Source organism: Ascaphus truei, chromosome 4, assembly GCF_040206685.1.
Source record: "Ascaphus truei isolate aAscTru1 chromosome 4, aAscTru1.hap1, whole genome shotgun sequence".
NCBI classification, from domain to species: Eukaryota; Metazoa; Chordata; class Amphibia; order Anura; family Ascaphidae; genus Ascaphus; species Ascaphus truei.
In genome coordinates this window covers 420194600-420266200 of record NC_134486.1, presented here as the reverse complement: position 1 = coordinate 420266200, position 71601 = coordinate 420194600, and the positions used below count along the sequence as shown (strand labels likewise).

General features: G+C 53.7%; 1 protein-coding gene across 1 annotated transcript; it reads left to right on the top strand.

Annotated features, from left to right (window-relative positions):
- The first annotated feature begins 43120 nt into the window (after positions 1-43120).
- Positions 43121-55776, top strand: HSP90AB1 (heat shock protein 90 alpha family class B member 1). The gene is made up of 12 exons (XM_075598825.1): positions 43121-43272; positions 46665-46814; positions 47186-47392; positions 47637-47796; positions 48234-48367; positions 50063-50377; positions 50546-50711; positions 51494-51684; positions 52688-52835; positions 53078-53346; positions 53564-53897; positions 54789-55776. Exons 2-12 carry the CDS (start codon positions 46665-46667, stop codon positions 54896-54898), a joined length of 2184 nt encoding a protein of 727 aa, XP_075454940.1. The 5' UTR covers positions 43121-43272; the 3' UTR covers positions 54899-55776.
- Positions 55777-71601: the final 15825 nt, after the last annotated feature.

Genomic DNA, 71601 nt, shown 5'->3' with positions numbered 1-71601 from the left:
CCAATAGTCCACTACATCCTCTCGCCGGATGAGGAACCGAGTGCGGTCCATCCAGGCCGAGTACCCTTCAAATAATGGGGCCCACCACCGGTTCTCCCGAAATCTGTTTGACCCTCCTGAGTCCCTGTCATCGTCCATGGAAAATACCCCTGATGACCTCTCAGATCGCAGTACGGACCACCTAAACGACCCCGAGGCCTTTACTACGGGTTGGGGTGCTGTAGTTGCCACTCTCAATTCTCCCCCTCCCCTTGAATCGCCCTCCGTAGCGCCACTGCGCTGCCTTTCCCCAGTCCGTCTTCCCTCTCTCCCTTGTGAATTGTCCACGTACTCCAGGCTAGACGGTGAACCCGGTGACCGTGGGATGGGGGTAGGGGTGTTAACTATGGCGGGGGTTTGGGCTTAGGGGCACGGAACGGGACCCCACGGGGTTACGACCCGCTCCTGGCTGTCCGTAGACTGGTCCAAGGATGATGTCTCACCCTCCTCAGTCCTGAGATCGTCTCTCCAATTTCTGGGCCTTGTAAGTGATCGGGGACCTTCCCCCGATCGCCGAAGCGTCGCTGCTTTTTCTTCATGGGTTCCGCCGTCGCCACCGGAAGTGACATCCTCCCCGGAACCGGAAACGTCACCATCTTGCGTGGGACCCCCATGCGGGATCTCTTCCTCTATGACGACATCCGGTTGCTCCGCCGTCGTTGCCGGAAGTGATGCCGTCCCTCCACGTGCGCTTTGGGCCTGGCGCGGCCCTTCCAGCGCTTCGCCGTCCGCTGTAACCAGGTAAGTAATAGGGCTGCTTGGCTTACCCGTCCGCAGGGGTGTAGGCGTCTCTCTCCCGTCTCCGCCAGGTCCTGGGATGGCAGGACTCCGTCGGTCGGGTCGCCGATCTGCGGGGGACGTCCTGCCACTCACCCCATGGGGTGTCGTCCTTCCGGTCTGCCTTTTCAGCTCCGCTTTTACCACCGCCAGCTCACGGAGGTCCTCGTCTGAGTAATCCCCTTTTCCTGACTTAGGGGTCTCCGGGCGGGGTGACAGTCTCTTTTCCCCGAACGCGGGGGTTGATTCAGCCGCCTCGATCGCTACTGACCCAGCCGACTTGACCGGCTCCAGTCCCTTGTCTCCGGGACTCGCGCGGTTGATCCATAGCGCGCCCGGGGACTCGGCGGAGCGCCTTGTCACGTCCACCGGGGGGTCAGCAGGCTGTATAGGAATAAATGTGGGCATAGGCCACAGGTACAAGGTCCTGCAATGAGGGCAACGTGCCGCCGTGTTGACCGTGCCTCCGGGCAGCCCGCATTGTAGGCATAGCCCAACCACCGTCTCGGTATTGGCCACCCTCACCACTAGCACCCCGCCAGGCACTGAGTAGGGCTGTGTAGAGACCATTGTGCCCACAGTGGAGGAGCAGGCCATTCTCTTTACAGGAGTCACTTCCTGTACAGGTCTCTCCTTCTCTGTGGTTCCTCGCAACTGACTGATGGAAGTTGCTGGATCCGCCACTCCCTGCTTCGGCTCCTCCCTTCTCTGACAGAGCTGGAACCCGCCCCCAGGGGTTGCAATAATGGGCGGGTCCCACAGGGGAATATCATGCCCCTTAATTAAGGCCGCACCTCTCTCAGTCCTGGTGGGCGCGGTTAGCGTTTTCGCGCCAATTTCCCCACAAGGGTGGGGGTCTTTTCCCGCGGCTAGTTCCCGCCTTTTTCTGGCAGCCGCCCTCTGTGCAAGATAACCATCCTTTTTGCACGGCTCTTCCACGGCCGGAACTACTTTTTGTAGTGGCGCCGTCTGGATATCAGTCCCTGGGCCCAGTGGGTGCATTCCCACAGGCCATAGTTGAAAGTCACTCCCCCTGGTAGAAATCAGGGGAGGGTCCCATAGACTAAGCGGTTGACTCAGCACGGGGGCTGAGTGAGTCACTGTCCATGCAGGCGCAGCCATAGCTTTCGCGCCATGCCCCCCATCAGGGCGGGGCTCTGCTGTTCGCGCCATTCCCGGCCAGCTTTTTGCAAGTCCTGCACCAGCCACATTTTCTGTGACTGTCCCATGCGGTGTCCCTAGCAAGCGGGAACCACCATTTTGGTTGGCTTTTAAGCCCAAAAAGTCCATTTGTTTGTTTTCCTCACGGGGTTCTCCCCCAATTATTACAATTTCCTCACACTCTTCAAGGGTGGCCCCTCGCTGTCCCAAGCAGGATAAAAACGGGGCAGCCACAGCCTTCGCTCCGCTCCAGAGCAGATTGGTCAATGATAACTCGGCGACAGTTTGCTCTTCAGTGGGGTGCACGCCACGGGTGCCCTCCCCATCAGCCTCTGTCCGCCATTTCATGTTCTCCGCCCCACGCGGATCCTCCACTCTCTCGTAACAGTTATCGTACATGGGGCTCCACTCTGCGGGGCAGCCACCACACCGGTACAATAAAGATTAGCTTCAGATGCACCACCACATGTGTACCTTATCTAGGTGTGACCCAGTGTTGCACTACCTCAGGCTAGGCTCACTCTCTCAGTGTCTGCTGTGACTCCTTCCTCCCAGTCTGTGCTCCCTACGGTGAGTGTCTGGAATGGGCTAGGTACTCTGGCTCTGCCATGCAGTACTTGGGGCGTCTACCTCTCTTGGTCAGCCTAGCGCAGACCCTCTCCAGGATTCCTGACCAAGGTAACAGGCTATCCCTTCTGGCATCCTACCAACTAGCACTGCCTCAAGGTGACTCGGTCAGCTATAGCCCGGCTCCAAACCCCTCACTCCTTTCAGGCCCCTAGGTTGTCCCTGCGAACTGACAATATCCCGTCAGCCCCTGACCACCCCTAGGTCCGTCCCTACGCAGCACAGAGTGGCAGCAGACTCTATCCCTGTTTCCCAGTGTGCCTAGCTAGAGCCTGTCCTGATGACAGATCTGATCTCAGCAGCTCGCCTCCAAATGTAACGGTATTTCTGGCCCGGCCTGACCCACCCAATCTCACATTGGCCCCTGTGGTCTAACCGGTCCCCATTACAGTGTGGTAGTGTCGGGTGGTGCACCTGTTGGCTACAGGACTCCTGATTCTCCCGCATGATGGTGTGTGGGGAGGACCCGTCAGACAGGCAGCTGAGGTAGTGTGCTGAGTCTCACCTAGTTCCAGTGCAGCGCCTCCACCTCACCAGGGTCCCTGCGTCCGCATGGGGATGATCCTGACGAGGAACTCCTCGGTGGTGCAACCTCCTGTGTAATCATTGGACTCTCACACACAGGGGTTTCTCTGATCAGCTCCATCTTTATTGTCACGGTGGGCATAGCTGCCCTCCACAATGGGGTATCTTTAGCCAGTCATCGTGCCCGTGCTTCCCTTTGACAGGTATGCCTCCTTGATCAGGGATTCACTGCGCTGTGCCAGGTCCCTGGACACAGACTCCTATATCAGCTACTATAACATTATCATCCACTAGTCTCTGAACTCTGCAAACACCTTGCAGGAACTTGAACTCCTTCCTCCACTGTACTAGCCTTGAACTAACTTTTTGACACAGTGCTGTGCCTTATGTAACTTCTGAGGCTGACACACCTCTGACATCACTAACCATGGAGTCAGAGCATGTGACCAGTCCCATCCATACACAGGGCACCCCACCAGGGTGTGAGGGAAAACCTCCATGATTACTGCTGGCATGCCCACACTTACCAGGCCTTGCTGCCAGCAGGAGAGATGACTGTAGGCATTTTACATGACCGCTACACACGTATATAACGATTGCAGTACAGTACATACATCAATAAGTGGGGAAAAGGTAGTGCTTCACTTTAAGTACATTTTCGCTTTACATACATGCTTCAGTCCCATTGCGTACGCTAATGCGGGGTATGCCTGTATACTGCCTGGGATCAGCACACTATATACTTGTAGCTCCTGTAAGAAATAGTGGACTACATATCTTTCTCCTACTGGAGTAAGTCCTGTTAAGGGCAGGCGCCAGTAGTAATCATGGGTTTTTCCCCCTTCAAGCCCTGCCTTGAGTGATAGAGGTAGGCTCCTGACTCTGTAGCAGGCCTGAGACAGAGGGGAGGTCCTGCTGACATCATATGGGGCAGGGCTGCACTCTATTTTGTGGGCTGCTCCTGTGTGTTAAGGCAGTCTAGTGCTGGAGCAGAGAAGGCTGTCTGTCCTGGGAGCAGAGAGAGAGAGCATGATCTGGGAGACAGGAGAGGAGACACTCAGCCAGACTGAGTAGAGTGGATAGCACTATAGTCTATAGTGCGTGGACCAATGCCCCTCACCCTGCTGAGGGGGCGAGGCGGGATATCTAGCCTCACCCATAGGGCCTACCCTTGGGTGGAGACAGGGGTATTGAAGCCCCAACCAGGCCATCCTGCAGGGTACATTCCTGGAGGAGAAGGAGTGGAGGAAAAGACCCTGTTCATACATTGGGAAGTATTGCTGCCAATGAACTGCTGCTGTGTGTACTCCAAGAGACAATAAAGACATTGCTGTTTTATCAAAGAACTTGTGTGTGTGAGACTGGAATCTCTCGCCCTGGGACCAGGGCTTTCTCTGGGAAGATTCCAACCTACCCCCTAGGTTTCGCCAGAGAATGGAGGCGCTGCACCACCACCACTAAAGATGGAGGCATATACCCCAGAAGCCTGGCCCTGTTGTCCCCAATATCAACGCGGGAGACTCAGGCCCTCCTGTTACAAGCAGGTACGCACCACCAATACACACGTAGCCAGCCCTCCTTACACCCTAGAGGCACAATCTGTGTCCGGGGGGGGGGGGGGGGGAACATGGGCTGCATACTGTATTATTAATATTGTGCATGCAATGTCTTGTATATAATGTATACCCTGTTCATTTATGTAACTGTATTTGTAACCATGTATTATTTGTCATATTAACTATGCCCAGGACATACTTGAAAACGAGAGGTAACTCTCACTGTACAGTATTACTTCCTGGTAACATATTTTTATAAATAAAAATAAAATACTGCCTGGGATCAGTCACACAGTTTGTTAGCGATAGTCTGATGAGGAGGCAATAAGATTTATTCATTGGGGGTTCGGGGGCTGATATTCTGTAGCAGGGGAGCGATGTAGCAGAGGCTGGGAACCGCTGCCCTGCACTAATGGATAAGAAACACAGAGTTCAAAGAAGACACTTTCATACCATGATGCAGACTGCACATACATGTGTAACGGGTATTCCACCCCACCCAATCGCATATATATAGTGTGGGTGAGTAGAACATGCGGTGTTACCGGTGTGGTGCGTATACCTGCAGGCTCACAGGAGGTCTGAGCCTCCGCTAGTGAGAGCCTGGGGTGAATCCTCTGGAACGTATCTTCTTTCAGCGCCTCCACCTGTGTAGGATTCTATGGAAGTGTAGAATGACCCTACATAGGTACCCAATCAGAAACCACACACACAGTGATTATATAACTAAGGACTTTACTAACGAATAATAATGATAACCTGTGTCTCTCTCACGGTGAGACACTAACAGTGACGTCTCGCAGGACGATTCCCAAACACTAGGTGATCCCACCCAGTGTCCCAAGAACCCCACCCAATGTCCCGTACTCCTACAGAGATAGTCAATGGGTGACTGCGCAGTCACTAAGAACCTCTAGGCCTGTTGGTGCACATGTGATGGTATAATACCTGCCGAGCACTCCGGTGCTCGGGTCAGCAACAAACTTCTCAAAGGGTCAGACGTGTGATGAGTCCGTCTGATCCTCCAACCGAACTCCTTGCACGTGCGGACCGCTAGGGCGGTCCCACTCTGGAATCGTCTCTGAGGACCCCAATGTGGGTCCAACCGCTTCCACAGGAACAGCAGCAGCCGCTGTGTCCCTATCTATATAAGTGGTACTAATGTGACAGGAACCCTAACTTAGGGCCTGTCCCTGTAGTACAGCAACCTGTAGTGGCTTGGGGAACTCCTATGGCCGGTAGGGGGTAATGACCTGTCCCACTCCCCTTACTACCCAAGTCCCTTCGGTAAGTGATCTGGAATGGACTAGAGTACTCTTCCATGCAGTACTTGGGCGTCTACCTACTGTTGGCTAGCCTAGTGCAGATCCTCTCCAGAATTCCTGACCTCGTTAACAGGCTATCCCTTCAGGCATCCTACCCCTAGCGCTACCTCAAGGTGACTAGAACAGCTATAGCCCTTCTCCAGACCCACTACTCTCTGACTAGTCCCAGCGCCTACCGCAGCAAGCTGTAACTCACTGGAGGCTGCAGCCAACGTGCTGCGCAACAAGGTGCCTGCCTATCAGACCTCACAGCACTGCTCGCTGTGACCCTGACAAGGCAGCACTCTAACAACACTAAGGGCAGCGTCCCTATCTTGGGCCTCCCTCAGTACTTAACCCACTACACTAGTGGGGGGTTGGGGCCTACCTGGGGTGTGGGTACCTATGGGGTGCAGGAGCTGCTCTCACTCCCCGCACCCTTCTTCCCTCACAGCTCCCTAGCTCCAACTCTCTATCACCTTCCTCAACAGTTACCCACCCAACTAGTGGGGAGTTGGGGTCTACCTGGAGTGTAGGTACCTATATGGGGCAGAAGCTGCACTCGCTCCCTACACCCTACTTCCCTAACAGCTCCCTGACTCCAACTCTCTAACTGCAGACTTCCTTCTCCCAGCTCCCACTAATGTAAGTGGCAGGGTCCCTAACCTGAGGGCTGCCCCTGGCAACACTCACCTTACTGGGGAGCTGAGCTATCCTGGACCAAGGGGGTGCTGGCCTAATACAGGGGAGTCCCTCTCTCCTGTACCCTACCTCCTTCCTTCACAGGGTCCCTCCGCTTACTGACTAGCGTGGTGCAAGCCCGCGAAATGTATCCTTTCCTCCAGCACAATCCTGCAGCCCTATTGGCTCCTATGAGGCACCTGGTGCCTCCCTCGCTATGCTCCATGGGAGTTGTAGTCCCATAGAGCCTATCCTGGTATTGGGGCCGCGTGCGCGTCTTTCCTGCGCATGCGCGAGCTATAGGGAGCTTCCTGAACCTTTCCCTACTCTGTTCTGGCCCTCGCGCGACTTTCCCTGCCTCTGTCAGCTTACTCCTACACTCGCGTGATCACTGCGCATGCGCGAGTGGTTGCGTAATGGTGGCGCTCTCCTCGCCGGCCGCCGGGACCTTAGAGACGCGACCGCGGCATTAGCAACGGCCCGATCGCGTCCCCGGCAACCGGCCCGCTCGCGGAGACAGCGCACCGCTCCCTGCAACGGCCCCCACCCTTGGGATGGCCGTCGGGTCTGCCGCTGGCCTCCGGCAGTACCCAGCATTGCTTGTGCCCACGGAGGCTCCCGAGGGGGTCGCAGGGGGCAAAGGGTGACCTGGCTACACATGTAATTGGCAAATGCTGTTTATGTGCATTGTTCATGGTGAAGCACAAGCGTAAATTCCCACTTCCAGGAGTATCCAAAACAAGAAGCACAGATTGCTAGCTCACACAGCAGTTTGAGGAGTCAGGGTTCGTGAAGAAGAGACCTGTGAGGTTTGGGACGCTCTGTAAACGTGAAGAAGAGACCTGTAATGTTTGGAGAGATCTGTATATGTGAAGAGAAGACGTGTGGGGTTAAGAAATCTCTGTACAAGTGAAGAAGAGACCTGTGAGGTTTGGAAAGCTCTGTACATGTCAAGAAGAGACCTGTGAGGTTTGGAAAGCTCTGTTCAGGTAAAGAAGAGACCTGTGAGGTTTGGAAAGCTCTGTACACGTGAAGAAGAGACCTGTGAGATTTGGAAAGCTCTGTACAGGTGAAGAAGAGACCTGTTAGGCTTGGAAAGCTCTGAACATGTGAAGAAGAGACCTGTGAGGTTTGGAAAGCTCTGTACATGTGAAGAAGAGACCTGTGAGGTTTGGAAAGCTCTGTACATGTGAAGAAGAGACCTGTGAGGTTTTGGAAGCTCTGTACAGGTGAGGAAGAGACCTGTGAGGTTTGGAAAGCTCTCTATACAGGTGAGGAAGAGACCTGTGAGGTTTGGAAAGCGCTCTGTACATGACAATATAACAGCCCACAATAACGTACACTTCTACATCAGCTCAGCACTACTAGAGTTAATCAACAGAACGGGGCTGTGCATTTCAATCATTATCCAGCAGGGGGCACCAAACACAAGCACGGGGAGAGGGAGAGAAATGATGCTGTATATACTGTACTGTATACTGTACTCTTGTGTGTAGAATAACCTCTTGTGGCGCTGAGGAAAGATGAATGGAACAAAGTCTTGTGCAGAAATTCCTTCTTTTATGGATACCTCAGAGAGGGAGACAAGAGATATACAAAAAACACCACAATAGTGTATTACCCTTTAGACAATGTATGACATGGTGATTAAAGTATCAAGAGCATTTATTAGTTAAAACAATTGTATCTACAATTGGTGTAAAACATGAATTAATAAACAGTAGATGGACTTCTGTTAGTAAATGAATATGCAGGCTTCCAAACGCTTCTGCTAAGTGAAGTCGTGCTGCTCCGCCAATGGTAAAACCGAAATCCTACTCACCGTCCTTGAGTAGGACATGTGCAGTGGTACGGGGTCTTTTGCCAAGGGTTGCCGCCTGCTGTGGGGTGCCGGACGTCTGTTTGTGAGATGCGGGGAGATTTCCTGGTGTGCTCGTGGTCTCAATACCAGCCGAGTAAATTGCAAGCTTCTCCTCCGCTGACGTCACCGCCTGGTTGATTCAGCTACGGTGTCCCTGGATGACCACAAAACCTTCCTACGCGTTTCGAAACTCCTATTCACGGGTTTCTTCATCAGGGAATGGTTGCTACATGGGTTCTGCTTCCTTTTATACCCACGATTTTCTAATTAGGTGATGGGAACACCCAAATTAACTGTTCTAATGGTAGTCCAATGTGTGTCAAGCACTTTAATTACATGACACTGTTGTTAGTGAGAAAAAGTTTTTTGCAACTATGATGGCTGCAGGGATGAGTACCTTTCTTAGAAAATAATTGGTTTGCAATGACTTACAAATGCTTTACAAGTGGTGGATACAACAAATACAATATACACATCTGGTATGCATGTATCCACTCACACTGAGACCCAAATTATCTAAACCTTATAGAGAAAAGGTTATAAAGAAAAGGTTTTACACCATAATGGATTGATGTGTTGATATTAATCAGGGTGTCACTGTGAATGGGACATACCATCCAAAGTCACATATGCATGGTATACAGTTTGACTTATGCATATTACAATAATAGTAATATCAAATGCGTGTGCAGTTATATCGCCAATTATTTATATATATATATAGACATTTATGTATAAATCCAATTGGAACAATGTATATACTTTTCAGACAAATATTCAATTAACCAATTGATTAATTAGTTAAAGCCAGAATAATGATATACTTGATGTTGCCTAATATTAACAATATCAACAACATTAACAATATTGACAACATTGACAATAACAATAACAAATATCATTTTAAACTGCGGTTCATATTGATTGGACCTACTAGGAAAGTGGTCAATGTTAGAGAGACACATTTAGTTTAGGTTGGAAAACTTGATACAATCAAGTGTGAATAAAGTGTGAATAATGTGTTATAAATGTAAATGACTAATTTCTACATAATAATAATTAATAATATGATAATATATTTTGTGGTAAATATGTGTTATTCACAATTTAATACCTGTGAATTAATGTGCTAATATTAATGTGAGAAATAAGAAGTGAAATCTAATAATAACGTGATTATATAGTTGTATTATTTGATTATATTTTTATATAAAAATGATGTGATTATATTATTTTGTAATTTATATGATGTTGGCTGGCGGATCCACACTGGTTAGGGATGTCGGCGGACAAGGACTGAGCATCCCGCCATGTCATGTGGATGTTTCTACTTGGATATTTTTTACCTATAATATTTATGATATTTATAATGTTTGAAAGATGATGCTGCCGTGCTATTTGAGAAATGATGTCAAATCGAATTCCACATTTAGTCCTTGGGGGCTGAGGGTTTTCAATTCAAATATCCAATAGGATTCCCTTCTTGAGATGATATTGATTTTATCACCCCCCCTTTTGCTAAAAGTGGGACACTCTATAGCATGGCATTTGAGTCCTGTTGGGTTTTGTGCATGTTTTGTTTTGAAGTGGAGAGACACATTGTGGGCCTCAAAGCCTCTCTTGATATTATAAATGTGTTCTCCAAGTCTTCTTTGCAGAGTTCTGCCCGTGCGGCCCACATATTGTAAACCACACGGGCATTCTAGCAAATAAATTGCAAATTGACTGTGACAATTGATAAGTGTTCTGATCGGATATTCTTTAAATGTAATATTAGAGACAAATTTTTGGGTTTTGATACTGTATTGACATGCTGTGCATTTAGCACAAGGGAAATAGCCTTTAATAGTGTCCCTTTTATTAGATGTTTCTCTACTAAAAGGACAGCTTGGAGACAATTTTGTTTTTAAGTTATTTGCTTTTCTGAAATAAATTTCTGGCTTGTCTTTCAGAAATCCCTTCAAGATGTCATCTTGCCGTAAAAGGCCCCAGTGTTTTTCAAATGTTTTAACAATCTGTGGTGCCAGTGAACTATATTTTGTAATAAAGGCCACTGTATTAACTGTTGTGTTCATTTTGTTTTTTGGTTTGTATTGTAACAAATCTGACCTTGTCATGGCAGTGACAGTCTCTATAGCATTGTCCAACTGATGTTTATTATACTCACGGTCAATGAATTTTTGTCTTAATTCTTGTGCCTGGGCATCAAAGACAGAGGGGTCTGTACAGTTGCGCTTGATCCTGACCAGTTGTCCCTTAGGGATGTTTCTAATCCAATTTGGGTTATGGTGACTACTGGCCAGCAAATAGTTGTTCGCCTGTACGGGTTTATAGTAAGTTTTAGTTTTCAAAACATTATTTTCTGTGTATAACTGTAAGTCCAGAAACTCGATACAGTTAGTACTTTCTTTAAATGTAAAGACCAGGTTTCTGTCGTTGTTGTTAAGATACACTTTAAATGATTCCAGTTCACAGACGGAACCCCTCCAAATAAAAATAACGTCGTCTATGTAGCGCCGCCATAGGACGAGATTCGCCCCCAGTTCCCCATTGGACCAGATGGTGTCATCCTCCCACTTACCCATATATAGGTTCGCGTAACTGGGAGCGAATTTCGTGCCCATGGCGGTGCCACATGTCTCTCTAAATCCGCTGTGACCATTTCTGCGAATGATTCAACTAGATTGCCCCTAGCAAATTTGGGGTAAAATGTTGAAGCTGGTTCAAACTGGGTAAAGTTGTTATTTGCACCCTCTAAATTTCCAGTAATAGATGTTTTGGTTTTAGCAAAAAACCTTTTAAGAGCTAACTTTCTAATAAATTTTTGCACATCTATATAGATCTCAAAGTGATTAGGATCACTTGTGGGGGCAAACGTTAACCCTTTACTCAACACTTGTTTTTCATATTTGGTTAGTTTATAATCACTTATGTTGAATATATTTAGCTGTTGTTTAATTTTTTTATATTCTCTCATTCGCTTATTGTTCTGGCTGTTTTTTCTTTCCCACCTCTTCTACCTCTTTTCCTATTTTTCTTTTTCTTGAATTGGGAGAATCCCACTTTTTGTCTGATTTTTTCCTTTGATATTCCTCGTCCCTTTCCCTCTTCCAATCTAAAAAAGAAAACGTGGGTTTCTTATCCAGATTGGAAGTTTGGGGGGCTTCTTGTTTTTTATCACCGTTAGTTAATTTTGGTGCTTTTTTAGGGCTCTCAGTGGGTTTACTCATTCGTTTATTTATGGGAGATTTTGTGGGACCTGTCTTTTTCTGTTGTATGTCTTCTATATGTAAACCTCTTAGTTGGTGAAAAGGAGAATTAATGTTGTACTTAGGTTTGTCATTAGATTCTTCTATCTTTTTCTCCCTTTCCCTCCTAAGATTGGTACGATCTGATTCATCCTTATGATTTCTGCTATCTCTAGGATTAGATGGAGTCCTATCCCGGGACCCATCATATTTGGACCTGTCTGGTGCCCATTTTTTATCATAACGTTTTTTGCCTTTATGAAAATACATCCTTAGACACAATTATTTTTCGTTTAAAGATCAATTTTATCTTCAGACATGTGGCACCGCCATGGGCACGAAATTCGCTCCCAGTTACGCGAACCTATATATGGGTAAGTGGGAGGATGACACCATCTGGTCCAATGGGGAACTGGGGGCGAATCTCGTCCTATGGCGGCGCTACATAGACGACGTTATTTTTATTTGGAGGGGTTCCGTCTGTGAACTGGAATCATTTAAAGTGTATCTTAACAACAACGATAGAAACCTGGTCTTTACATTTAAAGAAAGTACTAACTGTATCGAGTTTCTGGACTTACAGTTATACACAGAAAATAATGTTTTGAAAACTAAAACTTACCATAAACCCGTACAGGCGAACAACTATTTGCTGGCCAGTAGTCACCATAACCCAAATTGGATTAGAAACATCCCTAAGGGACAACTGGTCAGGATTAAATGCAACTGTACAGACCCCTCTGTCTTTGATGCCCAGGCACAAGAATTAAGACAAAAATTCATTGACCGTGAGTATAATAAACATCAGTTGGACAATGCTATAGAGACTGTCACTGCCATGACAAGGTCAGATTTGTTACAATACAAACCAAAAAACAAAATGAACACAACAGTTAATACAGTGGCCTTTATTACAAAATATAGTTCACTGGCACCACAGATTGTTAAAACATTTGAAAAACACTGGGGCCTTTTACGGCAAGATGACATCTTGAAGGGATTTCTGAAAGACAAGCCAGAAATTTATTTCAGAAAAGCAAATAACTTAAAAACAAAATTGTCTCCAAGCTGTCCTTTTAGTAGAGAAACATCTAATAAAAGGGACACTATTAAAGGCTATTTCCCTTGTGCTAAATGCACAGCATGTCAATACAGTATCAAAACCCAAAAATTTGTCTCTAATATTACATTTAAAGAATATCCGATCAGAACACTTATCAATTGTCACAGTCAATTTGCAATTTATTTGCTAGAATGCCCGTGTGGTTTACAATATGTGGGCCGCACGGGCAGAACTCTGCAAAGAAGACTTGGAGAACACATTTATAATATCAAGAGAGGCTTTGAGGCCCACAATGTGTCTCTCCACTTCAAAACAAAACATGCACAAAACCCAACAGGACTCAAATGCCATGCTATAGAGTGTCCCACTTTTAGCAAAAGGGGGGGTGATAAAATCAATATCATCTCAAGAAGGGAATCCTATTGGATATTTGAATTGAAAACGCTCAGCCCCCAAGGACTAAATGTGGAATTCGATTTGACATAATTTCTCAAATAGCACGGCAGCATCATCTTTCAAACATTATAAATATCATAAATATTATAGGTAAAAAATATCCAAGTAGAAACATCCACATGACATGGCGGGATGCTCAGTCCTTGTCCGCCGACATCCCTAACCAGTGTGGATCCGCCAGCCAACATCATATAAATTACAAAATAATATAATCACATCATTTTTATATAAAAATATAATCAAATAATACAACTATATAATCACGTTATTATTAGATTTCACTTCTTATTTCTCACATTAATATTAGCACATTAATTCACAGGTATTAACTTGTGAATAACACATATTTACCACAAAATATATTATCATATTATTAATTATTATTATGTAGAAATTAGTCATTTACATTTATAACACATTATTCACACTTTATTCACACTTGATTCTATCAAGTTTTCCAACCTAAACTAAATGTGTCTCTCTAACATTGACCACTTTCCTAGTAGGTCCAATCAATATGAACCGCAGTTTAAAATGATATTTGTTATTGTTATTGTCAATGTTGTCAATATTGTTAATGTTGTTGATATTGTTAATATTAGGCAACATCAAGTATATCATTATTCTGGCTTTAACTAATTAATCAATTGGTTAATTGAATATTTGTCTGAAAAGTATATACATTGTTCCAATTGGATTTATACATAAATGTCTATATATATATATAAATAATTGGCGATATAACTGCACACGCATTTGATATTACTATTATTGTAATATGCATAAGTCAAACTGTATACCATGCATATGTGACTTTGGATAGTATGTCCCATTCACAGTGACACCCTGATTAATATCAACACATCAATCCATTATGGTGTAAAACCTTTTCTTTATAACCTTTTCTCTATAAGGTTTAGATAATTTGGGTCTCAGTGTGAGTGGATTCATGCATACCAGATGTGTATATTGTATTTGTTGTATCCACCACTTGTAAAGCATTTGTAAGTCATTGCAAACCAATTATTTTCTAAGAAAGGTACTCATCCCTGCAGCCATCATAGTTGCAAAAAACTTTTTCTCACTAACAACAGTGTCATGTAATTAAAGTGCTTGACACACATTGGACTACCATTAGAACAGTTAATTTGGGTGTTCCCATCACCTAATTAGAAAATCGTGGGTATAAAAGGAAGCACAACCCATGTAGCAACCATTCCCTGACGAAGAAACCCGTGAATAGGAGTTTCGAAACGCGTAGGAAGGTTTTGTGGTCATCCAGGGACACCGTAGCTGAATCAACCAGGCGGTGACGTCAGCGGAGGAGAAGCTTGCAATTTACTCGGCTGGTATTGAGACCACGAGCACACCAGGAAATCTCCCCGCATCTCACAAACAGACGTCCGGCACCCCACAGCAGGCGGCAACCCTTGGCAAAAGACCCCGTACCACTGCACATGTCCTACTCAAGGACGGTGAGTAGGATTTCGGTTTTACCATTGGCGGAGCAGCACGGCTTCATTTAGCAGAAGCGCTTGGAAGCCTGCATATTCATTTACTAACAGAAGTCCATCTACTGTTTATTAATTCATGTTTTACACCAATTGTAGATACAATTGTTTTAACTAATAAATGCTCTTGATACTTTAATCACCATGTCATACATTGTCTAAAGCAGGGGGGCGCAAACTTTTTTCCCTGCGCCCCCCTGACGGCTGTCCCCTCACTCCCGCGCCCCCCCCAACCCCAACTTACCTTCGCACCGGCGTAATGACGTCACGTTGCCATAGCAACGTGACGTCACATGACCTCGCAGCGTCATTTTGCCGCCGCGTTGCCATGGCGACGCTGGGAGGAAGCCGCCGGAGCCACGGGTAAGTATGGTTTACAGAGGCCCTGCAGCTCCCCCGGCACTTAATTTAAGTGCCTTCGGGAAGCGCGCGGGGCCTCTGTAAACCCCGCGCCCCCCGTCGGCAGTCTCGCGCCCCCCCTGGGGGTCGCGCCCCACAGATTGCGCACCGCTGGTCTAAAGGGTAATACACTATTGTGGTGTTTTTTGTATATCTCTTGTCTCCCTCTCTGAGGTATCCATAAAAGAAGGAATTTCTGCACAAGACTCTGTTCCATCCATCTTTCCTCAGCGCCACAAGAGGTTATTCTACACACATCTTCCATATCTGGGTGGAAGATCCCAGATCAACCCCTAAGGCAGCTTAAGGACTACCTTCATCCAAAGACTGTATCACAGGTTTTGCTCTATTGTTCTATTGTTTGTATAACACTGAATACACTAGCGCTTATATACACTTATCATTTACCCATACTGTACTCTTACTGACTAGCGTGATAAAAAAATACTACGGACAGTCAAAAAAGTCATCTATACACTACCTACTGTGGCAAAAGGTGAACAAAGGCCAGCAGGGTGATACAGGATCACCCCAAAGAACCCTATTTGCTGCACTCAACCCGGTAATGTAAGGTCAAATTACCTGATTGTTTAATAGGTATGCTATTGTAACCCTGTTTCCCCCACCCAATCTCACATAGGGTCTCTCTCTGGGAAACTCGCTCTGGTTACACGGCATAGTGTGGTGCAAACCTGCTGGGGACAGGGGGCCCTGGGTCTCATGGTGGTATAGGAGAATAACAGGACAGGCTTCTGGGGTCTTGCCCGAATAGTACTCACAGGTGCAGCGCCTCCATCTCGTGCAGCCCCCGGGTGTATGGGGTGAAGTCTCTGCAGAAGAATCTCTTCCCCCTCCGCCCAATATACTTCACTCTCAGGCAGGAGGTATAATAAAGCTCAGGATGCTTTATTTGTCTCTCTGTATTCAGCAGCCACAGATTGATAACAGCTGGGAGGGTCTCCACCCTCGGGATGTCCCGAGAGGGTCTCAACCCTCGGGATGTCCGGGAGGGTCTCCACCCTCAGGATGTCCGGGAGGGTCTCCACCCTCAGGATGTCCGGGAGTGGTCTACACCCTCGGGATTTCCGGGAGGGTCTCCACCCTCAGGATGTCTGGGACGGTCTCCACCCTCAGGATGTCCGGGAGGGTCTCCACCCTCAGGATGTCCGGGAGTGGTCTACACCCTCGGGATTTCCGGGAGGGTCTCCACCCTCAGGATGTCTGGGACGGTCTCAACCCTCGGGATGTCCGGGAGGGTCTCCACCCTCAGGATGTCTGGGACGGTCTCCACCCTCAGGATGTCCGGGAGGTTCTCCACCCTCGGGATGTCCGGGAGGGTCTCCACCCTCGGGATGTCCGGGAGGGTCTCCACCCTCAGGATGTCCGGGAGGTTCTCCACCCTCAGGATGTCCGGGAGGGTCTCCACCCTCGGGATGTCCCTGGATCCACTCCCAGCCAAAGGGCACCGAGAGTGGTCCTTGCTCTTCCCCTATCCTGCCAGGAGGTTTGCTTCAGTCTGTAGCTCCTTCCCTCTCCGATCGGTGTTGCTCTGCTTCCACGACGCGTGTGCTTGTGACGTCACCGCGTTCGCGTGCTCGCGCCGTGTAGAGGGGGTTGGTTTTGGGGCTGACGTACACTCCCCTGCTGGTTGATGCGGACAAACCACGTGTCCTCCAATGTTACTCCAATTTCTCCAGTTTCAGCAGCCTTAGTAGATACAGCCCTACGCATTTCAAGGAACGAGTCCTCTTCGTCAGGGCACTATAACTACAAGGGTGCTGATCTTCCGTTAATAGTGCTTCATTGTTGTTCCAACCATAGGAACACTTGTGGTATTGGCCAATCATAGCTGTTGTTTTATCAATATCTCCAGATGGTGGTAAATAGAAATATTGGAAGCGTATTCATGATATATATATATATATATATATATATATATATATATATATATATATATATATATATATATATATATATATATATATATATATATATATATATATATATATATATATATATATATATATATATATACACACAGTGGTTGACAAATCACCAAAAAATCTACTCGCCACACAAAAAAATCTACTCGCCCCCTAGTACCAAACGTGTGGTGCTTGGGCCAATATTTACTCGCCTGGGGGTTAAATCCACTCGCCCGGGGCGAGCAAATGTATAGGTTTGTCGAACACTGTATATATATATATATATAATGTAAACTACTAATGGTAAGGTACATTTATTTAAAAGGTGAATTAATCAAATATATCTCTTTAATAACAATTTGATAAAGGAATCAAGATACAGGTTTTAAAAAAAAAATATATATACAGTATATAGAATGACTGTAGTATAAATTGAAATATATAATATAACATATGGTATTATAAAACTAGTAAAAATAAATAGTAACTACAGTCTGAAGACAACTGGTATTATTGATTTCAACCGCTATGATATAAACAAAATGAATTTGAAAAAAACATTCTGTGCTTAGGATAATATACAATACAGATACATCATTATAACTATACTAGCTGAGAGCCCCGGCGTTGCCCGGGATGTTTGTGGTGTGGGTGTGGCATTTGGGTGGGGAGTGGTCCACGCGGCCCATGTGCGGTGGTAGTGCTGTTGTGGCTGTACTGATGGTGATTGTATCGGTGTGCTGATTTGGGAGGGTTTGGTGCTGATGTGGGGGTGCGGATGTGGGTGTGCCGATGGGGGAGGTGCAAAGGTGGCGATGTGTGAGTGCTGATGGTGTTGATGGGGGCTGGGAATGGCGGGGAGCCGAGAATGCCAGTGTGCTGGGGGGGCATGGGATACCGGTGTGCTGATGTGGTGGTGCTGGGGATAGTGTGTGTATACGTGTGTGTGTGTATACATTGTATGTGTGTGTGTGTGTGTGTGTATACATGTGTGTGTATGTGTACGTGTGTGTGTATACATGTGTGTGTGTATACATGTTTGTGTGTATACATTGTGTGTGTGTGTGTATACACATGTGTGTGTATACACATGTGTGTGTATACACGTGTGTGTGTATACACGTGTGTGTGTGTGTATACATTGTGTGTGTGTATACATGTGTGTGTATACACATGTGTGTATACACATGTGTGTATACACGTGTACAGTATACATGTTTGTGTGTGTGTATACATGTTTGTGTGTATACATTGTATGTGTGTGTGTGTGTGTATACATGTGTGTGTGTGTGTATACATGTGTGTGTGTATACATGTGTGTGTATACATTATGTGTGTGTATACCTGTGTGTGTATACGTGTGAGTGTATACGTGTGTGAGTGTATACGTGTGTGTATGTCTCCATATGTGTGTGTGTATGTCTCCATGTGTGTGTGTGTACGTGTACATGTGTGTGTGTGTACGTGTCCATGTGTGTGTGTGTCTACGTGTCCATGTGTGTGTGTGTGTCTACGTGTACATGTGTGTGTCTACGTGTACGTGTGTGTGTCTACGTGTACGTGTGTGTGTCTACGTGCGTGTGTACGTGTGTGTGTGTGTGTGTGTCTGTGTTTGTGTATACGTGTGTGTATTTGTGTATACGTGTGTGTTTGTGTATACGTGTGTGTGTGTGTCTACGTGTGTGTGTGTGTGTCTACGTGTGTGTGTGTGGGGGGGGGAGGGGGAGGTTGGAAGGGGGGGGGGAGGAGGTGGGAAGGGGGGGAGGTGGTGGGAAGGGGGGGAGGTGGTGGGAAGGGGGGGGAGGTGGTGTGAAGGTGGGGGGAGGTGGTGTGAAGGTGGGGGGAGGTGGTGAGGAGGGGGGAGGTGGTGGGAGGTTGTAAGGGGGGAGTGAAGGGAAGGTGGAGGTGGGGTGAAGGTGCGGGTGGAGGGGGGTGAAGGTGGGGGTGGAGGGGAGGTGAAGGGGGGGTGAAGGGGGGGGGGGGGGGGGTGGAGGGGGGGAGGGTGGAGGGGGGGGTGGAGGGGGGGTGAAGGGGGGGGTGGAGGGGAGGTGAAGGGGGGGGTGGAGGGGAGGTGAAGGGGGGGGTGGAGGGGAGGTGAAGGAGGGGGGGAGGAGGGGAGGTGGTGGGGGGGAGGAGGGGAGGTGGTGGGGGGAAGGGGGGGTGGAGGGGAGGTGAAGGGGGGGGTGGAGGGGAGGTGAAGGGGGGGGGTGGAGGGGAGGTGAAGGGGGGGGGTGGAGGGGAGGTGAAGGGGGGGGTGGAGGGGAGGTGAAGGGGGGGGTGGAGGGGAGGTGAAGGGGGGGGGGGTGGAGGGGAGGTGAAGGGGGGGGTGGAGGGGAGGTGAAGGGGGGGGTGGAGGGGAGGTGAAGGGGGGGGTGGAGGGGAGGTGAAGGGGGGGGGTGGAGGGGAGGTGAAGGGGGGGGGGGTGGAGGGGAGGTGAAGGGGGGGTGGAGGGCGGGTTAAGGGGAGGTGGAGGGGGGGTGAAGGGGAGGTGGAGGGGGGGGTGAAGGGGAGGTGGAGGGGGGGTGAAGGGGAGGTGGAGGGGGGGTGAAGGGGAGGTGGAGGGGAGGTGGAGGGGGGGTGAAGGGGAGGTGGAGGGGGGGTGAAGGGGAGGTTGAGGGGGGGTGAAGGGGAGGTGGAAGGGGGGTGAAGGGGGGGTGGAGGGAGGTGGAGGGGAGGGGAAGTGGAGTGAGGGGAGGTGAGGGGAGGTGAAGGGGGGTGAGGGTTGGGTGAAGGGGGGTGAGGGTAGGTGAAGGCCGCTCATTCACTCGTCCGGCCGCTCGCACGTGGATGTGAGGCGGGAGGCAGCTTGTTGTGGCCGCTCCCCCGCTGTGTCCCGGGCGCTCGCTCCCCCGCTGACTGTAGCGGCGCCGGGGGGGTGGAGGGGGAAGGGGGTGGAGGGGTGGGTGAGGGGAGGTGAGGGGTGGGTGAGGGGAGGTGAGGGGTGGGTGAGGGGAGGTGAAGGGGGGTGAGGGGAGGTGAAGGGGGGTGAGGGGAGGTGAAGTCCGCTCACTCACTCGTCCGGCAGCTCCCACGTGGATCTGAGGCGGGAGGCCCGGGCCGCGCTTCCCCTCTCCGGTAGCGGCGCACGTGAGGGGGAGTGCAGGAGGCCCGGTCCGCGCTTCCTCCGGTAGCGGCGCCGCGAGGGAGGAGGAGGCTGTAGTTTGCTGCTCTCCGCGGCGCACGGTGAGGGTGATGGTGCGGCTGGGGATGTTGCAGAGCGTGGGGATTTGGGTGAGGTGGGGAGGGGGGAGAGAGTGAGGGTCACCGGGAGAGGAGGGGGGGGGTGGTGTGTGTGTGTGTGTGTGTGTGTGTGTGTGTGTGTCCCTGTGTGTCCTTTGGCCCGTCACTCCGCCTCAGGCCAATGAGAGGTGCGGGGGCGGGCAGGCCAAGGGACCAATGAGATTGCCGCTAGGGACGCAGACATACAGTGAACTCAGAAATATATAGTAGATAGACAGGACATTAAAATTCATAAAAATGCTGCTAAATCTATATCCTCATTAAGACCATTAGGAGACATAGTTCCTAACTGGTGTATCCAGTAAGTCTCCCTTTGTCTAAGGGTCAGTATTCTGTCTCCACCAAAGTCACTATTTTTAATGTGTTCTATGCCTGTAATTTTTAACCCTTGAGGATTTTTATTGTGTTTTAAACTAAAATGCCTTGAAACTCCATGGGTCATTATTCCTTTTTGTATATTCCCACGGATAGGAAGGTGGGAGGAGGACGAGGCGTAAAGGAAGGAAGGAGGGAGGAGGACGGTGCGGATAGGAAGGAAGGAGGGGCAAGGTGTTCCAGAAATCGTTGTTTTAAACTTCTTTTAGTCCTGTCTATATACTGTAGACCGCACGTACACTCTAAAAGATAAACTAGAAAAGTAGTTTTGCAATTTATCATGCTTTTAATAGCATAAGTAACTGTAGAGATTCCTAGCTTTAAAAGATGTGGCACCATCGTTAATGTGTTTACACGTAATACACCTGCCTCCACACTGATAGTTCCCTATCTCTGGTGGGGCTACCTGATTCGTACCGAAGTCCATAAGGATTTTAGGTATTTTAGATGGCGCTAATTCATTTCTCAATGCTCTAGCCCGTCTGTAGATCACCTTGGGCAACTTCTGCCCGTTCTATGAAGTACTGGCAAGTCTGGGATAGGTGGGAGAAATGTTCCCACAGGAGGGATTGGTTGTGCATGTTAGGTATAGGACCCTTAACCCTATAAAGATGCCTGCTGCCCAATCCCAGTCAGTTCCATCACAAGATTTCATCGGATTCACCAAGTCCCAGCATCAGCGGTTCCGGAGTGTGAGGGGTTAATAATATCGTAACCAAGGATCATGCCCCTCTTCTGGAATTCGTTAGAGCTAAGGGTTCCTGAACGAACCCTGTAAGGACTGAATGGACTTTTTTCTTTTGGCGGAGATATAGGGGTGGCAACTTGTGCCCCAGCCAGGAACTGTTACACGGATAAATTTGCGCACCCACGTGCAGGGGTGTACAGAGACTATGTTTCGTTAAAGGGCATCCCCCATCCCAGTAAGTGTTTTATCCAGTGTATTGTGAAGATTTGTGTGTTTGTCTGAAAAGAAATAAATTACAATTTATTTTGCCCCCCTTGTTGTGCTGGATCTAGAATACCGGTATTAATGGGTGTATAAGTCTTGGTCTCCCGTGACAGCGGATAGGGAGGAGGACGGGGTGGATGTGACGATAGCTTTGTAACAGGCTATTAATAATACACACCAAATATCACTGGGTTGAACTGGACGAGGCTTAGATATGATAAAATATAATTTATTCCTTGAAAAAGGTGAACACAACAAGATATACAAATAACAGACAAAATATAGCACTTACTTAAAGGTTAGGACAAGAAAGCCATCAGGATACAGGATGGGCCATTTCTTCCATAATTCAGGTTCAGATGTAGACATCACAGCAATACATGAAGATCATGAAGACCATACATGAAGACATTTGAGTCAGGGCTGACTCTGGTTTAAATACCATTTCAACCCCCTCTCTTACAACCAAGGCGCCGAGCTGGCTAGAAAAATCTCTTTGAAGGAGATTTTGGCTTCCCTTGTAAGTGTGAAGACCGACACTTAAAAACACTCAGTCCCTTTGTTCCTGCCCTTAGTATAAACAATCAGAACAGTTAGCTTTTGATCACCGGGCTATGTTAATTCCTCAGGATGCCCTTCCTGCCCTATTTAGCATAGCAGATGGAGTCTGCATTTTTCAGAGCAGATCCAAAATCCCAGATACACTTTAATACCTACACATATTAAAATACCCAGTTCTGGTAGGTCCAGCGGGTCCAAACTTTCCAGACCGGTAGTGGTACACTATAGGGTCCAAGTTTCAGCCCGCTGCGACCTTCGGAACCGGAGTTATACAAATACCACATAAACCGTTTCATTTTTTATTATAAAAATCTCCGCTAAAAAGAAATCTCAGCTTTTCACTAAATCCCCATTGAAAACAACGGGCTCCGCCGCCATGGGTTTCAATGGAGCAACTCCGCTGTTGTAGTCAATGGAGTTTCCCGCCATAGACTTTCAATGGAGAAACCGTCGCCTTTGAAGTCTATGAGAAAATCCACAAATCTTTACATTCGTCCACACTCCATCTGGTTGGTCTGAGAGGGCTGGGAAGGGGCAAGCATTAAAGCCGGAACCTTGGCTATATGCCACCCAAATCCCATCCCTCTGGTCATTCCACAACCGGAGATATGGACTTACACATTTCAGCATTTTACACTTAGTCGTTTTTACGCCACGCGGCTTTTCCCCATTGGAATCAATGGCCGGCGCCGCCATTGTCAATGCATGAGGCACATCGCCGTTAGATTCAATGGTGCGACCCTCCTTCTCCGCTTGACCCTTTATGGGGGTCCCTCATTCCCGGACCCGTGGGGGTCGTGTGTGGGGGTCCCTAGGGACAAAAAGAATTTTATTCCCAGGGGCCCTAGAACTCAAGATTCCCACGCCAATTGTCGTTGAACTTGACCGTAGTGATTAAACTCTTTTAAAAGACATTATATCCGCTTTTGCGGTCTGCGGTTTGGATGGCTGTCAACCTGTTCCTCGAGGCCGGCGTTGAGGAATCTCCATTGAAGTCAATGAGCCCACAATGGGAAACCGCCGCTCCTCCTCTCGGACGCCACCTGCTGGTCGTCGCTGGAAAACAGGTCCAAAACCGCTACTTCTGCAATTAGAAAGCATGGAGGCTCAATGGCGACCTATGGACGGCTGCAAAATGGAGCCTGAAAAGGCGGGAAAATTACACAAAGGGCTATAATCAATAAATTAACATTAACCCCTTCCCTCCCGCATCAACCCTAGTGTAGGTGTGAGTGCAAACACCAGGATAACACAATACAGTTATACAGGGGAATAAACCTTTGGATACTGAAGCAAGGCAAAACACATTACTGGACCTCAGTCCAGTTAACCCCTTGCTTCCCAGGTGAGAGTAGAGGATGGCCAAATGGGGTGTAACCCCTTTAATCCCGGGCCAAACCCTCTGTATCATGACAGCGGATAGCAAAGAAGGGAGGAGGACGGGGCGTAAAGGAAGGAGGGAGGCGGACGGGGCGGAAATTAAGGAGGGAGGACAGAGTAGATAGGAAGGAGGGAGGAGGACGGGGTGGATAGCAAGGAAGGGAGGAGGATGGTGCGGATAGGAAGGAGAGAGGAGAATGGCGTGGATAGGAAGGAGGAGAATGGGGTGGATAGGAAGGAGGACAGTGCGGATAGGAAGGAGGGAGGAGGACGGTGCGGATAGGAAGGAGGGAGGAGGATGGTGCGGATAGGAGGGAGGAGGATGGTGCGGATAGGAAGGAGGGAGGATGGTGCGGATAGGAAGGAGGGAGGACAGGGCGGATAGAAAGGAGGGAGGACAGGGTGGATAGGAGGAGAGAGGAGGACGGGGTGGATAGGAAGGAGGACGGGGTTGTCACGGTAACTTATGACAAGGTTATAATAATACACACCATAAATATCTCTGGGTTTAACTGAACACGACTTAGATATGATAAAATATAGTTGATTCCTTAAATAAGGTGAACACACAAGATATACAAATAACAGGCAAAATATACACTTAGTTAGGATTGAGCAAGAAAGCAATCAGGATACAGGACTGGCAATTTCTTCCACAATACAGGTTCAGATGTAGACATCACGAAAAGACACGAAGAACACGAAGAACACTGAGGATAGGCTGGACACTGGTTTATATGCAATCTCCAGTCTATACCTTATTATTGAGTGCAGGCTATTGGAGAACAATTACCTTCACCTGAGGGGCACCTTAACACCCGGGGACCAGGGGACTTAATTTCTCAGTCCCCCTCCCACAAGCCTGGCGTCTCCAAGTCTATCTTGGCCAGGATACCCTTTGTCCAAGGTGTGACGTACCACACGTAATCTCAAGCACCCATGTCCTGCATTCAGTTGTGCTTGCATACACAAGCAGGGTGGGGGAGTCTTTGATCAGGAGTTTTATGATCGACCATTTGTCTGCCATCCTGACCTATTAACATAGCAGATGGGCTCTGAGTTCTCATACCAGAGCCAAACTACAATTCATAGTTTAATATCTTCACATATCAAAATAATCGGTTCTGTTAGGAGGAGGGAGGAGGACGGGGTGGATAGGAAGGAGGGAGGAGGATGGTGCGGATAGGAAGGAGGGAGGGGGGCGGGGCTGATAGGAAGGAAGGAGGGAGGAGGATGGTGCGGATAGGAAGGAGGGAGGGGGACGGTGCGGATAGGAAGGAGGGAGGGTGATGGTGCGGATAGGAAGGACAGGGTGGATAGGAAGGAGGGAGGGGGACGGTGCGGATAGGAAGGGGGAGGGGGACGGTGCGGATAGGAAGGAGGGAGGAGGACTGCACGGATAGGAAGGGGGGAGGGAGGATGGTGCGGATAGGAAGGAGGGAGGGGGACGGTGCGGATAGGAAGGAGGGAGGGGGACGGTGCGGATAGGAAGGACAGGGCGGATAGGAAGGAGGGAGGGGGACGGTGCAGATAGGAAGGGGGGAGGGGGACGGTGCGTATAGGAAGGAGGGAGGAGGACTGCGCGGATAGGAAGGGGGGAGGGAGGGGGACGGATAGGAAGGAGGGAGGAGGACGGGACGGATAGGAAGGAGGGAGGATGGGACGGATAGGAAGGAGGGAGGAGGACGGGACGGATAGGAAGGGGGGAGGAGGACGGTGCGAATAGGAAGGGGAGAGGAGGACGGTGCGAATAGGAAGGAGGGAGGGAGGATGGTGCGGATAGGAAGGAGGGAGGGGGACAGGGCGGATAGGAAAGAGGGAGGGGGACGGTGCAGATAGGAAGGACAGGGCGGATAGGAAGGAGGGAGGGGGACGGTGCGGATAGGAAGGAGGGAGGAGAACGGCGCGGATAGGAAGGGGGGAGGGAGGATGGTGCGGATAGGAAGGAGGGAGGAGGACGGGATGGATAGGAAGGAGGGAGGAGGACGGGACCGACAGGAAGGAGGGAGGACGGGACGGATAGGAAGGAGGGAGGAGGACAGCGCGGATAGGAAGGGGGGAGGGAGGATGTTGCGGATAGGAAGGAGGGAGGAGGACAGGACGGGACGGATAGGAAGGAGGGAGACGGTGCGGATAGGAAGGAGGGAGGAGGACGGGGCGGATAGGAAGGGGGGAGGGGGACGGGACAAATAGGAAGGAGGAAGGGGGACAGTGCGGATAGGAAGGAGGGAGGAGGACGGGACGAATAGGAAGGAGGGAGGAGGACGGGACGGATAGGAACGAGGGAGGACGAGGCGGATAGGAAGGAGGGAGGGGGACAGTGTGGATTGGAAGGAGGGAGGGGGACAGGGCAGATAGGAAGGAGGAAGGAGGACGGGACGGATAGGAAGGAGGGAGGGGGACGGTGCAGATAGGAAGGGGGAGGGGGACTGGATGGATAGGGAGGAGGACGGGACAGATAGGAAGGAGGGAGGAGGACAGGGCGGATAGGAAGGAGGGAGGGGGACGGGACGGATAGGAACGAGGGAGGAGGACGGGGCGGATAGGAAGGAGGGAGGGGGACGGTGCGGATAGGAAGGAGGACAGGGCGGATAGGAAGGAGGGAGGGGGACGGTGCGGATAGGAAGGAGGGAGGACAGGGCGGATAGTAAGGAGGGGGGGACGGGACGGATAGGAAAGAGGGAGGGGGACGGTGCGGATAGGAAGGAGGGAGGATGGTGCGGATAGGAAGGAGGGAGGAGGACGGGACGGATAGGAAGGGGGGAGGGGGACGGTGCGGATAGGAAAGAGGGAGGAGGACTGCGCGGATAGGAAGGGGGGAGGGAGGATGGTGCGGATAGGAAGGAGGGAGAGGGACGGTGCGGATAGGAAGGAGGGAGGGGGACGGTGCGGATAGGAAGGACAGGGCGGATAGGAAGGAGGGAGGGGGACGGTGCGGATAGGAAGGGGGAAGGGGGACGGTGCGGATAGGAAGGAGGGAGGAGGACTTCTCGGATAGGAAGGGGGGAGGGAGGATGGTGCGGATAGGAAGGAGGGAGGAGGACGGGATGGATAGGAAGGAGGGAGGAGGACGGGACGGATAGGAAGGAGGGAGGATGGGACGGATAGGAAGGAGGGAGGACGGGACGGATAGGAAGGGGGGAGGAGGACGGTGCGAATAGGAAGGGGGGAGGAGGACGGTGCGAATAGGAAGGAGGGAGGGAGGATGGTGCGGATAGGAAGGAGGGAGGGGGTCAGGGCGGATAGGAAGGAGGGAGGGGGACGGTGCAGATAGGAAGGACAGGGCGGATAGGAAGGAGGGAGGGGGACGGTGCGGATAGGAAGGGGGGAGGGAGACGGTGCGGATAGGAAGGAGGGAGGACGGCGCGGATAGGAAGGGGGGAGGGAGGATGGTGCGGATAGGAAGGAGGGAGGAGGACGGGATGGAGAGGAAGGAGGGAGGAGGACGGGACCGATAGGAAGGAGGGAGGACGGGACGGATAGGAAGGAGGGAGGAGGACAGCGCGGATAGGAAGGGGGGAGGGTGGATGTTGCGGATAGGAAGGAGGGAGGAGGACGGGACGGATAGGAAGGAGGGAGGGAGACGGTGCGGATAGGAAGGAGAGAGGGGGACGGGGCGGATAGGAAGGAGGGAGGAGGACAGGGCGGATAGGAAGGAGGGAGGAGGACGGGGCGGATAGGAAGGGGGGAGGGGGACGGGACAGATAGGAAGGAGGAAGGGGGACAGTGCGGATAGGAAGGAGGGAGGAGGACGGGACGGATAGGAAGGAGGGAGGGGGACGGGACGGATAGGAACGAGGGAGGACGAGGCGGATAGGAACGAGGGAGGACGAGGTGGATAAGAAGGAGGGAGGGGGACAGTGCGGATAGGAAGGAGGGAGGGGGACAGGGCGGATAGGAAGGAGGAAGGAGGACGGGACGGATAGGAAGGAGGGAGGGGGACGGTGCAGATAGGAATGGGGAGGGGGACGGGACGGATAGGGAGGAGGACGGGACAGATAGGAAGGAGGGAGGAGGACAGGGCGGATAGGAAGGAGGAAGGAGGACGGGACGGATAGGAAGGAGGGAGGGGGACGATGCAGATAGGAATGGGGAGGGGGACAGGACGGATAGGGAGGAGGACGGGACAGATAGGAAGGAGGGAGGAGGACAGGGCGGATAGGAAGGAGGGAGGGGGACGGGACGGATAGGAACGAGGGAGGAGGACGGGGCGGATAGGAAGGAGGGAGGGGGACGGTGCGGATAGGAAGGAGGACAGGGCGGATAGGAAGGAGGGAGGGGGACGGTGCGGATAGGAAGGAGGGAGGACAGGGCGGATAGTAAGGAGGGGGGGGACGGGACGGATAGGAAGGAGGGGGATGGTGCGGATAGGAAGGAGGGAGGATGGTGCGGATAGGAAGGAGGGAGGAGGACGGGACGGATAGGAAGGCTGGAGGAGGACGGTGCGGATAGGAAGAAGGGAGGAGGATGGGACGGATAGGAAGAAGGGAGGAGGACGGATAGGAAGGAGGAGGATGGGGTCGATAGGAAGGAGGGAGGAGGACGGGGTGGATAGGAAGGAGGGAGGAGGACGGGGTGGATAGGAAGGAGGGAGGGGGACGGTGCGGATAGGAAGGAGGGAGGAGGACGGGACAGATAGGAAGGAGGGAGGGGGACGGATAGGAAGGAGGGAGGAGGACGGATAGGAAAGAGGGTGGATGGTGCGGATAGGAAGGAGGGAGGGGGACGCTGCAGATAGGAAGGAGGACGGTGCGGATAAGAAGGAGGGAGGGGGACGGGACGGATAGGAAGGAGGACAGGGCGGATAGGAAGGAGGGAGGGGGACGGTGCGGATAGGAAGGGGGAGGGGGACAGGACGGATAGGAAGGAGGACAGGGTGGATAGGAAGGAGGGAGGGGGACGGGGTGGGTAGGAAGGAGGGAGGAAGATGAGACGGATAGGAAGGAGGGAGGAGGACGGTGCGGATAGGAAGGAGGATGGGGTGGATAGGAAGGAGGACGGGGCAGATAGGAAGGAGGGAGGAGGACAGGGCGGATAGGAAGAAGGGAGGAGGATGGTGCAGATAGGAAGGAGGGAGGACGGTGCGGATAGGAAGGAGGGAGGAGGACGGGATGGATAGGAAGGAGGGAGGAGGACGGGACGGATAGGAAGGAGGGAGGGGGACGGGACGGATAGGAAGGAGGACAGGGCGGATAGGAAGGAGGGAGGGGGACGGTGCGGATAGGAAGGGGGAGGGGGACAGGACGGATAGGAAGGAGGACAGGGTGGATAGGAAGGAGGGAGGGGGACGGGGTGGATAGGAAGGAGGGAGGAAGATGAGACGGATAGGAAGGAGGGAGGAGGACGGGGCAGATAGGAAGGAGGGAGGAGGACAGGGCGGATAGGAAGGAGGGAGGAGGATGGTGCAGATAGGAAGGAGGGAGGACGGTGCGGATAGGAAGGAGGGAGGAGGACGGGACGGATAGGAAGGAGGGAGGAGGACGGGACGGATAGGAAGGAGGGAGGGGGACGGTACGGATAGGAAGGAGGGAGGGGGACGGGGAGGATAGGAAGGAGGGAGGGGGACGGGGCGGATAGGAAGGAGGGAGGAGGACGGGACGGATAGGAAGGAGGGAGGAGGACGGGACGGATAGGAAGGAGGGAGGATGGTGCGGATAGGAAGGAGGGAGGGGGACGGTGCGGATAGGAAGGTGGGAGGAGTACAGGGCGGATAGGAAGGAGGGGGGAGGTCGGGATGGATAGGAAGGAGGGAGGAGGACGGGACGGATAGGAAGGAGGGAGGAGGACGGCGCGGATAGGAAGGAGGATGGGGCAGATAGGAAGAAGGGAGGAGGATGGGACGGATAGGAAGGAGGGAGGAGGACGGATAGGAAGGAGGGAGGAGGACGGGGTGGATAGGAAGGAGGGAGGAGGACGGGGTGGATAGGAAGGAGGGAGGAGGACGGGGTGGATAGGAAGGAGGGAGGGGGACAATGCGGATAGGAAGGAGGGAGGAGGACGGGACGGATAGGAAGGAGGGAGGGGGATGGATAGGAAGGAGGGAGGGGGACGGATAGGAAAGAGGGTGGATGGTGCGGATAGGAAGGAGGGAGGGGGACGCTGCAGATAGGAAGGAGGACGGTGCGGATAAGAAGGAGGGAGGGGGACGGGACGGATAGGAAGGAGGACAGGGCGGATAGGAAGGAGGGAGGGGGACGGTGCGGATAGGAAGGGGGGAGGGGGACAGGACGGATAGGAAGGAGGACAGGGTGGATAGGAAGGAGGGAGGGGGACGGGGTAGATAGGAAGGAGGGAGGAAGATGAGACGGATAGGAAGGAGGGAGGCGGACGGTGCGGATAGGAAGGAGGACGGGGTGGATAGGAAGGAGGGAGGAGGACGGGGCAGATAGGAAGGAGGGAGGAGGACAGGGCGGATAGGAAGGAGGGAGGAGGATGGTGCAGATAGGAAGGAGGGAGGACGGTGCGGATAGGAAGGAGGGAGGAGGACGGGACGGATAGGAAGGAGGGAGGAGGACGGGACGGATAGGAAGGAGGGAGGGGGACGGTGCGGATAGGGAGGAGGGAGGGGGACGGTGCGGATAGGGAGGAGGGAGGGGGACGGGGAGGATAGGAAGGAGGGAGGGGGACGGGGCGGATAGGAAGGAGGGAGGAGGACGGGACGGATAGGAAGGAGGGAGGATGGTGCGGATAGGAAGGAGGGAGGGGGACGGTGCGGATAGGAAGGTGGGAGGAGTACAGGGCGGATAGGAAGGAGGGGGGAGGACGGGATGGATAGGAAGGAGGGAGGAGGACGGGACGGATAGGAAGGAGGGAGGAGGACGGCGCGGATAGGAAGGAGGGAGGAGGATGGGGCAGATAGGAAGGAGGGAGGAGGACGGGATGGATAGGAAGGAGGGAGGAGGACGGGACGGATAGGAAGGAGGGAGGGGGACGGTGCGGATAGGAAGGAGGGTGGAGGACAGGGCGGATAGGAAGGAGGGAGGGGGACGAGGTGGATAGGAAGGAGGGAGGAGGACGGCGCGGATAGGAAGGAGGGAGGAGGAGAGGCGGATAGGAAGGAGGGAGGAGGACGGATAGGAAGGAGGGAGGGGGACGGGGCGGATAGGAAGGAGGGAGGAGGGCGGTGCGGATAGGAAGGAGGGAGGAGGACGGTGCGGATAGGAAGGAGGGAGGAGGGCGGTGCGGATAGGAAGGAGGGAGGAGGACGGGGCGGATAGGAAGGAGGGAGGAGGACGGGACGGATAGGAAGGAGGGAGGGGCACGGGGCGGATAGGAAGGAGGGAGGAGGACAGGGCGGATAGGAAGGAGGGAGGAGGACGGCGCGGATAGGAAGGAGGGAGGAGGACGGGGCGGATAGGAAGGAGGGAGGGGGACGGGACGGATAGGAAGGAGGGAGGAGGAAGGGACGGATAGGAAGGAGGGAGGGGGACGGTGCAGATAAGAAGGAGGGAGGATAGGGCGGATAGGAAGGAGGGAGGAGGACGGGATGGATAGGAAGGGGTGAGGACGGGGTGGATAGGAGGAGGGAGGAGGACGGGGTGGATAGGAAGGAGGACGGGGTGGATAGGAGGAGGGAGGAGGACGGTGCGGATAGGGAGGCGGGAGGAGGAGAGGCGGATAGGAAGGAGGGAGGAGGACGGATAGGAAGGAGGGAGGGGGACGGGGCGGATAGGAAGGAGGGAGGAGGGCGGTGCGGATAGGAAGGAGGGAGGAGGACGGTGCGGATAGGAAGGAGGGAGGAGGGCGGTGCGGATAGGAAGGAGGGAGGAGGACGGGGCGGATAGGAAGGAGGGAGGAGGACGGGACGGATAGGAAGGAGGGAGGGGCACGGATCGGATAGGAAGGAGGGAGGAGGACAGGGCGGATAGGAAGGAGGGAGGAGGACGGTGCGGATAGGAAGGAGGGAGGAGGACGGGGCGGATAGGAAGGAGGGAGGGGGACGGGACGGATAGGAAGGAGGGAGGAGGACGGGACGGATAGGAAGGAGGGAGGGGGACGGTGCAGATAAGAAGGAGGGAGGATAGGGCGGATAGGAAGGAGGGAGGAGGACGGGACGGATAGGAGGGGGGGAGGACGGGGTGGATAGGAAGGAGGACGGGGTGGATAGGAGGAGGGAGGAGGACGGTGCGGATAGGGAGGCGGGAGGGGGACAGGGCAGATAGGAAGGAGGGAGGACGGGGTGGATAGGAGGAGGGAGGAGGACGGGGTGGATAGGAAGGAGGATGGGGTGGATAGGAGGAGGGAGGAGGACGGTGCGGATAGGAAGGAGGACAGGGTGGATAGGAGGAGGGAGGAGGACGGGGTGGATAGGAAGGAGGACGGGGTGGATAGGAGGAGGGAGGAGGACGGGGTGGAAAGTAAGGAGGGAGGAGGACGGGGTGGATAGGAAGGAGGGAGGAGGATGGTGCGGATAGGAAGGAAAGAGGAGGGCGGTGCGGATAGGGAGGCGGGAGGGGGACAGGGCAGATAGGAAGGAGGGAGGACGGGGTGGATAGGAGGAGGGAGGAAGACGGGGTGGATAGGAAGGAGGACGGGGTGGATAGGAGGGAGGAGGACGGTGCGGATAGGAAGGAGGACAGGGTGGATAGGAGGAGGGAGGAGGACGGGGTGGATAGGAAGGAGGACGGGGTGGATAGGAGGAGGGAGGAGGACGTGGTGGATAGGAAGGAGGGAGGAGGACGGGGTGGATAGGAAGGAGGGAGGAGGATGGTGCGGATAGGAAGGAGAGAGGAGGGCGGTGCGGATAGGGAGGCGGGAGGGGGACAGGGCAGATAGGAAGGAGGGAGGACGGGGTGGATAGGAGGAGGGAGGAGGACGGGGTGGATAGGAAGGAGGACGGGGTGGATAGGAGGAGGGAGGAGGACGGTGCGGATAGGAAGGAGGACAGGGTGGATAGGAGGAGGGAGGAGGACGGGGTGGATAGGAAGGAGGACGGGGTAGATAGGAGGAGGGAGGAGGACGGGTGGATAGGAAGGAGGGAGGAGGACGGGGTGGATAGGAAGGAGGGAGGAGGACGGAGCGGATAGGAAGGAGGGAGGAGGAGAGGCGGATAGGAAGGAGGGAGGAGGACGGATAGGAAGGAGGTAGGGGGACGGGGCGGATAGGAAGGAGGGAGGAGGGTGGTGCGGATAGGAAGGAGGGAGGAGGACGGTGCGGATAGGAAGGAGGGAGGAGGGCGGTGCGGATAGGAAGGAGGGAGGAGGACGGCGCGGATAGGAAGGAGGGAGGAGGACAGGGCGGATAGGAAGGAGGGAGGGGGACGGGACGGATAGGAAGGAGGATGGGGCGGATAGGAAGGAGGGAGGAGGACGGGACGGATAGGAAGGGGGGAGGACGGGGTGGATAGGAGGAGGGAGGAGGACGGGATGGATAGGAGGAGGGAGGAGGATGGGGTGGATAGGAAGGAGGACATGGTGGATAGGAGGAGGGAGGAGGACGGGGTGGATAGGAAGGAGGACGGGGTGGATAGGAGGAGGGAGGAGGACGGGGTGGATAGGAAGGAGGACGGGGTGGATAGGAGGAGGGAAGAGGACGGTGCGGATAGGAAGGAGGACAGGGTGGATAGGAGGAGGGAGGAGGACGGGGTGGATAGGAAGGAGGACAGGGTGGATAGGAGGAGGGAGGAGGACGGGGTGGATAGGAAGGAGGGAGGAGGACGGGGTGGATAGGAAGGAGGGAGGAGGATGGTGCGGATAGGAAGGAAAGAGGAGGGCGGTGCGGATAGGGAGGCGGGAGGAGGACGGGGTGGATAGGAAGGAGGACGGGGTGGATAGGAGGAGGGAGGAGGACGGGGTGGATAGGAAGGAGGGCATGATGGATAGGAGGGAGGAGGACGGGGTGGATAGGAAGGAGGACGGGGTGGATAGGAGGAGGGAGGAGGATGGGGTGGATAGGAAGGAGGGAGGAGGACGGGACGGATAGGAAGGGGGGAGGACGGGGTGGATAGGAGGAGGGAGGAGGACGGGGTGGATAGGAAGGAGGACGGGGTGGATAGGAGGAGGGAGGAGGATGGGGTGGATAGGAAGGAGGGAGGAGGACGGGACGGATAGGAAGGGGGGAGGACGGGGTGGATAGGAGGAGGGAGGAGGACGGGGTGGATAGGAAGGAGGACGGGGTGGATAGGAGGAGGGAGGAGGACGGGGTGGATAGGAAGGAGGACGGGGTGGATAGGAGGAGGGAGGAGGACGGTGCGGATAGGAAGGAGGACAGGGTGGATAGGAGGAGGGAGGAGGACGGGGTGGATAGGAAGGAGGGAGGAGGACGGGGTGGATAGGAAGGAGGACGGGGTGGATAGGAGGAGGGAGGAGGACAGGGTGGATAGGAGTGGGGAGGAGGACGGGGTGGATAGGAAGGAGGACGGGGTGGATAGGAGGAGGGAGGAGGACTGGGTGGATAGGAAGGAGGGAGGAGGACGGGGTGGATAGGAAGGAGGGAGGAGGATGGTGCGGATAGGAAGGAAAGAGGAGGGCAGTGCGGATAGGGAGGCGGGAGGGGGACAGGGCAGATAGGAAGGAGGGAGGACGGGGTAGATAGGAGGAGGGAGGAGGACGGGGTGGATAGGAAGGAGGACGGGGTGGATAGGAGGAAGGAGGAGGACTGGGTGGATAGGAAGGAGGGAGGAGGACGGGGTGGATAGGAAGGAGGGAGGAGGATGGTGCGGATAGGAAGGAAAGAGGAGGGCCGTGCGGATAGGGAGGCGGGAGGGGGACAGGGCAGATAGGAAGGAGGGAGGACGGGGTGGATACGAGGAGGGAGGAGGACGGGGTGGATAGGAAGGGGGACGGGGTGGATAGGAGGGAGGAGGACGGTGCGGATAGGAAGGAGGACAGGGTGGATAGGAGAAGGGAGGAGGACGGGGTGGATAGGAAGGAGGACGGGGTGGATAGGAGGAGGGAGGAGGACGGGGTGGATAGGAAGGAGGACGGGGTGGATAGGAAGGAGGGAGGAGGATGGTGCGGATAGGAAGGAGAGAGGAGGGCGGTGTTGTGTTTGATCGCGCTGAGCACGGAGCGGGCGCGCGCACTCAGGACAAGCACACTGTCACTATGTGTTTGATCGCGCTGAGCACGGAGCGCGCACTCAGGACAGGCACACTGTCGCTATGTGTTTGATCGCGCTGAGCACGGAGCGCGCACTCAGGACAAGCACACTGTCGCTATGCGTTTGATCGCGCTGAGCGGACGCGCGCACTCAGGACAAGCACACTGTCGCTATGTGTTTGATCGCGCTGAGCACGGAGCGCGCACTCAGGACAAGCACACTGTCGCTACGTGTTTGATCGCGCTGAGCACGGAGCGGGCACTCAGGACAAGCACACTGTCGCTATGTGTTTGATCGCGCTGAACGGGCGCGCGCACTCAGGACAAGCACACTGTCGCTATGTGTTTGATCGCGCTGAGCGCGGAGCGGGCGCACTCAGGACAAGCACACTGTCGCTATGTGTTTGATCGCGCTGAGCGGGCGCGCGCACTCAGGACAAGCACACTGTCGCTATGTGTTTGATCGCGCTGAGCACGGAGCGGGCGCACTCAGGACAAGCACACTGTCGCTATGTGTTTGATCGCGCTGAGCATGGAGCGCGCGCACTCAGGATAAGCACACTGTCGCTATGTGTTTGATCGCGCTGAGCACTGAGCGGGCGTACTCAGGACAGGCACACTGTCGCTATGTGTTTGATCGCGCTGAACGGGCGCGCGCACTCAGGACAGGCACACTGTCGCTATGTGTTTGATCGCGCTGAGCATGGAGCGGGCGCACTCAGGACAAGCACACTGTCGCTATGTGTTTGATCGCGCTGAACGGGCGCGCGCACTCAGGATAAGCACACTGTCGCTATGTGTTTGATCGCACTGAGCGGTCGCGCGCACTCAGGACAAGCACACTGTCGCTATGTGTTTGATCGCGCTGAACGGGCGCGCGCACTCAGGACAAGCACACTGTCGCTATGTGTTTGATCGCGCTGAGCACGGAGCGGGCGCACTCAGGACAAGCACACTGTCGCTATGTGTTTGATCGCGCTGAGCGGGCGCGCGCACTCAGGACAAGCACACTGTCGCTATGCGTTTGATCGCGCTGAACGGGCGCGCGCACTCAGGACAAGCACACTGTCGCTATGTGTTTGATCGTGCTGAGCGGGGCGCGCGCACTCAGGACAAGCACACTGTCGCTATGTGTTTGATCGCGCTGAGCACGGAGCGGGCGCACTCAGGACAAGCACACTGTCGCTATGTGTTTGATCGTGCTGAGCATGGAGCGGGCGCACTCAGGACAAGCACACTGTCGCTATGTGTTTGATCGCGCTGAGCACGGAGCGGGCGCACTCAGGACAAGCACACTGTCGCTATGTGTTTGATCGCGCTGAGCATGGAGCGGGCGCACTCAGGACAAGCACACTGTCGCTATGTGTTTGATCGCGCTGAGCACGGAGCGGGCGCACTCAGGACAAGCACACTGTCGCTATGTGTTTGATCGCGCTGAGCATGGAGCGGGCGCACTCAGGACAAGCACACTGTCACTATGTGTTTGGTCGCGCTGAGCACGGAGCGGGCGCATTCAGGACAGGCACACTGTCGCTATGTGTTTGATCGCGCTGAGCACGGAGCGGGCGCACTCAGGACAAGCACACTGTCGCTATGTGTTTGATCGCGCTGAGCATGGAGCGCGCGCACTCAGGATAAGCACACTGTCGCTATGTGTTTGATCGCGCTGAGCACTGAGCGGGCGTACTCAGGACAGGCACACTGTCGCTATGTGTTTGATCGCGCTGAACGGGCGCGCGCACTCAGGACAGGCACACTGTCGCTATGTGTTTGATCGCGCTGAGCATGGAGCGGGCGCACTCAGGACAAGCACACTGTCGCTATGTGTTTGATCGCGCTGAGCGGGCGCGCGCACTCAGGACAAGCACACTGTCGCTATGTGTTTGATCGCGCTGAGCGGGCGCGCGCGCGCACTGAGGACAAGCACACTGTCGCTATGTGTTTGATCGCGCTGAGCACGGAGCGGGCGCACTCAGGACAAGCACACTGTCGCTATGTGTTTGATCGCGCTGAGCATGGAGCGGGCGCACTCAGGACAAGCACACTGTCGCTATGTGTTTGATCGCGCTGAGCACGGAGCGGGCGCACTCAGGACAAGCACACTGTCGCTATGTGTTTGATCGCGCTGAGCATGGAGCGGGCGCACTCAGGACAAGCACACTGTCACTATGTGTTTGGTCGCGCTGAGCACGGAGCGGGCGCATTCAGGACAGGCACACTGTCGCTATGTGTTTGATCGCGCTGAGCACGGAGCGGGCGCACTCAGGACAAGCACACTGTCGCTATGTGTTTGATCGCGCTGAGCATGGAGCGCGCGCACTCAGGATAAGCACACTGTCGCTATGTGTTTGATCGCGCTGAGCACTGAGCGGGCGTACTCAGGACAGGCACACTGTCGCTATGTGTTTGATCGCGCTGAACGGGCGCGCGCACTCAGGACAGGCACACTGTCGCTATGTGTTTGATCGCGCTGAGCATGGAGCGGGCGCACTCAGGACAAGCACACTGTCGCTATGTGTTTGATCGCGCTGAACGGGCGCGCGCACTCAGGATAAGCACACTGTCGCTATGTGTTTGATCGCACTGAGCGGTCGCGCGCACTCAGGACAAGCACACTGTCGCTATGTGTTTGATCGCGCTGAACGGGCGCGCGCACTCAGGACAAGCACACTGTCGCTATGTGTTTGATCGCGCTGAGCACGGAGCGGGCGCACTCAGGACAAGCACACTGTCGCTATGTGTTTGATCGCGCTGAGCGGGCGCGCGCACTCAGGACAAGCACACTGTCGCTATGCGTTTGATCGCGCTGAACGGGCGCGCGCACTCAGGACAAGCACACTGTCGCTATGTGTTTGATCGTGCTGAGCGGGCGCGCGCACTCAGGACAAGCACACTGTCGCTATGTGTTTGATCGCGCTGAGCACGGAGCGGGCGCACTCAGGACAAGCACACTGTCGCTATGTGTTTGATCGTGCTGAGCGGTCGCGCGCACTCAGGACAAGCACACTGTCGCTATGCGTTTGATCGCGCTGAGCGGGCGCACTCAGGACAGGCACACTGTCGCTATGTGTTTGATCGCGCTGAACGGGCGCGCGCACTCAGGACAGGCACACTGTCGCTATGTGTTTGATCGCGCTGAGCGGGCGCGCGCACTCAGGATAAGCACACTGTCGCTATGTGTTTGATCGCGCTGAGCGGGCGCGCGCACTCAGGATAAGCACACTGTCGCTATGTGTTTGATCGCGCTGAGCACGGAGCGGGCGCACTCAGGACAAGCACACTGTTGCTATGTGTTTGATCGCGCTGAGCGGGCGCGCTCACTCAGGACAAGCACACTGTCGCTATGTGTTTGATCGCGCTGAGCGGGCGCGCGCACTCAGGACAAGCACACTGTCGCTATGTGTTTGATCGCGCTGAGCACGGAGCGGGCGCACTCAGGACAAGCACACTGTCGCTATGTGTTTGATCGCGCTGAGCGGTCGCGCGCGCACTCAGGACAAGCACACTGTCGCTATGTGTTTGATCGCGCTGAGCACTGAGCGGGCGTACTCAGGACAGGCACACTGTCGCTATGTGTTTGATCGTGCTGAGCGGGCGCGCGCACTCAGGACAAGCACACTGTCGCTATGTGTTTGATCGCGCTGAGCACGGAGCGGGCGCACTCAGGACAAGCACACTGTCGCTATGTGTTTGATCGTGCTGAGCGGTCGCGCGCACTCAGGACAAGCACACTGTCGCTATGCGTTTGATCGCGCTGAGCACGGAGCGCGCACTCAGGATAAGCACACTGTCGCTATGTGTTTGATCGCACTGAGCGGTCGCGCGCACTCAGGACAAGCACACTGTCGCTATGTGTTTGATCGCGCTGAGCGGGCGCGCGCACTCAGGATAAGCACACTGTCGCTATGTGTTTGATCGTGCTGAGCGGGCGCGCGCACTCAGGACAAGCACACTGTCGCTATGTGTTTGATCGCGCTGAGCATGGAGCGGGCGCACTCAGGACAAGCACACTGTCACTATGTGTTTGATCGCGCTGAGCGGGCGCGCGCACTCAGGACAAGCACACTGTCGCTATGTGTTTGATCGCGCTGAACGGGCGCGCGCACTCAGGACAAGCACACTGTCGCTATGTGTTTGATCGCGCTGAGCGGGCGCGCGCACTCAGGATAAGCACACTGTCGCTATGTGTTTGATCGCGCTGAGCATGGAGCGGGCGCACTCAGGACAAGCACACTGTCGCTATGTGTTTGATCGCGCTGAGCATGGAGCGGGCGCACTCAGGACAAGCACACTGTCGCTATGTGTGTGATCGCGCTGAGCGGGCGCACTCAGGACAAGCACACTGTCGCTATGTGTGTGATCGCGCTGAGCGGGCGCACTCAGGACAAGCACACTGTCGCTATGTGTTTGATCGCGCTGAGCATGGAGCGGGCGCACTCAGGACAAGCACACTGTCGCTATGTGTTTGATCGCGCTGAGCATGGAGCGGGCGCACTCAGGACAAGCACACTGTCGCTATGTGTTTGATCGCGCTGAGCGCGGAGCACTCAGGATAAGCACACTGTCGCTATGTGTTTGATCGCGCTGAGCACGGAGCAGGCACTCAGGACAGGCACACTGTCGCTATGTGTTTGATCGCGCTGAGCATGGAGCGGGCGCACTTAGGACAAGCACACTGTCGCTATGTGTTTGATCGCGCTGAGCATGGAGCGGGCGCACTCAGGACAAGCACACTGTCGCTATGTGTTTGATCGCGCTGAGCGCGGAGCACTCAGGATAAGCACACTGTCGCTATGTGTTTGATCGCGCTGAGCATGGAGCGGGCGCACTTAGGACAAGCACACTGTCGCTATGTGTTTGATCGCGCTGAGCATGGAGCGGGCGCACTCAGGACAGGCACACTGTCGCTATGTGTTTGATCGCGCTGAGCACGGAGCACTCAGGATAAGCACACTGTCGCTATGTGTTTGATCGCGCTGAGCGCGGAGCACTCAGGATAAGCACACTGTCGCTATGTGTTTGATCGCGCTGAGCATGGAGCGGGCGCACTTAGGACAAGCACACTGTCGCTATGTGTTTGATCGCGCTGAGCGGGCGCGCGCACTCAGGACAAGCACACTGTCGCTATGTGTTTGATCGCGCTGAGCATGGAGCGGGCGCACTTAGGACAAGCACACTGTCGCTATGTGTTTGATCGCGCTGAACGGGCGCGCGCACTCAGGACAGGCACACTGTCGCTATGTGTTTGATCGCGCTGAGCATGGAGCGGGCGCACTCAGGACAAGCACACTGTCGCTATGTGTTTGATCGCGCTGAGCGCGGAGCACTCAGGACAAGCACACTGTCGCTATGTGTTTGATCGCGCTGAGCGGGCGCGCTCACTCAGGACAAGCACACTGTCGCTATGTGTTTGATTGCGCTGAGCGGGCGCGCGCACTCAGGACAGGCACACTGTCGCTATGTGTTTGATCGCGCTGAGCGGGCGCACTCAGGACAAGCACACTGTCGCTATGTGTTTGATCGCGTTGAGTACGCACGCACTCAGGACAAGCACACTGTCGCTATGTGTTTGATCGCGTTGAGTACGCACACTCTGCTTCACCCTGGGCACAGCCTTCCAGTCAGGCCCGAGAGATCCCTCGGGCTAATGATGGCGGCACTGTCACCTTACAGAGGACGGAAGAGAAACCGTTGACAGTTTAGCTGGAGGCATCACAGCTTGGAAATGCCCGGGAGAGAGGGGGCAGAACCCGGGCAGGGAGGAGAGAGGTGGGGCAGGGAGGAGAGAGGAGGGGGGGCAGGGAGGAGAGAGGAGGGGGGGCAGGGAGGAGAGAGGAGGGGGGGCAGGGAGGAGAGAGGAGGGGGCAGGCAGGAGAGAGGAGGGGGCAGGGAGAGCGGGAGGAAAGAGAGGAGGGGCTAGGGAGAAGGGGGCAGAGAGAGTGGGAGTGAGCAGAGAAGAGAGGGGGCATGCAGAGGGAGCGGGAGGAGAGAGGAAGGGAAGGAGAGAGGACAGAGACGCGAGAGAGGAGGGTGCGGAGGGAGGAGAGAGAGGAGGGGTCATAGAGAGAGGGAGGAGGGTGAGGAGGGAAGAGAGAGAAGGGGGCTTGGAGAGAGGGAGGAGAGAGAGAGAGAGGAGGGAAGAGAGAGAGGGAGGAGAGAGAGGAGGGGGCTTGGAGAGAGGGAGGAGAGAGAGGAGGGGGCTTGGAGAGAGGGAGGAGAGAGAGGAGGGGGCTTGGAGAGAGGGAGGAGAGAGAGGAGAGGGCTTGGAGAAAGGAGGGAGGAGAGAGAGAGGAGGGGGCTTGGAGAGAGGGAGGAGAGGAGGGGGCTTGGAGAGAGGAGGGAGGAGAGAGAGAGGAGGGGGCTTGGAGAGAGGGAGGAGAGGAGGGGGCTTGGAGAGAGGAGGGAGGAGGGGGCTTTGAGAGAGGGAGGAGAGAGAGGTGGGGGCTTGGAGAGAGGAGGGAGGAGAGAGAGGAGGGGTGAGAGAGAGGAGGGGGCTTGGAGAGAGGGAGGAGAGAGAGGAGGGGGCTTGGAGAGAGGAGGGAGGAGAGAGAGGAGGGGTGAAAGAGAGGAGGGGGCTTGGAGAGAGGGAGGAGAGAGAGGAGGGGGCTTGGAGAGAGGAGGGAGGAGAGAGAGGAGGGGGCTTGGAGAGAGGAGGGAGGAGAGAGAGAGGAGGGGTGAGAGAGAGGAGGGGCTATCAGAGAAACTACTAGAAAAAGTCAAGCCACATTCTTGCTAGCATCCCTCCGCCTCACAAAATAGTCCCAGGAGCTGTTTAAAAGCTAGGCACAGATACCCTGCTGCCCTATAGTTTATCTCCCATGTGACGTCAGATGCAGCATCTGTCTGGAGAGGAATGGGTTAAGGAAAATTGTAGGGTGACCCCCCCCCCCCAACACCAGAGTATCAGGGACAGGTTCACACAGTCCTGGGTGTATATGTAATGCAGAGTATCAGGGACAGGATCACACAGTCCTGGGGTGTATATGTGATGTAGGGTGACCTGACTGCAGAGTATCAGGGACAGGCTCACACAGTCCTGGGTGTATATGTGATGTAGGGTGACCTGACTGCAGAGTATCAGGGACAGGCTCACACAGTCCTGGGTGTATATGTAATGCACAGTGACCTCCTGACTGCAGAGTATCAGGGACAGGCTCACACAGTCCTGGTTTATATGTAATGACCCCAGAGTATCCGCGATGAGGAGGTGATATTTAGGCCGGATGAATGAGCATTGTTCTGTACGCACAGTGATATATACACTTACACTGGGGCTTCGGGCCCGTGTATTCTCGGAACCACCAGTACAGAGGAAGACACCGGGGAACACTGATTGTCCAGCACCGCATGAACCCAACAGCCTGGTCCTGCCCAGTAGCACCAGGACAGCTCAGAACTACACCTCCCAGCACCCCTCCCTCCCCCAGCGATGCGGTCACTGCAGAGAAGCTGCCAGAGCCAGCACAGCGCCGTGGGACAGGTGCTGACCCAGTGGCCAGTGTAACACACAGAATATATCACTGATATAGGAGACGCCTGCATATGCAGCAGCGCAGTACAACGTGAATGACAGGCAATAACAATAGAAAATATACCCAAGTGTACACATTCAGCTTCAGTATATAGGGTCAGATAGTCAGTATATAATTAGTATACAATCGTTTGGTCAGTATACAGTATATACTCAGTATACTGTTTGTCACGCAGTATATAGTATCTTACACACAAAGCATACAGTATCACATATAGTGTAGGCTCTCACACAGTATACACAGATTATATAATATCTCACACACAATATACAGCCAGTATATAGTCTCTCATACAGTATATAGTCAGTATATAGTTTCTCACACAGTGTGCAGCCAGTATATAGTCTTTCACACTGTATACAGTCAGTATATAGCCTCTCTCACACAGTACAGTCAGTATATAGCTGCTCTCACACAGTACATAGGCAGTATATAGTCTCTCACACAGTATACAGGCAGTATATAGTCTCACACAGTATATAGTCTCTCACACAGAATACACACAGTATCTAGGCAATAAATAGTCTCACACACAGTATATAGTTTCTCATACAGTATACACATAGTATATAGTCTCTCACACCGTATACATACAGTATATAGTCTCACACAGTATACAGGCAGTATATGGTCTCACACACAGTATACACACAGTATATAGTCTCTCACACACAGTATACACAGTATATAGAGTCGCACACACAGTATACACAATATATAGTCTCACACACAGTATACACACAGTATAGTCTCTCACACACAGTATACACAGTATATAGTCTCTCACACACAGTATACACAGTATATAGTCTCTCACACACAGTATACATCCAGTATATAGTCTGTCACACAGTATATACAGTCAGTATATAGTCCCGGACACACACACACAGACAGTGCGGCGCAGTGATCTCTCCGCGGTGCTCCGCCCTGCTATATAAGGGCCGGTCCCAGTGACAATCTCCTCTTCATTCAGCAGCTCCGGGAACTCACGGACCGGACCCAGCACCGGACCCCGCTCCGAACCCAGCACCGGACCCACTAACACCGAGCAGCCAAGGTACTGTGTATAGTGAGGGGGTCGTGTTACTATGGGGGGGTGCTCACAGTATAAAGGAGGGCTGTTACTATGGGGAGGGTCTCGCTGTATAGGGGGCTGTGTTACTATGGGGAGGGTCTCGCTGTATAGGGGGCTGTTACTATGGGGAGGGTCTCGCTGTATAGGGGGCTGTGTTACTATGGGGAGGGTCTCGCTGTATAGGGGGCTGTGTTACTACGGGGAGGGTCTCGCTGTATAGGGGGCTGTGTTACTACGGGGAGGGGTCTCGCTGTATAGGGGGCTGTGTTACTACGGGGAGGGGTCTCGCTGTATAGGGGGCTGTGTTACTACGGGGAGGGGTCTCGCTGTATAGGGGGCTGTGTTACTACGGGGAGGGGTCTCGCTGTATAGGGGGCTGTGTTACTACGGGGAGGGGTCTCGCTGTATAGGGGGCTGTGTTACTACGGGGAGGGGTCTCGCTGTATAGGGGGCTGTGTTACTACGGGGAGGGGTCTCGCTGTATAGGGGGCTGTGTTACTACGGGGAGGGGTCTCGCTGTATAGGGGGCTGTGTTACTATGGGGAGGGGTCTCGCTGTATAGGGGGCTGTGTTACTATGGGGAGGGGTCTCGCTGTATAGGGGGCTGTGTTACTATGGGGAGGGGTCTCGCTGTATAGGGGGCTGTGTTACTATGGGGAGGGTCTCGCTGTATAGGGCTGTGTTACTATGTGTGGAGGGTCTCGCTGTGTAGGGGGCTGTGTTACTATGGGGGTCTTGGGAGGATCTTGCTGTATAGAGGGGCTGTTACTATGGGGAGGGTCTCGCTGTTTTTCTATGGGGGTCTCAGTAACACAGCCCCCTATAGTGAGACCCCCATGGTAACACTGCCCCCTCTATACAGCGAGACCCCAATAGTAACAGCCCCCCTATACAGTGAGCTTCTCCCCATAGTATGGGGAGGATCTCGCTGTAGAGATGGGGCTGTTACTATGGGTGAGATGGGGCTGTTTTGGGGTCTCTGGCTTGTAGGGTGATGGGGTTTATTGTGTAAAATAGGGATCTGTAATATGCCCCCCCCCCCTCCCCCGTGTTGGGGGGGGGGGGTATAGGGGTCTGTATGTACTGGTGCTGCTGTTACACCAGGTCTTCCCTCTCTATGCCGTGTTCACCACGGAGAGGGGGGGGGAGTATGGGATTTTGGATTAAAAGCCTCTGTTGCTCGCTCCCAGGTGTGTGGGGTGGGGGGACCTGCAGAGCATTGCAGCGTCTCCCGTGTGGGGTGGGGGGACCTGCAGAGCATCGCAGCGTCTCCCGTGTGGGGTGGGGGGACCTGCAGAGCATCGCAGCGTCTCCCGTGTGGGGTGGGGGGACCTGCAGAGCATCGCAGCGTCTCCTGTGTCATTGCGGTGCAGGCCCCTGCACTTGGCCCCGCCCCCCGCGTGCTTCAGGCCCCGCCCCCGGGGGGGAAGCTTCTAGATCTCCGTCACGTGATCCTCCAGGGTGGGGCGCACGTGGTTTGCGAGGCCGGCTTCCTACGTGTCGCCATCTTGTTGCGCGTCACTTCCGGCCCAACGGAAACCCGCTGGGGACCAAACTGCGGGCGGGGAGAGCCCTCCGCAGTGGCGTCACCGGGCACATTGAGCCGAGGAGCTGACACTCTTACTAACGTGTGTGTGTGTGTGTCTTGTTCAGAAACAAACACCGGTAACATGCTGCGCTCAGGGTTTACACGTCATGCTGCGCACAGGGTTTACACGTCATGCGTAGTTACCCGTGCTGTTCCCGTTGACATACTGCGTCCAGGATTTACACGTCATGCGTAGTTACCCGTGCTGTGCCTGTCTGAGTAATCCACGCTCCGTCAGTGCTCCTGACCGTGCCGTGTCACTTGATAAAGACCACGTTTGTTGGTAGCCATGTTGTCTGGCTCATGCATTTCTGCTTTGTTACAAAATCCGCAGCGCTCTGGATCATTGTTCAGACACGCCAGCCCTTCCGTGTGCCCCGGGTAATGTCACGTGATGTTGCCAGTCACCGTGGTGTGTAACATTGCAGCAGGGATTAAATGCTGAGTAATGCCAGGCCTGGGCCCTGAGACTAGAGCCGCCGGGCAGTGTTCCTGCGTCCCGCCCTAGCTCTTCCTGCGCTCAGGACATGCATGGATTTATGCGCATGGATCTATGCGCGGATCTCCGTGTGCTTGGCGTGCACGGACTGCTTGTGAGAAGCGTGTTGGAAAAGCTGCAGTAATCCCATGCATTGCGCAGAGTAATAGTTCTAATAACAGCCATCTCTAACTGCCTGCGTTTTATATTGCTCTGCGTTTGTTTAAATGCTTAAATTAATACAAATTGCCAATTAAATGATGCTGCAAAGTTCCTGTGTACTTGCTCGCTGTGATGTCACTAGTGTGGGGTTACAGTGAGATGTGGGGTTGATCATCTATATACCGTGTGCTCTGCACTGATGGGAGCACTGCCCCTATATAGTGTTCTCTGCACTGATGGGAGCACTGCCCCTATATATAGTGTGCTCTGCACTGCCCCCATATGCACAGGGTGCTATGCGCTGATGGGAGCACTGCCCCTATATGCACAGGGTGCTCTGCGCTGATGGGAGCACTGCCCCTATATACACGGTGTGCTCTGCGCTGATGGAAGCACTGCCCCTATATGCACAGGGTTCTCTGCGCTGATGGATGCACTGCCCCTATATACACAGTGTGCTCTGCGCTGATGGAAGCACTGCCCCTATATGCAGAGGGTGCTCTGCGCTGATGGGAGCGCTGCCCCTATATACACAGTGTGCTCTGCGCTGATGGAAGCACTGCCCCTATATGCAGAGGGTGCTCTGCGCTGATGGGAGCGCTGCCCCTATACACAATGCGTACAGCGGTTTTCATTGGGCTGTAGTCCAACATTTCACTTCAGTGCTGTGCAAACATTAAATTGCCAAAGAAACCAATTCCCTGCCCTATACTGATTGGATCCCCTGTAATGGCGACTGTCTCTAATACCGCACACGTGGTGGTACACGTGCAATGTCACTGGCCCCTCCGGTGTTTGGGGGTTATGTAGTAGGAGGCGGCCGGGTGAAGCACTCGCAGTACTTTGCTTTCATCTCACACTAGATATTGTATCCGCGTGCTTGTTACACACTGATGCCTGTGTATGTTGTGTTAATTGCAGCGCTGAAGGAGCGTCTCGGTGCGTAAAGATGGTGTGAATGGGGGATATTCAGTTCCCGCTGTCTGCTCCTTGTGACCTTGGTGACAGTCACTTTATCTCCCTGTGCAGGGGCTGTTTCATGTCTGCCCCAGTTCCCATGTGCCCCGTACCGCGCCTGATACCGCTGTGATATTTAATGCCAGAAGGCTGCCTGGTATATAACTCGGTCCTGTTCTCGTTCCCTAGATGCCAGAGGAAGTTCACCATGGGGGGGAGGAAGAGGTGGAAACCTTCGCCTTCCAGGCTGAGATTGCACAGCTCATGTCCCTGATCATCAACACCTTCTACTCCAACAAGGAAATCTTCCTGCGAGAGTTAATCTCCAACGCCTCTGACGTGAGTGCCAGCGAGCGACTGCTCTGCCCCGCGGGCAAGTGCCCGCTCAATAACCACACGCCCTGAATCCTGCCCCATGTGATTGGCAGGAACATGGCACAGCCCTGAATCATGCCCACACTTTCTTAGCCAGTTGTTGCACACTGTTTCCTAACCTGTAACAAAGGTATCATTGTGAGCGGGGGAAATCTAATGCCCTAATGCATAGATTAAAGGGGCGTCCTGTGCATCGCAAAGTGTGAGGCAAAGGACATAGAATAACGGATATCCTGACCCCTGAGTACTGGACTTTGGCCACCTTGGCTATAGACTGCTGGTTTGACCGCGAGGCGAGCTATTTGGTGCAGAATCTCAGACCCGATCTGTTTCAGGCCCTGGATAAGATCCGCTACGAGAGCCTCACTGACCCCACCAAGATGGACGGCGGCAAGGAGCTGAAGATCGACGTCATCCCCAACCGCCTGGAGCGCACGCTGACCTTGATAGACACCGGCATCGGCATGACCAAGGCTGACCTCATCAACAACTTGGGAACCATCGCCAAGTCTGGAACCAAGGCTTTCATGGAGGCCCTGCAGGTAACACCCTCCCGACACCCGCAGTGCAAGGGCTGCCGGAGCTGTCCATGCTACCGCCTGGCTACTGACCAGCCTAGTGACGTTGTCCACCACAGTGGGCAGCCGCTTAAATAAACCTGCATTACTGGCACGTGCCGGTCGGGTTTGGAAGGCGTCAGTGGGGCCTTCTCCTGCATTGTACATCGTACACATAATGTGGACTTTGTTCCTTCCCAGTTGCTCACTCTCTCTCTCCTCCTGGCAGGCCGGTGCAGACATCTCCATGATCGGTCAGTTTGGTGTGGGCTTCTACTCCGCTTACCTGGTGGCAGAGAAGGTTGTGGTGATCACCAAACACAACGATGACGAGCAGTATGCCTGGGAGTCCTCTGCCGGCGGTTCCTTCACCGTCAAGGTTGACACTGGTGAGTGCCAGATACCGCTCCATTCTCTTACTAACCTATTCATCCTACAGAGGCCCCGACTCTCCGTGCACAAGGAAACCGAGTAATAACGCACCGGGGGGGTTAAAGTTGAAAGGTTTCTTTGTGCTGTACTGCAAAGGGGCCTGGTCTTCCTTACACACTGGCTTATAGATTGTCCCTAAACGGGTATAGCAGTGTGGTCTGCTGAGCTAAAGCCTATACACAACCATGTCCAATGTCCCCCGCAGGAGGAACAGGACTAGGTCCGTGGCGGCTTCCCAGGAAATCCGTGTCATGTTATATTTAGTGTATAGTTGGCTGTAAGAGCGCCACAATCCTCCCCTACTGTTCCAGTCCTGATCCATGGCAGCAGGCACTCTGCCCTCTAACGCCCTCTCCTGGCTGCGTCCTTACTCCTGCCCTCCTGTCCCTCGCAGGTGAGCCCATTGGCCGCGGCACACGGGTCATCCTCCACCTCAAGGAGGACCAGAGCGAGTACTTGGAGGAGAAGCGTGTCAAGGAGGTGGTGAAGAAACACTCCCAGTTCATCGGGTACCCAATCACCCTCTATGTAAGTACGGGCCTCTCGCTGCAGGGGGGTGGTGTATCGTGCCATGGTGTGTGTGGGGGGAGATGGCACAGTGACCCACCCTGCTCACTGTACAGGTGGCACTTCCGAAACGTGTGACCCGTGAGATCTTTCTCCACTGACAAACGTTTTGTAATTCCCTTAAGATGCGCAAAATGTCCCTGTGTGGGGTGTGCAGGCTGCCTTCCAACACCCTGCAGGCTGCCTTCCAACACCCACACACCCTGCCGGCTGCCTTCCAACACCCACACACCCTGCCGGCTGCCTTCCAACACCCACACACCCTGCCGGCTGCCTTCCAACACCCACACACCCTGCCGGCTGCCTTCCAACACCCACACACCCTGCCGGCTGCCTTCCAACACCCACACACCCTGCCGGCTGCCTTCCAACACCCACACACCCTGCCGGCTGCCTTCCAACACCCACACACCCTGCCGGCTGCCTTCCAACACCCACACACCCTGCCGGCTGCCTTCCAACACCCACACACCCTGCCGGCTGCCTTCCAACACCCACACACCCTGCCGGCTGCCTTCCAACACCCACACACCCTGCCGGCTGCCTTCCAACACCCACACACCCTGCCGGCTGCCTTCCAACACCCACACACCCTGCCGGCTGCCTTCCAACACCCACACACCCTGCCGGCTGCCTTCCAACACCCACACACCCTGCCGGCTGCCTTCCAACACCCACACACCCTGCCGGCTGCCTTCCAACACCCACACACCCTGCCGGCTGCCTTCCAACACCCACACACCCTGCCGGCTGTCTTCTGAGTGACTGGTGAATAAAGGATAGTCTAATTGTGCTGGGGTTGACTAATGTCATTGCCCCCCCCCCCCCCCCCCCTCCTTCTGGCAGCTCTAATTCTTGCATAGACTTGATGAAGGGGGTACCAGCATTAAATGCTGTAGAAGGGGGTGCCACCATTAAATGCTGTAGAGGGGGGGTACCCGCATTAAATGCTGTAGAAAGGGGTACCCGCATTAAATGCTGTAGAGGGGGGTACCCGCATTAAATGCTGTAGAAGGGGGTAACTGCATTAAATGCTGTAGAGGGGGGTAACTGCATTAAATGCTGTAGAGGGGGGTAACTGCATTAAATGCTGTAGAGGGGGGTAACTGCATTAAATGCTGTAGAGGGGGGTAACTGCATTAAATGCTGTAGAGGGGGGTAACTGCATTAAATGCTGTAGAGGGGGGTACCTGCATTAAATGCTGTAGAGGGGGGTACCTGCATTAAATGCTGTAGAGGGGGGTACCTGCATTAAATGCTGTAGAGGGGGGTACCTGCATTAAATGCTGTAGAGGGGGGTACCTGCATTAAATGCTGTAGAGGGGGGTACCTGCATTAAATGCTGTAGAGGGGGGTACCTGCATTAAATGCTGTAGAGGGGGGTACCTGCATTAAATGCTGTAGAGGGGGGTACCTGCATTAAATGCTGTAGAGGGGGGTACCTGCATTAAATGCTGTAGAGGGGGGTACCTGCATTAAATGCTGTAGAGGGGGGTACCTGCATTAAATGCTGTAGAGGGGGGTACCTGCATTAAATGCTGTAGAGGGGGGTACCTGCATTAAATGCTGTAGAAGGGGGTACCTGCATTAAATGCTGTAGAGGGGGGTACCTGCTAATGTTTCTTCTGCTCAATGAATCTTTTGTCCTCCCCTCAGCTGGAGAAGGAGCGCGAGAAGGAGATCAGTGACGATGAGGCGGAGGCTGACGAGGAGAAGGTGGAGGAAGAGAAGAAAGAGGAGGAAGGTGGAGAGGACAAACCCAAGATAGAGGATGTGGGCTCAGACGAGGAAGAGGAGGGGAAAGAGAAGAAAAAGAAGACCAAGAAGATCAAAGAGAAATACATCGACCAGGAGGAGTTAAACAAGACCAAGCCCATCTGGACACGCAACCCAGACGACATCAGCCAAGAGGAGTACGGAGAGTTCTACAAGAGTCTCACCAATGACTGGGAGGACCATCTCGCCGTGAAGGTAACGCCTGTTCTATAGGTGTAACGATGGCAGCGTAGTGCGCAGGTCTGGTGTTTGGGGGGCCTGCTTCTCCTGGGTTATGATGGGGGGGTGAGGGGGTTCCCTGCAGTTGGCATGGTCTGTGCCCTTTTTAATACCCCAGTGACCCCTGGTGTTCTCTTCTCTCAGCACTTCTCCGTGGAGGGACAGCTGGAGTTCCGCGCCCTGCTCTTCATCCCTCGCCGGGCCCCCTTCGACCTGTTTGAGAACAAGAAGAAAAAGAATAACATCAAGCTGTACGTCCGCAGGGTGTTTATCATGGACAGCTGTGACGAGCTCATCCCGGAGTACCTGAGTAAGTGCGCGCTCCTTCCTGACCTCGCTGGGACGTGCGGAGGGGACACGTGTGGGCTTCCTGACCTCGCTGGGACGTGCGGAGGGGACACGTGTGGGCTTCCTGACCTCGCTGGGATGTGTGGAGGGGGACGCGTGTGGGCTTCCTGACCTCGCTGGGATGTGTGGAGGGGGACGCGTGTGGGCTTCCTGACCTCGCTGGGATGTGTGGAGGGGGACGCGTGTGGGCTTCCTGACCTCGCTGGGATGTGTGGAGGGGGACACGTGTGGGCTTCCTGACTCCTCGGGGTTTTGGAAGCAGTACGGCCGTTACTGAATGTCCCATCAAAAGTTTTTTCCTGTGCACACGGCTCGTAAATGGGGGTGTTGCTGATTCCAGATCCAAAACCTTACCATGTCCTGCAATTGTCACCCACCATCCAAATGGCTGCTCGTCTACAGCTCCGAGGTGGCAGACCGTGTCATTCATCTCTGTCATCTGTAGATATCTCCCTAAATGTGTCCAAAGCCACCAGAACTCGCAGCTTTATCATACTAATGGACTGTAATGCATTGGGTGCCACGGCACCATTTCTGGTAAAACCGGCTTCTGTGTCCACACTTGCCAACCTCTAATTGGTCTGTGGACACGTGCCTGTTTAATGGCTGCTAAACATGGTAAACCTTGAAGGCGCTATAACTGCTAATAAACCCTTTCCCTTGTGAATGGGTGTTATTGGCACACGGTAGTACCTGGTGCGTCCTGGCCCCTCCAGTAACCCCCTGTGTGTGTGTCTTTCTCAGACTTTATCCGCGGCGTGGTGGACTCTGAGGACCTGCCCCTGAATATCTCCCGAGAGATGCTGCAGCAGAGCAAGATCCTGAAGGTGATCCGCAAGAACATCGTCAAGAAGTGTATGGAGCTCTTCACCGAGCTGTCCGAGGACAAGGAGAACTACAAGAAGTTCTACGAGGCCTTCTCCAAGAACCTGAAGGTGAGGCCTGCCCCGGTGACCGGTGCTCTGGGGGCAGATACTCGCCGGCCTGGTTATATTCCCCGGTTACAGGGTGTAGCGCGTCTCCCTGACATGCCCAGTGACGCCGCGCTTATAGTGCCAATGTCGCAGCAAAAGAAATACATTGACGCAGCCGCGTGCGCTTATTGTAGGAGCGGCGCGGCAGCTTGGTTGCTTGCAGTCACTTCAATTTGATTTTTCCCCTGACCGCAGCGTGATGTCGCAGTCACCGGAACTGAGTGCGGCCATAGGCTGAGTTTAGTGTCCTGGCGACAGCTTGCGGCCGCAAAGCAACCCAATGTAGTCTGTAGCGACCGCATGTAGTCAGGGCGATAAAGCTGCCGATCCCTAGCTGAAAGATGTTGACGTTTGCAGCTACGGAAGCCCATGTGACTCGCCGCGAGCCGATGACACAGCGTTTGGACGTTTGTTTGCCTTCCAAAAAACAAATCGTCCCTGTGGTGGGATTATTCCTCATGAACCTCATACTCCCTCCCGGGCGTTGTATAAAGCCGCGCGTTGTATAAAGCGTCCTATGACTGACCACTTGTTTGTGTAATCGGTCCTTTGACAAATTGATCTTAATATCAAGTCTCTAGCGTTGGTTTTGCTGCTTTTACCTGTGTTTCACCACCACTTGTTTCTCTCCCACTCACATTGCTGCTCCGCTTTGGCGCTAGAACTCTGCGTTTCTGCCATTGTCTAAACTGTATTTGGGCAAAACTTTGACCACTTTCCTCAACCTTAATTCCGCTAACAATCTCCTCTCCCGGGACCGTGCGTCCGCATTTCCGCCCTGTTGTCTCCAGAAACTCGCATGCGCCAATCTCTTCTGGGTCTCGCTTCTAGAAGACTTGTGCTACTGTGGGTATATAGCTGAAGTGTGTGTGTTTGTGGGCCAGCGATACAAGTACACTTGTAGCCTGACACAATCGGTGTGTATCTATCCTAAACATGTTGCCTTGTTCTCTCTGATCCGCAGCTTGGGATCCACGAGGACTCTACCAACAGGAAGAGACTTTCCGAGCTGCTCCGTTATCACACGTCCCAGACCGGCGACGAGATGGCGTCTCTGACCGAATACGTGTCCCGCATGAAGGAGACCCAGAAAAGCATTTACTACATCACCGGTGAGTGTCCCCGTTCTGTGTCCCATACTGTACGTTATACTATATCCATGGGGTGGGAGCCTGCTCGTATATTCTGGTACTACAGGGAGCGTCAGCCCTTAATACAAACTAATGCCCAAGTCCTCACCTGGCTGGGGCTGCTTCCTAGGCTGACCCCGAGTGGCGTATTGCGGGGAGACGTGTCGTTCTGAATGCGCGTTAGTACAGTCTGTGGGATTTACCTGTAATCTCCCCGCCCCCAGGTGAGAGCAAGGAGCAGGTGGCGAACTCCGCCTTCGTGGAGCGCGTCAGGAAGCGCGGCTTCGAGGTGGTGTACATGACCGAGCCCATCGACGAATACTGCGTGCAGCAGCTGAAGGAGTTTGACGGGAAGACACTGGTGTCCGTCACCAAGGAAGGGCTGGAGCTGCCGGAGGATGAGGACGAGAAGAAGCAGATGGAAGAGAACAAGACCAAGTTTGAGAGCTTGTGCAAGCTCATGAAGGAGATCCTGGATAAGAAAGTGGAGAAGGTACGGGGGCTCCCGGCTGTACCATACGGGTTATCGGGCATTCCCCCCCCCTAACAGCGCCTGCAGTCGTGGCCTGCGCCCATTCTCACTTTCTATGCCACCCAAGAAAGTGATGCGTGTCAGTTAAACATTGCCACGTGTTAATTTGGGGGAATGAAACCGATTCAGAGTAAAATAAAGGTTCACTCACCGTCCCGCTTTCCTGTGTCCCCCTCAGGTGACTGTGTCCAACCGCCTGGTGTCGTCCCCGTGTTGCATTGTCACCAGCACGTACGGCTGGACGGCCAACATGGAGCGCATCATGAAGGCCCAGGCCCTGCGGGACAACTCCACCATGGGCTACATGATGGCAAAGAAGCACCTAGAGATCAACCCCGAGCACCCCATCGTGGAGACCCTGCGGCAGAAGGCCGAGTCCGACAAGAATGACAAGGCGGTGAAGGACCTGGTGGTTCTGCTCTTCGAGACGGCGCTGCTGTCCTCCGGCTTCTCGCTGGACGATCCTCAGACGCACTCAAACCGCATCTACAGGATGATCAAGCTGGGCCTGGGTGAGTACAGAACGGGCGCCGTGCCCGGCGTATTGATACCCGTTACCTGGTGAATATAGAGCGTGGGGGTTAAGGAACAAGCTCTGCAGTATTTCAATCATTCAAAGACCAGTTTGTATATCCGGTGAGCTGGGAGGTCTCCTTGGTCTCCTGGCTGTGTTGTGTTCAGCATGTTTGCACAGGCGGCATTGCATTGCTACGCCTGCCGCTCCCTGAACACCCTCGGGGCGTGTCCCTTACCTCCCCGCCATACAAACAAACTTCTCATCCACTATTGGGAAAGCCTTTTTTTTGTACGTCCTCGGGACGCTAAAATGGCGGCTGCTTACACATAGGATGTACATAAACTAACACTGCGTAAATGACGCACACGGCCACTCCGTGTAGTGTATACCTGTGTTACCGTGGGTATGTACCTTTTGTACAGATACTATTAAAGTGCAGGTTGGCCACTGACTGGCTGCCGGGGTGAGAACCAATGTTACAGGAAGCTCGTAATATACATTGCTCACCCGCTTATTTACTATACCGCGGGGGGGGGGCAGCTTCCTGCCTCTCGCTATACCGCGGGCGGGCAGCTTCCTGCCTCTCGCTATACCGCGGGGGGCAGCTTCCTGCCTCTCACTAAATGTATAGTGGTAATACCACCTCCTCCACTTGTAGACTTTATCGCTGAGTCCTAATGGTCTTTAAACATTTCTTATTGGGCCTGATTTCCACGCTCTCTGCCATCGCTTCGCCTGTTCACCTATTGTTGTGCCTCTTCCCCTTACCGTATAACCTCCTGCAAACCGAGGTTGCTGCTTTGCCTCAGGATGGTAGGATGTTGGCCCAGCCTGGTGACCCCTGTCCCACCGGAGACTGACCCTGTCCCTTTTCTCTCCGTCACAGGTATTGATGAGGATGACACAGCCGTGGAAGAAACATCCCCCTCCGTCCCAGACGATATCCCCCCTCTGGAGGGTGAGGAGGATGCGTCACGTATGGAGGAAGTGGATTAATGACGCTGCCCTCACATTTGGGGCCAGTTCCCTTTGCCCCCTCCCTGTCCCTGCAACTCATCCCCTGGGCGGTGTCGCCAACACCGACCCGCATCCTATGGACTGTAAATGTCATTCATTATCGGGGTTCTCTTTCCCCTCCTGTCCTGGGGGGGAGCAGTTTGTGGGGTGCGGAGAGGAAACTCCTGGAAGCTTCAGGACAAGCAGCTGCTGACTTAATTTAACCCCTCCTTCTCTGACCCTCTTGGTCAAACCTCAGCTCGCTAACTGCAGCCGTATAATTACCAGATCCCCGATGACCCAGACAACCGTTTAACCTGTTCTGTGCCAGGGGTGCTTCGCTGCAGACCTCCAGCACGGAAGGGGTTAAAGGCCTCCAATGTTGCATTGGCAGTGATCCCATTGGTGCCCTGAAATCCTTCATAAAAAGGTTTACCGCGGGTTTCCAGGCCTTGTGACCGCAGCTGGTGAGCACGGAGATGTAACATTCTGCCTGTGTGCCGCCGTGCGAGGCGTTCAGACGATTTGCTTTGCCATATCTGTGCTGTGTCCCTGTAACGTGGCTCCCAGCTGCTGCTCTGTGTGGAGTCTCCGGCAACCACAGCCCTCGGGTACACGGATACAGCCCAGATATTAAGCCGGCTGAGCCTGAGTACCAAGAGGTGTAACCCCTGCTGCCTTGTTTGAAGCTTGGAAGGGGTTAAGACTGGTCCATCTTCGCTCTGCCCCCTCAGGAAGTCTTCAATGCCCCTGCACCCCCCTTAAGAATGACCCCAGTAATCCACTCAGAGTGGTGTTGTGTTTGTCAAAACTTTATTATTTTTGTTGGTTGTTAAATTGACATGTTATGCAAAAATAAAGAAAAACAATTCTTTTTCCACCTGTTTGGGGTATCTGATTAACGTCTGGGACCTGTGGTACAACGCTAACTTGCTGGTGGTTTGGGGGGATTTTCAGACACAATAAAAGTCAAAGAATAAAGCTATTAACTTGGTGTGGGTTTCTGTAATTCCTCGCGCTGGTTAGAAGTGTTTGGGCTCTGGGTTTCTGTAATGCCTCGGCGCCCAGTCTGAAACATTTGGCGATCTCTGTCGCCATCATAGGCCCCGCGTATAGCTCGGTTTTTGTATAGCGCATACACGGCGAACCTTGCTCGGTGCTTCAACTCCCACAGGTGATGTGAAGGCCTGGGCTTTGGCGAGGTGATGTGAAGGCCTGGGCTTTGGCGAGGTGATGTGAAGGCCTGGGCTTTGGTGATGTGAAGGCCTGGGCTGAGGCGAGGTGATGTGAAGGCCTGGGCTTTGGCGAGGTGATGTGATGTGAGGGCTTGGGCTTTGGCGAGGTGATGTGATGTGAAGACCTGGGCTTTGGCGAGGTGATGTGAAGACCTGGGCTTTGGTGAGGTGATGTGAAGACCTGGGCTTTGGTGAGGTGATGTGAAGACCTGGGCTTTGGCGAGGTGATGTGAAGACCTGGGCTTTGGCGAGGTGATGTGAAGGCCTGGGCTTTGGCGAGGTGACGTGAAGGCCTGGGCTTTGGTGAGGTGACGTGAAGGCCTGGGCTTTGGAGAGGTGAAGGCTTGGGATTTGGTGAGGTGAAGGCTTGGGATTTGGTGAGGTGATGTGATGTGATGTGAAGGCTTGGGCTTTGGCGAGGTGATGTGAAGGCCTGGGCTTTGGCGAGGTGATGTGAAGGCCTGGGCTTTGGCGAGGTGATGTGAAGGCCTGGGCTTTGGCGAGGTGATGTGAAGGCCTGGGCTTTGGCGAGGTGATGTGAAGGCCTGGGCTTTGGCGAGGTGATGTGAAGGCCTGGGCTTTGGCGAGGTGATGTGAAGGCCTGGGCTTTGGCGAGGTGATGTGAAGGCCTGGGCTTTGGCGAGGTGATGTGAAGGCCTGGGCTTTGGCGAGGTGATGTGAAGGCCTGGGCTTTGGCGAGGTGATGTGAAGGCCTGGGCTTTGGCGAGGTGATGTGAAGGCCTGGGCTTTGGCGAGGTGATGTGAAGGCCTGGGCTTTGGCGAGGTGATGTGAAGGCCTGGGCTTTGGCGAGGTGATGTGAAGGCCTGGGCTTTGGCGAGGTGATGTGAAGGCCTGGGCTTTGGCGAGGTGATGTGAAGGCCTGGGCTTTGGCGAGGTGATGTGAAGGCCTGGGCTTTGGCGAGGTGATGTGAAGGCCTGGGCTTTGGCGAGGTGATGTGAATGAGCAAAGTCTTCGGCTGGTTTCTGAAAGTGGGATATTCTGATGGCTACAGGAAGTCAATTCATTCTCTGGCGACCTCTAGCCACAGGGCATGACCAACTTGTCTGGAGCTATAGACTTTTTTTCCCCATAAGATTTGGGGATGGTAGGTTTGATTGTGGGTGGGCCTGGAACTTACCTTCTGTTTTGAAGGTACAGGGGTCCTGGATCGCCCGGGGAACCCTAGTGTAAAGGTTTAAACTGTTGCGCTTGTGGTTTTTTTTTTATTCATTATTATAAGACCTGACTTCCTGATGTCCCTGATTAGTCCGGCAGTAACGTCTTGTATCCCCCCCAGAGTAGAACGGTAGGGGTGAGGGTTTGGGAACCCCAATGGTAATTACGGAAGTTCCATTATGACTTTCTTGACTTTTCTTTAAAGCTCGAATAGGGTTTATATTAACCAATTCATGTCTTGAAACAAAATTTATGTATGACTTTGAAAGAGTAATCTGTGGAAAGGGAAACCTTGGTTTTATCAATTAAATGGATCATTGGAATCGGGTGTTTTTAATAATTTAGGTAGGTCTTCAGGGGTGAGTTTGGGAGAACTTACCTTAATATAAAGATCAGAAGCTTTGTGCGTTTGCCCTTTATTACCATACAGGGGTGTGGAAACAAGTCTCCTTGCTCAAGATATCTTGGAACCCCAGAAAAGCAGTCATTGATGCTCACAAGTCTAGAAAGGGATAGAAGATTATTTCTAAGGATCTGGGGTTCCTCCAATCCACTGTCGGACAGATCTACAAATGAAGAAAGTTGAAGACCAGTCACGCTCTTGCCAAAATATCTCCAGGAAGTCCCCAGAGGAACGTCCGATCCGCCGGCCACTCAACTTGGCTAATGTGAGTTCATGGCAACTATCAGAAAAAGACTGAACAAGAGTGGTGTTCATGGAAGAAGAGCCAGGAGAAACCCACAGCTCTGAGAAGTGGGGTAAATACACATTGACCTGCACTATACATCCTAATGCATGTCTTGGAACCGTCCATGTTGCATTTTTCTCTGGCGTGATCGGTTCCGTCTTGAATACAAAGACTGTCGGACCTAATCACACCTTAGTATCCCACATTCACTAGCACCTTAATACTCGCAACGAAGCTCTCGTGTCTACCCGCTGGGGGTGCCCGGCCTTCTGAAGACAGCCGCGTGGCTCCGTCGGCTGCTACAAATCGCTCCGTCTGCGATGCCACGATTCCTTTCTGTAGGGGTTCCATCTGTCCCCAAACAGTCTCACTTTACGTCCACGTCTGCGGTCGTTCTGTATTCTTTCTGTCACGTCAATGAAAGAAGGATAATTCCAACAAATGTTCTTCAAGTAGCGTCACTTTAATGGGCTCAGTATATAATACAGGTGTAGTATGGCTCAGTATATAGTACAGGTGTAGTATGGCTCAGTATATAGTACAGGTGTAGTATGGCTCAGTATATAATACAGGTGTAGTATGGCTCAGTATATAGTACAGGTGTAGTATGGCTCAGTATATAGTACAGGTGTAGTATGGCTCAGTATATAGTACAGGTGTAGTATGGCTCAGTATATAATAAAGGTGTAGTATGGCTCAGTATATAATACAGGTGTAGTATGGCTCAGTATATAGTACAGGTGTAGTATGGCTCAGTATATAGTACAGGTGTAGTATGGCTCAGTATATAGTACAGGTGTAGTATGGCTCAGTATATAATACAGGTGTAGTATGGCTCAGTATATAGTGCAGGTGTAGTATGGCTCAGTATATAATACAGGTGTAGTATGGCTCAGTATATAGTACAGGTGTAGTATGGCTCAGTATATAGTACAGGTGTAGTATGGCTCAGTATATAGTACAGGTGTAGTATGGCTCAGTATATAGTACAGGTGTAGTATGGCTCAGTATATAGTACAGGTGTAGTATGGCTCAGTATATAATACAGGTGTAGTATGGCTCAGTATATAGTGCAGGTGTAGTATGGCTCAGTATATAATACAGGTGTAGTATGGCTCAGTATATAGTACAGGTGTAGTATGGCTCAGTATATAGTACAGGTGTAGTATGGCTCAGTATATAGTACAGGTGTAGTATGGCGCTACAGGTGGCTTTGAATCAGAGAGAGAGGACAGAAGCCTGATAATCCCACGTAAAGGACGCTTTGAGTTTGGATACACTCTTGCATATACTGTGGACTTTTGACCAGGGCTTGATTCTGAGCTAATTCTTATTTGGCTACTTTGTGTCTTGTAGGGGGGGGATAGGGTTAAGGGAAGTACCTTGTGGTTCTGTTGGACCCAAGGGAACGGGCCTGAGGAATGGGTTGTTACCCTGAAACGTTGCCCCTCTTACCCTCCCCCATTGTCTTATTCTATGTTTATTTGTTTGCAGTTTTTCCTTTGGTGTTTTTTCCCCGCTCCCCTTCCCCGTGTCTCTCCCCCGCTCCCCTTCCCCGTGTCTCTCCCCGCTCCCCTTCCCCGTGTCTCTCCCCCGCTCCCCTTCCCCGTGTCTCTCCCCCGCTCCCCTTCCCCGTGTCTCTCCCCCGCTCCCCTTCCCCGTGTCTCTCCCCCGCTCCCCTTCCCCGTGTCTCTCCCCCGCTCCCCTTCCCCGTGTCTCTCCCCGCTCCCCTTCCCCGTGTCTCTCCCCCGCTCCCCTTCCCCGTGTCTCTCCCCCGCTCCCCTTCCCCGTGTCTCTCCCCCGCTCCCCTTCCCCGTGTCTCTCCCCGCTCCCCTTCCCCGTGTCTCCCCCGCTCCCCTTCCCCGTGTCTCTCCCCCGCTCCCCTTCCCCGTGTCTCTCCCCCGCTCCCCTTCCCCGTGTCTCTCCCCCGCTCCCCTTCCCCGTGTCTCTCCCCCGCTCCCCTTCCCCGTGTCTCTCCCCCGCTCCCCTTCCCCGTGTCTCTCCCCCGCTCCCCTTCCCCGTGTCTCTCCCCCGCTCCCCTTCCCCGTGTCTCTCCCCCGCTCCCCTTCCCCGCGTCTCTCCCCCCCGCTCCCCTTCCCCGCGTCTCTCCCCCCCCGCTCCCCTTACCCGCGTCGCTCCCCCCCGCTCCCCTTACCCGCGTGTCTCTCCCCCGCTCCCCTTACCCGCGTCTCCCCCCCCGCTCCCCTTACCCGCGTCTCTCCCCCCCGCTCCCCTTACCCGCGTCTCTCCCCCCGCTCCCCTTCCCCGCGTCTCTCCCCCCCCGCTCCCCTTCCCCGCGTCTCCCCCCCCCGCTCCCCTTCCCCGCGTCTCTCCCCCCCGCTCCCCTTCCCCGCGTCTCTCCCCCGCTCCCCTTCCCCGCGTCTCCCCCCCCGCTCCCCTTACCCGCGTCGCTACCCCCCGCTCCCCTTACCCGCGTCGCTCCCCCCCGCTCCCCTTACCCGCGTGTCTCTCCCCCGCTCCCCTTACCCGCGTCTCCCCCCCCGCTCCCCTTACCCGCGTCTCTCCCCCCCGCTCCCCTTACCCGCGTCTCTCCCCCCGCTCCCCTTCCCCGCGTCTCTCCCCCTGCTCCCCTTCCCCGCGTCTCTTCCCCCCCGCTCCCCTTCCCCGCGTCTCTTCCCCCCCCGCTCCCCTTCCCCGCGTCTCTTCCCCCCCGCTCCCCTTCCCCCTTCCCCGCATCTCTTCCCCCCCGCTCCCCTTCCCCGCGTCTCTTCCCCCCTGCTCCCCTTCCCCGCGTCTCTTCCCCCCCGCTCCCCTTCCCCGCGTCTCTTCCCCCCCGCTCCCCTTCCCCCCCGCTCCCCTTCCCCGCGTCTCTCCCCCCTACTCTTGTGCTTTTTAAGATCCACATATTCTGCATTTATAGTCGTTAAGCATTTCCATATTTGTGCGATACCTGTTGTTCTATTATTACCGCTATTACATTTTTGGCTTATTCCGCGACTCTTTCGTTTCCTCTGTTAATCGGTGTGTGCTGGAGCCCTTGTTTTGGATTATATGATCTGCATTGGGGTGGTTTGGGCCCACTTTGTTCCGTTTGCACCCTGTACTTCATGATTTTTTATTCATTATTTAGAGTGCTGTCTATAACTGTTTATATACTATTAAATTAGAACCGGGACAACCCCCCCTCCCCTCCCCTCCTGCCAACCCAAAATGAATCAAAACTTATATACATATTTAAAAAACATTTTTTTTAAAGGCACAACTACACAGCCAAAAGTGACTTGATCCGACCCTTCCAATTAGGGAATATTTCCCCCCTGTAACAGGGAATTGTTCCTGCTGAAGAATCTTCCTCTAAATCCAGTTGGGAGCTGGATAAGTGCAGCCAGGCAATTGACCAGGCTCCACCTGCCTAATGAGAGCTCTGTGAAAGAGTGTCATGTGAGACACAGGAAAGGGATTTTCCTCAGTACACACGGGTGCTGACAAGAGGAAAGAGGTCTTGAGTGCACCAAAGGACTGGGGATTGAAAACAAGACAGAAGGGACCAGACCTCTTCCTGGACACCGGACCCAGGAACCTGCCAGAGGCTGGACCCTCCAAGACACCTGGACACCACTGACCTGAAGGTGCAACTGCTTTGGGAGTGGTATATTGGTAAAGGGCTTTCTCCCCCCCCCCCCCAGTCTTACAGATAGGGCCTGGGCAGTGAGTTAGCCCTTACACAGGGATACGTGTTTGTTGTTTTATGTATATTTGTGTTAGCTGTGTTATTTAAAGGAACGGGCAATAAAGCCTTATATTAAATTCACCCTAAAAACAGTCTCCATTTTGCATACCTCTGCACACATCTCTTACACACGCGTGCACAATCTCTTACACACCCCAAAGAGATAAAAGAAAACAGCTCAACGACCACAGATAACCAGCAGGTTTAAATTACACAGAGGGGGGGAAAGGACTAAAAATCTGCCCCCCAGCCCCCATTCCCATTACGTACCGGAGCCGGCGAGGCGGACTGTGCGAGGAAGTCCAGAGATCGAGGCCGGGTGGTAGGCCGGAGACGAGGGGGTCCCGTTGGCTCAGCAGTATTCATCCCCCCGGAACACAGATAAACTCCACCAGAAGGGGGATAAAAACGGACAGCTGGTGCCCACGCGGCCGCAGGGTGAGAGGAGGAGGAGGAGGAGGAGGAGGTGTGGCGAGTGCGTCCGGGCTCCCCGGAGCTCTGTGGGGTGCGCCGGGGTGAGAGAGGAGACATCGGGCCGGGTACCACGTGCAGTCAGGCCTGAATGAATTGGTCTCCACATCGGGCCTTTCCAAGATGGCAGACGGGTCCATGCGGCAGCGAGGAGGGGTCTCCATTGACAGGTGCCGGGGGAAGGGTGACGAGAGGAGAGAAAGCAGCCACCCCCATCCACCAGTTCAGGAGTGTAGTCAGAGGCGAAGACAGGGAGGGCTTAGAAACGCCGCAGCAGTTCTGTCTCCACCCACAATCAAAGGGGACCAGGAAATAGTCTGACTCAGAAACCAGAAGAATGTGTGAATGAGAAGCCCAACCGGAGACAGGGCCAAAATCAACTTCAAATATACCAGCCGCATGTGCAGCGTTGAACAAGATGGCTGCCGTATAGCCTAAAAACTCACGAGCTCAAGGGAATGAATATAACTTCAAACCGCCATACAGATATATCCAGCGCGCCCACCTCACTAATAAGGAAGGGGAACATAGCGAGAACCCGACCGTGCCACCTACCAAGGGCAAAAAAAAAAAACCCTCCGCCTAACAAGAACTTAAGGAATTCTTCAAGCGACGAGAGATTCCCATCAATGCGAAGCAGTGACTCCCAAACTGCTGGAGTAGAATCGGAGTCCGCACCCCCCTGCCGTCTACACACAAAACAAGACATTGAAGATATTTTTGGTAACATCAAGACATTGATCAATCGGGAAAAAGAACGGATCCCAGATACAATTGAGACAAAAGTAGATGAAATCCTAGAAGCCTAGAAATTGGCCGACCAAGAGAGAAAGATCTTCAGAGATCGTGTGGAAGAATTAACAGAAGGTCCGGAAGATCTCGAAAATCGTTCAAGATGGAACAATATTAGAGTGAGTGGAGTACCAGAATCTACCCCCAATATGGACTCATACCTCCTAAGACTATTTCGGACCTTGGCTCCAGACCTGGCTAAATCCCGCTTTCAACTTGATAGGGTGCATAGACGGAGGCTCTGGGGATAGGACTACAGAAGGAAACGGTCAAGCTGATTGACATCCATTTTGATCTAAAATGGCAGAGATCTTCCTTGAAATACCTGGGAATCAGTTTGACAAACACAATAAATACACTATATGAGGCCAACTGCCCCAGCCTCATTAGAAAGCTTAAGAACAGTCTGTCTCAATGGTCAAAATATCCAATATTTATTTATTTATTAAATATTTCACCAGGAAGTAATACATTGAGAGTTACCTCTCGTTTTCAAGTATATCTTGAACAGGAAGAATTAATTCAGTTAAAATGAACTTGTTACCCCAAATATTATATCTCTTTCTATCCCAATAAACAAAAAAAAGATATCACAAATCTCCAACAACACGACAACGTTTATTTGGAATGGTAAAAAAAACGAGGGTCCGATATAAGATTATGATACATACGCCGGCTCTGGAGGCCTCTCGGTACCCGGCTCTGGAGGCCTCTCTGTACCCGGCTCTGGAGGCCTCTCGGTACCCGGCTCTGGAGGCCTCTCGGTACCCGGCTCTGGAGGCCTCTCGGTACCCGGCTCTGGGGGCCTCTCGGTACCCGGCTCTGGAGGCCTCTCGGTACCCGGCTCTGGAGGCCTCTCGGTACCCGGCTCTGGAGGCCTCTCGGTACCCGGCTCTGGAGGCCTCTCGGTACCCGGCTCTGGAGGCCTCTCGGTACCCGGCTCTGGAGGCCTCTCGGTACCCGTCTCTGGAGGCCTCTCGGTACCCGGCTCTGGAGGCCTCTCGGTACCCGCCTCTGGAGGCCTCTCGGTACCCGTCTCTGGAGGCCTCTCGGTACCCGCCTCTGGAGGCCTCTCGGTACCCGGCTCTGGAGGCCTCTCGGTACCCGGCTCTGGAGGCCTCTCGGTACCCGGCTCTGGAGGCCTCTCGGTACCCGGCTCTGGAGGCCTCTCGGTACCCGGCTCTGGAGGCCTCGGTACCCGGCTCTGGAGGCCTCTCGGTACCCGGCTCTGGAGGCCTCTCGGTACCCGGCTCTGGAGGCCTCTCGGTACCCGGCTCTGGAGGCCTCTCGGTACCCGGCTCTGGAGGCCTCTCGGTACCCTGCCTGTGCTCATATTACAAGGCAGCACAAGTCAGTCAACTGGCACCGTGGCATCTGGACAGAGGAGAACGGGTGTGGGTGGACATTGAGGCATCAGATACTAGTCCCCTATTACTGGGGTCTCTATTATGGCTTCCAGCCCACTCCAGACCGGAGGCTTTGGCATGGGACCCGGTGATCTCCCACTCTTTGAATATATGGAGCATAAATAAATGTCAACACAAATTTACCTTGAAACGTTCAAACATGACCCCACTATTAGGGAATCCAGATTTCAAACCTGGATACTCGGGACAAAGCTTCCACTGGTGGGACACTGCGGGTGTAACCAGGGTGGGGGATTTCCTGCTGGACACCGACATTCAAACATTCAACACATTTAGGGAGAGTTATGGAGCACCTGAAGAAGAGCTATAGAGATATCATCTATTGAGACACGTTGTTAGCTCACAAAGTCCAGGAGTCTCCTCGTTCAATGGTGCCCTTTCTGAGGCTATTTGTAGCACTACTGTATCAAACACATTCCCAAGGGGCGCAGACTCAAACCCCCATTTTATGAGACAATGGGAGGCGGACACAGGCGAGGTCCTGGGAAATGGAGGAATGGGAAAAGATTTGGGACGAGTTGGCAGCAGCCTCGATTAATGTGATCACCGAAGGAAATGGATACCAAGTTTTGTGCAGGTGGTACATTTGCCCCTCACGGTTACACACAATATGTAAAACACCCCCCCCCCCTCTGCTTTAGAGGCTGCGGGGGTGAGGGCACAATGTGCCACATATGGTAGAGATGCCCTGGAGTGGCGTCCCTTTGGAAAAGGACCTATGACCTCATATATGACTTGTTACGCCTTAGGCTAATTCCCACTGCACTGGCGGCGCGTGCACGGAATTTCACCGCGATCTGCGGTGTTTAGGGAGCCGTTTTTAGGCTTGGGGGGCGTGGCCAAAATGGGTGTTGTGGTCATGATGTACATTTTCTGATCCATGTGTGTCCGTGTGTCCGTTTGTCCGTGTGTCTATGTGTGTGTCTATGTGTGTGTCCGTGTGTGTGTCCGTTTGTCCGTGTGTCTGTGTGTGTGTCCATGTGTGTGTCCGTGTGTCCGTGTGTGTGTCGGTGTGTCCAGCATTGAGGAAGGATCCACCCCCCCCTGCCGGCGATCTCCCCTCCTCATTGGCTCCCTGCCACACCACGTGACGCGTGGCCGCTCGGGATCACAATCCTATTGTAGCCCCTGCTGGCTTACGCGTCACAGTGCGCAGTGAGCCTGGCAGCGAGGAGGGACTGGGGCCGGCTAGGGAGGAAGTAAGGAGCTGGTGAGTGGCGCGCACGCCGCTGGATGCAGCGGGATCCAAGCCTTAGCATCGTTCCCAACCCTTAGCAAGCCCTCCTTAATAAACACCAAGAAGACATACCGAAAACAGCCCTTAAGCTAATTAAACACATCCTAACAGCAACCAGATCCTGCACTGCAGCCTCCTGGCGATTAAAATGCCCGACTACACAGGAGGTAGAAACAAGGCGATGGTGGGCCCTCCTGATGGAGAAACCGACAGCCGTTCTTCATGATAAAGTGGACACGTTTGAAGCGGTCTGGGAACCTTGGATGGCGAGAAACGGTCCCCGTGGCTCTAATAATCAATGACTTACATTATAGGTTTCTGTAAAACCCTCAGCGGAGAGGACCCGTCAGGAAAACCAGAGTTTAAATACGAAGAGCGCACCAAACCCAAGAAAAACATACCAAACTGCCGCTGACGCCTGTTCAGGGCGAGTGTCATCGCGACAGCGCAAAGAACCAACCTGACAATTACGTATGTTTCCATGAAGCTGCACCTGAAATGTACCTAACCCCTTTGGTTTTGATTTTTTGTCTTTCTGTATCTTCATTGTGATATCTGTATTATTGTCTTTAAATGTCTCCATACCGCCATCTTCTTTTTTGTATCCCCTCCCCAAAAAATCTTATTAATAAAAAAAAATTAAGTAAAAAAAAAAAGCTTGCAGGAAACCAGAAAAATATTTCTCAAAACTTTGTAGAAACATTAAATATTTCTTACAGGACACGTGGAGATGATAAAAAAAAAACTCCACTTAACGAGGCCCCCCAGTAACTCGGATTTCAACAAGTAGGGGTGTGCTTTCATACTTGGTACTGCTCTATCCTGCATCATGTGAACGGTCAATGGCATGGTTCTGACAGAAAATAACATTGAAGATACTGATATGACTGGGTCTCCCTGGAAACCACTGCTGGTTTTTTTTTACACCTCTCCACGCTGTGCGTGTGTGAGTCAGTACTCAGAGAATGGAAACCCCACTGACAAGGTTACGTCACAAACGGACATTTTTAGAGCAGGAAATGATGTCACTCGCTGGAAACGGTGTCTGTAGCTGTGTGGGAAATAATGATTCTGTAACGCTCACTTTGTGTAATCCCTCCAGGTCAGTGTGAAGGTCGATCAGTAAGACTTCAACCCCTGAGTTCTGTTCTGGAGACTACGGGGGTCATGCAGTAAGCGGCAGAAAATTGCATTCGCCAGGGGTTTGAATTCGCCATGTTTTTGGCGTGTTGCCCTCGCTGTATGCAGGAAGGGCCGAATCCGTGGCGAATCACAGCGAGAGCAACATTGCCAAACATGGCGAGTAGCTGGTGGCGAGACAGTCTGCCCTGCGAGAAGCTGCCGAGAAGCCGTCCCCTGCCGAGATGTGTCTGCATCAGAGAGAGATCCGCTCTCTCTGCGCAAACATCGGCACATTAAAAAATCTTTTAAATACAATTTTATTCATAGTGTACATGTGCAGGGGGTCTCCGGAGCTGAACCGCATTGGTTTCAGGTCGGGGGACCCCCTGCTTCCCGAGATACAGGCCCCTTTATGAGGTGCCGGTATCCCTCTGCATTTAAAGGTCCCGATCACGTGACCGCGGAATGTAAACAAAGCAGAGGGATACCGGCACCCCATAAAGGGGTCTGTATCTCGGGAAGCAGGGGTCCCCGGACCTGAAACCAAAGCGCTTCAGCTCCGGAGACCCTCTGCAGATCTACACTATGAATAAAACACCCATATCAATAAACAATCATTCCTTACCTTTGCGGCTATGTGCTACGGTAACGAAGCAGCATGAATGTATTTTTAATAATAGTGTACTGTGAGCAGGGGGTCCCCCGAGCTGAACCGCGTTGCTTTGTGGACCAGGGACCCCCTGCTTCCCGAGTTACAGAGCCCGGAATGTGTCATCGGGTGGCAGTGTCGCCGCTATCTTTATAGCACCCCATTCGCGCCGTGTCCGCTATAAAGATGGCGGCGAGACTGGAACCGATGACACATACCGGGGCCTGTAATTCGGGAAGCAGGGGGTCTCTGAGCCACAAATCAATGCGGTTCAGCTCAGGGGACCCCCTGCTCTCGCACAATATTATGAAAATACATTAATGCTGCTTCATTACCATAGTGGATAGCGGCAAAGGCAATGAAAGGGTTAAGGCATAATAGCATGTTTATTGGGGACAATTGCCCCCAATAAATATTGCAATAAACAACATACACCCCCTGTGCCCCCAACAACCCCTATACCACCATTACATATAGAACATTTTTGGGATGCACAGCAATGATACTATAGGCCGGCGGGGGCCCTCGGGTGTTCCCCGCAGGCCTGCAGTTCCAATTCAGTGCACCCCAAAAAAAATTACAACACATAAATACACCACCCTTAACACATACAGTATAGTAATGTGCAAAATTACTATTATCCACATATGGATAATAGTGAATTTGCCCATTTAAAATACATGAAGAACAATAAATACATATTGCACTCACCCATGAAGGCCATCCTCATCTTCATCACCGTCCATGCCCCCTCCGATGCTGCAAAACATAAACAAGAATAAAAACAGCCAATGTAATGTCCCCTAACCCCTTAATCACCATAGCGGTTATTAACCGCTACAGTCATTAAGGGGTTAACCCACCCTCACCCACCACTTGGGAGGCCTACATACCCTCCCCCACTAACCCTCCACCCCGTGAGGCCTAACCACCCTCACTTACCCAATACCCAGCCGGAAGGCCTACCCACATACAGTTGGGGCCAATACCCCCTTCCCCCACCCCCAGTACTCACAATAAAAACAATACACAGCCCCACAATAAACATCATTATATTTATTCTATACATAACCCAGCCCCTGTGTCCCCCCATAAATACATGATTTATTATTTTACATACAGGGTTAATACCCCAGGCCCACGGGAGTCCCCGGTGGGCCTGATGGGTCACCTCATAGACCTATAATAGCCCAGCAGGTGGTCCACCGTGGTCCACCAGGTGGTCTCCCCGGGTCACCGTGGGCCACAATGGGGTCCCCACGGGCAGGCCCGTGGCTGTCTGGGGGGCCCGGGTCAGACCCACAGGTGTCTGAGGGGCCTTGGGTGGTTCCCACGGAGGTCTGGGGGCCCTCGTGTGGTCCCTACGGGTCCGTGGAGCCCCCACAGATGTGTGGCCACCGGTTCTTCCCTACAGGTGTCCCCCGTGGACCCGGCAGCCGTTTACCCGTGAGAAGCCCGAGGAGACCTCAGGTGGTCGCCATAGGTCCCCCGCAGCCCTGAGGAAACAACCCTGTATGTAAAAAAAATAAACATGTCCTATACATTAAATACATCAATCCCCCCCCCCCCCCCCTCTCAACACATACAGTACAATAATGTGCAAAATAACTATTATCCAGATAGGGATAATAGATTATTTGCCCATTATTAAACACATTAAGTAGCATAATAAAATAAATAAAGTTCTACTGACCTCATCAATAAGAAGCCCCGTCGCCAGCAAAATCCTTGTCCTCCGTTGCCAACAAAATACATAGCCAATACATTGCAATTACATTCTGATATCAATTAACCCCATAATCACCTTATCGGATAATAACCGCAAAGGTAATTAAGGGGTTAAGCCACCCTGGCCCGATACAAGGAGGAGTCGGACCCTAATATGTAAAGCTTTGATTATAGGATATAAAAGGGGGTTGTAAGAAATATGTATTGTGTATGTAATACAGAACAGGATCTATGTGACAAACCTATCACATTTATTGCCAACTTTGTATCCCTGAAACTTTCCGCCGATTCGCTGGAAAGAAAGTGACGCTACAGGATTCCGCGAGATAAGCAGGTACCGCGAGATAAGCAGGTACCGCGTGATAAGCGGGAGAGGCGGGATCAGCGGGTACCACGGGATAAGCAGGTACCGTGGGATAAGCGGGAGAGGCGGGATCAGCCGGTACCGCGGGATAAGCAGGTACCGCAGGATAAGCAGGTACCGCAGGATAAGCAGATACCGCGGGATAAGCAGATACCGCGGGATAAGCAGATACCGCAGGATAAGCAGGTACTCCGGCATCCTGCCAGCGGCAATTTTATTTGGGGGAGGGTTGGGGTGTGCGGGAGGTGGGTGTTTCACATTGTTTGGCGGAGTCGGCGATTCCCAGCGATGACCGGAGCCCCACAATCCACGCCGGCGACCCTGCATCAAAGCCGGGTACTGCTGCGGCAGCTACCCGGGGCTCGCCCATGGCGGCGGCAGTGGCGGAAGAGCCGCGATTCCGGCAAAGTGCCGGAGCCCTTTCTGAGTGGGGGGAGGGACAGGGATTGCGGGAGGGGGTTATTTTACCAAGTTTGCATGGAGCCGTGTTTCTCCACAAAGACCTGGGACCCTTATCCTGCATCGTTCCCCCTGTGCCAAACCCGGGCGCTGCTACGGCGGCGACCCGTTGCTTCCCGGCCCAGATGATGCTGGCGGCGGCCACTCCAGTCCCCCTGCAATCGGGACCAACAAGGCGGCGGTCTCTGTGGGGACCAGCGAGGTAAGCCAGACCAAGTCGCAGACTGACCCTGACTTATTTTTCCCTATGACTGCACCCTGTTGTTTCACTATAGGGGTGACCGGGGGTGGCAGGAGATAGGGGTACCAGGGGAGGGGAAGGAAGGGCAGCTTGTAGGGCAGCCAGGCTTCCCCATTACCCTGGCGGAGCAGCAAGGGGACTCTCAGTTAAGAGCCCCACTGTTGCAGCCTTGCTATGGGCTGGAGGTATCAGGGGTTGTGGCAAAGTTAGACCACCCCCAGATTACCTGCCAGCCAGGAGCTAAGGTGGGTGCATCTGCACCAGCAACCCTGAGCTCATCCCCGGTAATGGGGAGGCAGTGTCAGGGAGATGGCCTCACTCAGGTGTCCCTAGGATCCAGGTTAGGATTAGCTAGGGAGAAGCGGAGTGAGGGGAGGCTGCAGGTAGGTAGCCAGCAGCAGATCTCGGTGAGAGAAGGAGGGCTAGTGGTAGCCGGGGAGGGAAAGCAGCAGGTATGGCAGCTAGAGTTCCCCATTACCCTGGCAGAGCCTCAGGTGGTTTCTCAGATCAGCAACCCCCTGTTGCAGGCTAGCTATGGGCTGGGGGTATCATGGGCAGTGGCCAGCTTGTGCCACCCCAGGGATACCTTCCAGCCAAGAGCTAAGGCGGTTGCATCTGGAGAGATGCCCCTGAGCTCATCCCTGGTAAGGGGGAGACAAGGTCAGGGAGGTAGGTGCACTCAGGTAGTTCCAGGGTCTGGGTTAGGATTGCCCAGGGGAGAGAGGAGTGCAGGTGGGCTGCAGGGAGGTAAGCAGCAGGAGTCATCAACAGGGGCTGAGGTGCTGGGCCTAGGGGAGGCTAGGCAGGGAGACACTGGGGAGCAGGGGGAGATAGGAGATCAGTGGGGTGTCAGGCAGCTGGCAGAAGCTAGGGATGGGCTAGGTAGGCAGGAGATCCCTTGTTCTGACTGGCCAGGAGTGACCCCCCTGACAGATTCCCCTGGGTTCCCAGAGGAGGGGCTGTGGGTGGATAGGCAGCCAGGGAGGAGAGTCAGGGGTATAGCAGAGCAGCTACAGGTGGGCACAGGGCCAGGGCAGGTAGGGTCCCTACAGAATAGTGACATAGCCCTTTCCCAGACTTGGTTGACAGGAAAGCGACGGTCTGTGCTTGATAGCTGGTCTCTGGCTGGTGCAGAGACATGCCAGTCTCTGGGCAGTGTGCAGCCTGGTCTGCAAAGGGGCCCCTTCACCATGGACTTGGTTCACCAGGCACTGGGTGGGGGGCAGAGGGAGGCAAAGGAGAATGCCCAGCGGCCACGGTGGAGCCCTGCTCAGCAGGATCTGGACTTCACTGTCCACTGTGGCCAGGACAATGTATTGGACAATGCCGGAGGACAATTTTGCCAGGCCAATCCCTCAGGACTTATTGAGTGCTTCAAGGGCGCCAGTGATGTCCCAGTGCCAGGGGAGGCAGCTGGGGC

Bases quoted from the DNA above. Each gene is read 5' to 3' on its own strand.
- HSP90AB1 (XM_075598825.1), top strand. From the start codon at position 46,665: ATGCCAGAGGAAGTTCACCATGGGGGGGAGGAAGAGGTGGAAACCTTC. The intron at 47,797-48,233 runs GTGAGTGCCAGA...TGTCCCTCGCAG, and splicing joins CACCGTCAAGGTTGACACTG to GTGAGCCCATTGGCCGCGGC. The intron at 53,898-54,788 runs GTGAGTACAGAA...TCTCCGTCACAG, and splicing joins GATGATCAAGCTGGGCCTGG to GTATTGATGAGGATGACACA.